The sequence below is a fragment of the Hyaena hyaena genome, unplaced genomic scaffold, assembly GCF_003009895.1.
Source record: "Hyaena hyaena isolate Hyena2069 unplaced genomic scaffold, ASM300989v1 scaffold_862, whole genome shotgun sequence".
NCBI lineage: Eukaryota > Metazoa > Chordata > Mammalia > Carnivora > Hyaenidae > Hyaena > Hyaena hyaena.
Window position 1 is genome coordinate 1 of NW_024081494.1, and position 72,089 is coordinate 72,089.

Consider the following 72,089-nt stretch of genomic DNA (forward strand, 5'->3'; position numbering starts at 1 on the left):
GGATGTGGGGGGGAGGGGGGGATGGGCATGGAGGAGGGCACTTGTGGGGATGAGCACTGAGTGTTATATGGAAACTAACTTGACAATAAACTATTTGTAAAAAAAAATAATAATAATAAAATAAAAGAACTTTTTATTTTTACGTTAGGAATATATCTTATTGATAACAAACTGTGTTTTTAGTCTAGCAGCTGTGGAACCATCCATGATGCTCCTGGAAAATGTGAAGAGGCATCTGAAGCGTCCTGTATGGATTAATGCTGATATTCTTCCTGGTCCAAATGGAAATAGCAGAGTAGTGGATGCAAGACCTTTTATAGACACGGTGACATCCTTCTTTCCAGATGTCACATTTTCCCTGGGTTGGACAACAGGATGGCATCCTGAGAAAGTCAATGAAGGTAATAATTTTTAACATGTATTTCTTATATTTCAAATTAAAATCTACTTGAAATATAAAAATAACACCTCGAAGTACAAAACCAAAAACTTACTCCAGAATCTCAGAGCCTAATAGAGAGAAACGTTTGGTCCTAAAGACATCTGCATGACTCTTCATTCTTTTATTTCAGATAGATACTGTATTCATTGGTGATATTCTGTTACCAAGCTGCAATGGGAAATATTTATTTGCAAGGTCTAGATTAACCAAAGCTGCCTTTTTATAAACTTTAAACACATCGTGAGTTGTCTCTCTGAACTTGGAAAACATAATATACTCTTTTGACGTTGGAGCAACTTCCTATGTCAGATGAAAGATAAAGAAGTAGTAACAAAAACTTCTGCAGTGATGTGAGGCCAGAAGTAAAGGGAGTGTGGTGGAAGAGCACCAGTTCTGTTCTGTAGACATTGGGAGGCCCCCAAAAGTAGTTTGCTAGAACTTTGGTGCCCTCATGCTCCCTTTGGTTGGCCAGGGAAGTGGGAGGCCACGAGGCTGTTCTCTAGGTTGGATCCCTTCTTTCCTTTCACCTTTTCACTTCAGGATGGACGTGACACTCAGATTATTCTTCCTGGTTGAAACTGACTATGCTATTTGGGTTCATCTTTCTATTTCTTCCACATACGGAGGTATTGATTTCCAGGTAAACAATTCTCGTGAACCATGAGATCAGGACCTGAGGGGAGATCAAGAGTCGGATGCTCTAGCAACAGAACCACCCAGATGCCCTGAGATGTTAGTCGTTATCCTGTGTTTGGGGCATTCATTTTTTACTTATTTGCATTTATTGTTTTCAGATGTTAACTTTTTAGATTAGGGTAGCTGCTCTCTAGTGAGTAGTGACATTTAGGTTCTAGCCCCCTCGGCCAACAAGTGTAAGATTCAGAGAAAAAAGAATGTGCTTTAACTTAATTCTAATTCTTTAATCACTTTAATTTTTATTAATTTCATTAAGGAATACTGCTTATAATTCAAAGTGTTGAAATAAGGTAAACTATAAAGAGTTTAGTAACTTCTTTACTGATTCCAAGCTCCTTTTATCACTATTTAGTATAATTCTGGCTTAACCTCATGCTTGAACTGAATTTTACTATATCTGGATTTTGAAGTCATTTTGGTGTTGAATGCTTCCAGGCTGCTTTTCTTCCACTGGCCTCTTGTCATTACCAACATGCACTTTATGCTCCCTCACTTGTTATTTCAGATTTAGAAAGGAGAGTTTATAAGTTTATAGTCGTGTAAATATAGCTTTTGTTAGCAGTCCCTTTTTCTAATTAAAAAGATACAGGGGCACTTAGGTGGCGCTGTTGGTTAAGTGTCCAACTCTTGATCTCCGCTCCGGTCATGATCTCGCAGTTCATGAATTTGAGCCCCACTTTGGACTCTGTGCTGATGGTCCAGAGCCAGCTTTGGATTCTGTCTCTCTTTCTCTCTGCCCTTTTCCCACTTGTGCTCTTTCTCACTGAAAATCAATACAATCAATAAATAAAATTTTAAAATGATACAGTTTTTCATATTTTCCAGGAAAGCAGAACTTTGCCCTTCTTTCATGAGGAATTTAGCTGCTAGACTAACTTATTTACATAGGCTTTCTGTAAAATGTTCCTTTTTTGACCAATACTTTTTACAGCCTGCTTTCGACAAAGTTTAGTGTTATTTAAAAAACAGAACTTTTTGCTTAAAGTTTTTATAAACAGGCAAGTGTGTTTTCCACAATGTCTTAACATGATTTAAAATGCATATATAAAAGTCATTTTTACCACTATTTCTACTTTAGGTAAAATGTATAAATAATTTGGACTAGCCAAAAAACAACCATGGCGATAATTATTACTTAAAAATTTTTAAAGGTTTTATTTATTTCGAGAGAGAGACAGAGAGAGAGAGTGCACAAATGCCGAAGGGGCAGAGAGAGAGGGCGAGTGAGAGAATCCCAAGCAGGCTCCACACCAACAGTGCAGAGCCCAGTGTGGAGCTTGAACCCATGAACTGGGGCATCATGACTTGCACTGAAGTCAGACTCTTAGCCAGCTGAACCACCCAGGTGCCCTGATAATTATTAATTAAACATCTAGTACCTAGCAGCCATCTTTCTCTTGGAAAAGAATACTTAATTACACAATGGAAAATATAAGTTTACAGAGATTATTAATGATGCAGATATACCTAAGGGAAGAGCTTTAGAATATTTAAGATAGCATATCAAAATTTGTTTTTTTTTTGTGCTTGGGAGATTAGTAAAACCATTTTATTTTATTCTATTTTTTTTTTGAGAGAGAAACAGATATGAGCAGAAGAGGGGCAGAGAGGGAGACACAGAATCTGAAGTAGGCTCCAGGCTCTGAGCTGTCAGCACAGAGTCTAATGCAGGGCTTGAACTCATGAACCATGAGATCATGACCTGAGCCAAAGTTGGATGCTTAACCGACTAAGCCACCCATGTGCCCCATGAAACCTTTTTAATATTTTAATGTTTTGTTAAACTTGCTCTTGGTCTCTTGTGGCATGGTTTTAGAATTAATTTTTTGTCTACATTTCCCACCTAAAATATTTTCATGTATTAAGTGGTATTTTAAGGCACTCTGTATTCAAAGGGAAATTTTTATAAATTACCTATGAATTTACATTTATAAGTAATTTAACTTAGTTTCTTATTTTTTATTTTTTATTTTTTTTTAATGTTTTATTTATTTCTAGGAGAGAGAGATACAGCGTGAGCAGGGAAGGGTCAGAGAGAGAGGGAGTCACAGACTCTGAAACAGGCTCCAGGCTCTGAGCTGGCAGTCAGCACAAGAGCCCGACGCGGGGCTCGAACCCACGAACCGTGAGATCATGACCTAAGCGAAAGTCGGACGCTTAACCAACTAAGCCACCCAGGCGTCCCTAGTTTCTTATTTTTTAATAAGTTTTATGTATTTATTTATTTTGAGAGAGACAGAGACAGAGTGAGTAGGGGAGGGGTAGAGAGAGAGGCAGACAGAGAATCCCAGGCAGGCTCCTCACTGTCAGTGGGGAGCTGGATGCAGGGCTCAGACTGATGAAACCTGGAGATCATGACTTGAGCTGAAACCAAGACACTTAACCAAATTAGCCACCCAGGTGACCCGTTTCTTATTTAATTGACTTTCAGTATTCCCGTTAGAAAAATGGAATTTATTTCCTTCATTTCAGGTTACAGTTGGACAATGGTGAAAGAAATGGAATATATATGTAAGGACCTAAATCTGCCTGTAACATTTCCTGTCAGGGCAGCATTAGTCAGGCAGTCTTGTTCTCAGTTACTTTGGCTGTTGAAGAAATCAAACAGGTATGTATAAGTTTAACAATATAGGATGTGCATGTGAGTATATGTGTAAGAGAGACAGAAAGAGGATGAACATTGATTATGTAAAGACAGTGTGTATGAGAAAAAGATGGAGAAAGAGAGTGAGCCCCGATTGTGAAGCAAACAGTCTCCCTCACTAGAATGAAACTGTAAGTTAACCTTAACTAATGTAACATCATGCCTTTCACCTGTTTCTCACAAAAGTTTTTGAACACAGTAAGTACCCAGTAAATGTCCTTTTTTTAAAAATGTCCTTTTTTTAATGATGTTATACATTCTCAAAAAGTTACAAGGATAAAATACTTTCTCTTTGAATTCCACCCTATTTTCAAAAGTTTTTTCTGTAAAAAATTTTATTATCTTAATATGCAATAACAATCAGTTGGACCATTATTAAATATTAAAGTATATTATAAAGATACAAATATTGAAACAATTTTGATACTATCTTTTTAATATACTAGTCAGTAGAACAGCAGGGAAAATACAGAAATAAACCCAAATCTGTCATGGAACTTAGTTTAGGAGAAGCTAGCATTTCAAATCATTGGTGTAAAAGTTTAGTGTAGTGTTGGGAAAATAGGTCAACTATGCAGAAAAGACTAAACTGGCACTTCTCCTTAATCTTTCTTCCACAAGAAATTCCAGATGAATGAAAGACTTGAAAACCAAATATTAAATACATAAAGAAAAAGCGTGATGATGTTTTATATAATTTCAGAAAGGAGACCTTTCTCAGTAAGGCACAAAATCTAGAAGCTACTGTTGACACAAAGTTACCAGAGGGAGAGATCTCTAATATATACATAATATATTATATGTATTATAATATAACACATATAATATATTATGTGTATAATATGTGTAAAGACAGATGTAAAGAATTCTAGTAAAGAATTTTCCCAACTCATCCAGAAAAAAACTCAGTTTGGTAATTTACTATATTAGAAAGAGTAAGGGATCAGATATTCATACATTAAAGAAGTATTCACATTCCCGGGTATGAATTTTTACTAAGTACCTTTTCAGTTTCTGTGAAAATAATCTTGTTTTTCTCTCAATATCTATTAATAAAATAAATTATGGTGGTAGCTCATAATATTGAATTATTTTCACATTTCCAGAATAAACCCCACTTGATCATGATATATCATTCTTTTAATATGCTGTTGAAATGTTATTGATAAATTTTAGTTAGGATTTTTGCATTTGAAAGCGAGACTTCTCTGTAGCTTTTTTTCTTAGTTTTAGGTATAAATGTCATGTACATTTCAATAAAAAAAGCTAGGGACCATTCCTTTTTATGTGTTCTGGGATATTAAAAAAACCCAACAACATTGAGGGGCACCTGAGGGTGGTTTAGTCAGTTAAGAGGCCAACTCCTGGTCTTGGATTAGCTCATGATCTCATGGTTCCTGAGGTCCAGCCCAGAGTCGAGCTCTGCGCTGACGTGCAGAGTCTGCTTGGGATTGTTTCTCCCTCCCTGTTCCCCTTCCCTACTCACTCTGTCTCTCAAAATAAATAAACTTAAAAAAAAGCTAAAAGAAAACAAAACATTGAAATGGCCTAAACCCGATTTGGTAAACCATCTAAACCTAGTACTTTGAGGAAAGATTAACTTGTACAACCTTTTTATTATATGATAAATGGTCTGTTTTGATTTTCTATCTTCCTGGGGGCCAATTTTGATATACTGTATTTTTCTAGACAATTATTAATTTCACCCAGGTTTTGAAGTTTATTTATTCACAGATGGTTAAAATAGCCTCTCGTTCTTTTAATTTCTTCTGTTGGAGAGGAAGTCTTCCTCTTTCCTTTAAGGTCCTTCTAGCTAGACTAAATAAATTGATGTGACAGAGATTAACCAGTGAAAATCAAATTTAATAGCATACATATGGGGAATCTAGAAAAACATGGAGAATCCAAAGACTATGAGGCAACAGGAGGCTTATAGGAGCTGAGGAGGAGGGTAGGGATCTGAGGATACCAGAAAGAGAAAGACCGTAGCAGGAAGGTAGATGTTTGGAAAATAAATGTTGCCCTATTACGTACATAAGTTTCTTAGGTTAAAAACAATTCTGTTAATAGTGCTCTTCCTGTTACTACTGAGGAGGAGGTAAAGAGATTTTCCTGTATCTGCTGGGGCTTGTTTGTTTTTAACTCAAAGTAATGTTTGTGCCAAAATGATCTGTCTTGGGATGGTCTGCTCTTGGCCACTACACCTCTGTCTTTATTTCTTGATTTTATTTATTTGAGCTTTACCTTTTATTTCTTGATTAAACTAAATAATAGATTTATCTTTTGTTTTTAAAGATTGGCCTCTTAGATTTATTTATTCATGTTTTTGATTAACAATTCACTAATTTCTGCCCTTTATCTTTTAAAATTATGTGGGGCACCTGGGTGGCTTATTCAATTAAGCATTCTGGACTCTTGGTTTCAGCTCTGGTCATGATCTGAGTTCATGGTTTATGGGTTCGAGTCCTGCATCAGCCTCTGGACTAACAGTGTGGAGCCTGCCTAGCATTCTCCCTCTGTCTCTATAAATAAATAAATAAATACTTTAAAATTATGCTTATTATATCTTCTTGTAATTTCTTGAAATTACAAGAAATCCTTTTAATTTCCTGATATTTATTTTGTTTTTTAAAACATTTTTTAATGTTCATTTTTTGAGACAGAGAGACAGAGCATGAGTGGAGGAGGGGCAGAGAGAGAGGAAGACAGAATCTGAAGCAAGCTCCAGGCTCTGAGCTATTAGCCCAGAGCCAGTTGTGGGGCTTGAACCCATAAACTGCGAGATCATGACCTGAGCAGAAGTCAGAGGCTTAACTGACTGATCCGCCCAGGTGCCGCTACTTCGTTTTTTTTTTTTTTTAAGTTTGTATTTATTTATTTTGAGAAGGAACGAGAGACAGAGAAAGGTGGAGAGAAGAGGGAGAGAGAGAGGATCCCAGGCAGTCTCTGCACTATCAGTGCAGAGCCTGATGCAGGGCTCAAACTCATGAAACGTGAGATCATGACCTGAGCCAAGATGCTTAACTGACTGAGCCATCCGGGCATTTTTTTTTAAGTTTATTTAATTATTTTGCAATTGAGAGGGCAGGAGAGAGGCAGAGAAAGGGGGAGGGAGGGAGGGAGAGAGAGAGGGAGAGAGAGAGAGAGAGAGAGAGAGAATCTCAAGTAAGTTCCATTCTAATAGCATAACTGATAATTATCCCCCTGATAACTCGGGGTTTGATCTTACAAACTGTCACATCATGACCTGAGTCGAAATCATGGCTCAGATGCTTAACTGACTGAGCCACCCAGCACCCCTAATTTATTTTCATTTTTATATTTATTAATGTATTTATATTTATTTATATAAGTATTTAAGACTTCTTTTTTCTCTGACCACTGCTTATATCCCATTGTTTCTTAGGTGTAGATTTTCATTATTATAAATTTATAAGTATTATACAGTTGTGAGTTTTTCTTAAAAGTTGTTTTAAGATAAATTTTTTAGGGATCTCAGTAGTAGAATGTTTTTTTTTTAACCTGGGGTTTGTTAATAGTTTCTAAGTTTATTGTATTGTAATCAGATAACATCTATGTTTTTACTTTGTAGGTTTTTTTAAGGGCCTAATATATAATGATATTTGTATGAGTTCATGTGTTGTATGAAGATATAGTTTGGCTGTTATAATAGAAACCTAAATTAACAATAGCTCAAACAAGTCTATTTCTCTCTACGTAGCTGTCAAAGCATAAATAATTCAGGGCTAATGTGGTGCCTCCACTTGTCAAGGGCCCAGAACCCTTCGATCTTGATGCTTTGCTTACCTTAGGATATTGACCTCATCTGTATGGTCAGATCGATTACTGCCATGTTTGAGTTTCAGATATTTTTAAGGAGAGAAAAAAGAGAAGCTCAGGGCACAATTCTTTCCTTCAAGGGCATGACTTAGAAAGTTTCACACCTCTCCCCTTAGAACTCATTTGCTGTAACTTAGTCATCTGCCTGTACCTAGATGCAGGTGAAGCTGGGAAATGTAGCTGTTATTCTGTACAATCTTGTGCCTATTTAGAATTCAGGGATTTGTTGTATCAGAAAGGAGAATGACTATTAGAATAAAACTACTAGTTTATGTGACACATTAGTGTACATTAGTTATGTAATTTAACTCTTCTATGCCTTAATTTTTGTTTGCTTTAAGAAGCTATTTTTAATTTAATTTGCTGTATAACTAATACATTCACTTGGTTCAGTAACCAAAGAATGGAGATTAATACTGTGAAAACCCTCTCTCCCATCTACCCAGTCCTACCCAATTTCACTAACCACAGTTGTTAGTTTCTTATATAAACATAATTAGCTGTTTCTTTATTCAGGTAAGAATGGATACAAATATAGATTCTTATTTTCCCTGCCTTTAAAGAATTTTTTTAAAGTGTTTATCCTTTGAGAGAGAGAGAGAGAGAGAGATTGAGAGAACATGAACAGGGGAGGGGCAGAGAGAGAGGGAGACACAAAATCTGAAGTAGGCTCCAGGCTCTAAGCTATCACCAAAGAGCCAAATATGGGGCTCAAACTCACGGACCGGACCGCAAGATCATGACCTGAGCCAGAGTTGTATGCGTTACTGACTGAGCCACCCAGGCGCCCCTCCCCACCTTTTTAAAGCAAAGGTGGCATATATCTTGCTTCTCTTCTGTTCTATGCTTTTTTTTTTTTTTTTTTTTCCTTTTACTTAGCAGTACATCTTGGGACTTTTTCCAAAGTAAGCTTCCTTTCCAGGTACATTGTTTTATGTATATACTATAATATATTTAATGAGCTTCCTATTGGTAAACATAAAGGATGTTTCTAATCTTTGATATTACAAGTAGTACTATAATAAAAAATCTTATAAGTATGCCATTCTGGAAATATGTACAAATATGTTATTTTTAATTTTTTGGCCACTTACTCTCTTATGGACTAAGACTCTACCTCATAGTTTTTGTTTTTTAAAATGTTCTTCAGGGTACCTGCATAGCTCAGTATGTTGAGTGTCCAGCTTCGGCTCAGGTCATGGTCTCACAGTTGATGACTTCAAGCCCTGCATCAGGCTTTGTGCTGACAGCTCGGAGCCTGGAGCCTGCTTCGGATTCTGTGTCTCCCTCTCTCTCTGCCTTCCCCAACTTGTGCTCTGTTTCTCTCTCTCTCAAAAATAAGCATTAAAAAAAATTAAAATGTTCATAATATATTATTTGGTACATATTCATATCTCCTTTATCTTAATGAAGAGTTAATTATAAGTTTATTATTAAAAGGTCGTCTTGATCTATTGAGTGATATTTTAACTAAATTCACATTGTGTTTGTCCTGAATACTTTGCCTTATATTTTTGTGAAAAATAACTTTATAGTTTTATTTTTCATTCATTTTTTGAAGAGTAATTTATTGTTATTAAAAAATAGTTTTTAACCTATAGAAAAGTTGCAAAAAACTTACTGCCATCTCTGTTACCCAGATTCCTCAATTATTAACTTTTTCTTGCATATATCTATTATTTCTCTTCTATTTGTATTTTTTTCTGGCATGATGCCTTGTTATCCTTAAGTACTCCAGTGTGTATTGCCTCAAGCAAGCAATATTACTTGCTTGCTTATATTACCACTATATTACTATACTGTATGACTACATGACTACTATGCAGCCTCCCAATCAGAAAACCAGCATTAATACAACACTACCATGCAGTTCTCCGACCCATTCAGATTTTACCAACCATTCAAAAAATTCTTCTTTTTCCCTTGGAGTCCAGGAAACTTTCTGATAACATGTATTATATGTAGTTGCCGTGTCTCATCAGTCTCCTTCAGTCTGGAATGGTTCCTCACTCTTTCCCAATCTCATATACTTGACAGTCTTAAAAAATGATAGGGCTTTTATTATGAAAGATGTTCTCAACTTGGATCAGTTCGATATTTTCCTCATTTTTCTCATGCTTGTGTTCTTAGGAGACTTAGGTTCTTTCCCTGTCCCATTTCTCAGATTGGACACTTCTTCAAGGATGCCTGCTTGATTGTAGTGGTGGATCGTATTTAGAAAGTGAAGTTTGGGAGTTTAGTATGATCATTGCTATTAGAGTGTCATTGCTTCTAGGACATCTATCTTCTAGGACAGAGCTGGTAAATTCTTGTCTGTATATATGTGTGATTACATCCTGTGTGTGTGTGTGTGTGTATGTATGCATGGTGTGTGTCTGTACACACACACACCAATATATACATCTAAAACCACTTTTTAAGTTTATTTATTTTGAGAGGGGTTGGGAACTGAGAGAGAGAATGAGAGAGAGAGACAGAGAATCCCAAGCCAGGTCTGTCTGCCGTCAGTACAGTGCCCAGTGCAGGGCTTGATCCCATGAACTGTAAGGTCATGACCTGAGCCAAAATCAAGAGTCAGACACTTAACCAACTGAGCCACCCAGGCACCCCTCTAACAGCCTTTTAAGAGTTTAACTTATTTACATTATTTATAAAAAGACAGATGTACTGGTCTTGTTTCTGTCATTTGTTTTGAACTAGAGTACTTGTTACTTTGTAAACATTGAAAACATTTCTTTACTTTTTTGAGAGAGAGAGAAAGAACAGGGGAGGAGCAGAGAGAGAAGGTGAGAGAGAATTTTAAGTGGGCTCCACACCTAAGGCAGAGCCCCACTCAGGGTTCAATCTCATGACTCATGATCATGATTGTGAGATCATGACCTGAACTGAAATCAAGAGTCAGACACTTAACTGAGTTACCCAGGTGCCCCTGAAAATATCATTGTAGCTGTTTTTTGTTTTGTATTTTAATTTTAATAATTTGGGAGGTTCATTTTTCCCTATTGATTTTTCATTACTGTAATTTCCATAAATCTGCTTCTTTAAAGATAACTGTTAACTTCTTCCTGTGAGCAATAATAGAATTAGTGTATTTCTTTGCCCCTTTCGCTTAATTTTGACTGTCTGTATTTTATAGTCCAACTTTGAACTTTATAGCCAATGGTAATTTGGCTGACTATAAAATTCTTGGCTCACAATGAGAACATTGCTCCTTTGAGAACAACACTCCAACAGAGTGTTGATGTGGAAAAGTGTGAAACCAGTCTGATATTTTTGCTCTTTTATGTGTCTTGATTTGGCAGGAGTTATTGGGGGGCAACTGAATGTAGAAAGGGTTGTTTGCAGTATATAGATTCAAAGGTCTTTTCTGGAATATTTCTGTGAATTATATTTTGAAATACTTGTTCTATTTTATTTGTAAGCTATGTTTTCTCTTTCAGGGATTCCAACTATGAGTATTTAGATCTCTGTTGTCTATCTTTGGCATCTATTATTTTCTCTTTAGTCTTTCTTTCCTTTTTATTTATTTGAATTTTATTTTTCTTGATTTTATAATTTGTCCTCTATACAATACAATATTTTCAACAATTCTGTTTTCCTTTGCATATCTTGAGATTTTACTTTATTTCTAAAATAGTATTAATTTTTTGTTTCTTTCCTAAAATCTACCAATTAATGTTTCATTATCTCTTTGGTACTGTCTTGCAGCCCCTTCCATGAGCTCATATCTCTGCTTTGTGCTCTTTCTTCAAAGAACCAGTTGCATCATTTAAAAAATGTTGGTTATGGCTTTCATCTGCCTTTGTGGTATTCTTTAAATTTTACATATATTTCAGCTATCTGATAGTTTTTTATTTTGTTATTTTTAATTTATTTTAAGTTTATTTATTTTGAGAGAGAACACACCCATGAACTGGGTAGGGACAGAGAGAGAGGGAGAGAGAGAATCCGAAGTAGCCTCTGCACTGTCAATGCAGAGCCCAGTGTGGGGTTTGAACCCAAGAATCATGAGATCATAACCTCAGCTGAAGTTGAACGCTTAACTGACTGAGCTACCCAGGTGTTTCAATTACTGCACTTTGAAGAAAGTAATTTTATTTATTTATTTTTTTGAAAGTCATTTTATTTTTTTCTGGACAGGCTATTTGCCCAAAGTGCATATTGCAGAGGAATTAAACTATGCTTCTTATGACCTAGAGAGTTTTATGTGTGAGTTTGTTTAGCCTTTAACTTTTTCCAGTCAATAGAGGTGGGTAGTTGTAGTATCTCTAAGTAGAATCTTTTATCTATTGTTTACACTTAAAATTTTGTGTTCCCACAGGAATAAATAGTCTGATATGCACAACTGTGGCTTTTCTGTGTTAACTCTTTCCTTGTTTCTATAGCTTCTTGGGACCGAACCTAATCCAAGAAAGCCTCCATTTTTATCTCAGGGATGCTGCTCCCACTGTTGCGAAGTGTTTAGGTAGTGTCTGCCCCTCATCTAGAAGTGTCTTTGATAGGTTTTCTCTGTAATCTACAGACATGGGCAAATTTTCTTCACTTCCTTACATACTCATCTGACTTTAATCTGTTGCTGTTGGAAACTTTTCACCTGTTTTGTAATTTGTAGTTTCAGTTCTTTGAAGATGGGGTTAATTTTTCATTGAAGATGGGGTTTCTATTTTCATTCTTTTGTTCTTTTTGCTGCCTATGGGTAATTCCTAGGAGGAAAAGGAGGCAGTGCTGACTTTAGGCTTTGTTCAAATAGGAAGTTCCTACCTCCTATTTGTTCATTACTACTACCTCAGTTTTTTCACCTTCTCCCTATGAAGTCATTTACTCTCCTAAAATTTCTCATTTGAATATTGCACTCTGTTCAAGGCAAATTCTTTTTTTTTTTTAAAGATTATTTATTTATTTTTTATTTTTTATTTTTTTTTAATTTTTTTTTAATGTTTTATTTATTTCTAGGAGAGAGAGAGAGACAGCGTGAGCAGGGGAGGGTCAGAGAGAGAGGGAGTCACAGACTGAAACAGGCTACAGGCTCAGAGCTGGCAGTCAGCACAGAGCCCGACGTGGGGCTCGAACCCATGAACTGCGAGATCATGACCTAAGCGAAAGTCGGACGCTTAACCGACTAAGCCACCCAGGCGCCCCTAAAGATTATTTATTTTGAGAGCGAGAGAGCAGTAGAGGGGCAGAGAGAGAGAGGGAGAGGGAGAATCCCAAGCAGGCTCCATGCTATCAGCACAGAGCCTGACATAGGGCTGGACCTCACAAACTGTGAAATCATGACCTGAGTCAATATCAAGATTTAGACACCCAAGTTTTCAAGTCAAATTCCTAAACTCTATAACATTTAAGTACTCCTATTCATCCCCCTTCGGTTTGAAACTCCCTTGTGTTTGGCTCCATGGTATTGCACCAAGTGGATGCATCTACTTCTCTGTCTAGTTCTCTTTTGTTTTGTTTATTTTTGAGGGGAATTGTTTTCCCCCTTCCTAATTTTGGAATTCTCTTAACAGTATTTCTTTCTTTTTTTCCTTTTTTTTTTTTTTTTTATTGAAGAGACAGAGAGAGACGGAGCCTGAGCAGTGTAGGGGCAGAGAGAGAGAGAGAGAGAGAGAGACAGAATCCAAAGCAGGTTCCAGGAGAGCCTGATGCGGGACTTAAACCCACAAATGCAAGATCATGACCTGGGCTGATGTCAGATGCTCAACCGACTGAGCCACCCAGGTGCCCCTCTTAACAACATGTCTTTCAGAGTCTTTTTTAAATATGAAAGGTAAAATAGCAAAGCTTTAATAGAATATATCACTAAAGAATATCTTCATAATATTGGGGATGGGAAGAGATTCTTAAGATATAAAAATCACTAACCATAAAGGATATGTTTGAGTAATTTGAATACATTAAAATTCAGAAATTCTTCCCATCAAAAGATACCATGAAGAGCATGAACAAATTAGGCACAGAGTTAGGGAATATTTTATATCTCAAAAGGTCTCTAATAGAGAATATACAAGGAAGTATATATTCTGTTATTTGTATGTCACAATTTATTTTATTATTGAATGACATTTGGATTGTTTCATGGTTTTTACTGTCACAGGGATTGCTGCTGTGAACATTCTCACACAGACACACACACATCCTGGTGCACATATGCCTACATTTATAAAGGTTGTATAGGGAGGGAATATCTAAGAATAGAATTTCTAGGTCATAGAGTATTCATATTTTCTACTTTAGTAGATAATGCTAAACCATATTCCAAAGAAGATGAATTAACTGCAGCTACATGTTTCAACTTGGAGAAATTTCACAAACTATATTTAGTAAAACAAGTAACACCAAAAATATTATATACCATAGGATTCCATTTACATAAAAATAACTAATGGGTAAAAATTAAACTGTACTGCTTACAGATGGAAATATAGGCAGTAAACAAAGAAAGGCAAGAAAATGGCTACCACAAACGGCAAGGTTGTGAGGGCTCCAGCGGAGAGGAGAGATTGTGATCACCAAGTGACATACAGGTACCTCCCAAGGTAGTAGTGGTGTGCTCCCTTTCTTGATTTGTGTTTTGGTTACACTGGAGTTCATTTTATAATAATTTTTAAAAATGCATACTTATGGTTTTATGTGTTTTTCCTATATATGTTATTTCACAATAAAAAGGACTTAAAAAATAACACCTGAGAATTGATTTGAAAGAATACAATTTAAGTTACCCTTAGGCAATTTTTTCCTATTTCACTTTAAATATAATAGAGGGAGGATTAAAAGAGGTACAGTAACTTTGTAGAGCTCTTTTTTTAATGTAAATATACCACAACTTTTTTATCCCTTCATCTATTGATGGACACTTAGGTTGTTTCAGTGTCTTTGGTATTATAAATAATGCTGCTATGAACATGAGGATGCAGATATTTTTTCAAATTATTATTTTTGTTTCCTTTGGATATATCCCCAGAAGTGGAATTACTGGATCATATGGTAGTTCTATTTTTATTTTTTTGAGGATCCTTCATACTATTTTTTCATAGTGGTTATACCAATTTATAATCCTACCAATAGGGCATAAGGGTTCCCTTTTCTTAACACCCATGCCAGCATTTGTTATCTCATGTCTGGTTGATGATGGCCATACTAACATGTATGAGATATTTCATTGTGGTTTAGATTTACATTTCTATAATGACTAGTGATGTTGAATATATTTTCATGTACCTGTTGGCCTTTCATATATCTTCTTGGAAAAATGTTTATTCAAATCCTTTTCCCATTTTTAAAAATTTTTTTAAAAAAATTTTAACATTTATTCAGTTTTTGAGAGGCAGAGAGTGAGCAGGGGAGGGACAGAGAGAGAAGGAGACAGAATACAAAACAGACTCCAGGCTCTGAGCTGTTAGCATAGACTCTGATGTGGATATCAAACTCATGACCCATAAGATTATGACCTGGGCCAAAGTCAGGTGCTTAACTGGCTGAGCCACCCAGGCATAGGGTCCCGTCCCCATTTTTAACTTGGGTTATTTAATGTCTTTTTTTTTTTTTTTGCTGTAATTTATTGCTGGTAGGTTTTTTTGCTGTTAGTTCTTTATGTATTTTGGATATTAACTCCTAACCTGATACATGGTTTGCAAATATTTTTACTATTCCATAGGTTGTCTTTTCAATTTGTTGATGGCTTCTTTTGCTGTGTAGAAACCTTTTAGTTTGATTTAATCCCACTTGTTAATTTTTTTATTTTGTTCCTTGTACTTTAGGTGTCTTATCCAAAAAATCATTACCAAGACCTATATTAGGGAGCTTTTTTCCTATATGTTCTTCTTGGAGTTTTGTGGTTTAAAGTCTTATAATTAATTCCTTAACCCATTTCAAGTTAATTTTTGTGACTGGTTTAGGATACAGGTTTAATTTAGTTCTTTTACATGTGATTATCCAGTTATACCAGCACCATATATTGAAGAGACTGTTTTTGTCTCCATTGAATATTCTTAGCTCCCTTGCCAAATACTAGTTGATCGTTTATACTTGGGTTTGTTTTTTGGCTCTTGATTCTACTCTGTTGGTCTATTTGTCTGTTTTTATGCCAATACCACACTGTTTTGGTGACTATTGCTATATAGTATAACTTGAAATCAGTAAGTGTAATGCTTCCTGCTTTACTCTTCTTTTTCAAGGTTTCTTTGGCTATTCAATTTTTCGTGGTTCCATATAAATTTTAGGAGTTTTTTTTTTCTACTTCTGTAAAAAATGCCATTGAATCTTGATAGGGATTTCATTGAATCTTTTGGTAGGATTAACACTTTAATAATATTAATTCTTCCAATGTGCGAAGACAGGATACGTTTCCATTCGTGTCTTCTTTGATTTCTTTCATCAATGTCTTGTAGTTTTTGGTAGGATTAACACTTTAATAATATTAATTCTTCCAATGTGTGAAGACAGGATACGTTTCCGCTCATGTCTTCTTTGATTTCTTTCATCAATGTCTTGTAGTTTTCAGCATAAAAATCTTTCATTTCCTGGTTAAATCTAATCCTATGTCTTTTATTATTATTATTGATTCTGTTGTAAATGAGATCAGTTTCTTTATTTCTTTTTCAAAAATTTCACTGTTAGTGTATAGAAATGCTACTGATTTTTTTGTACGTTAATTTTGTATTCTACAACTTTACTGAAGTCACTGATCTAACAGATTTTTGGTTGAGTCTTTTACAAAGTCTATGTATAAAAGCAGGTCATCTGCTAGGACTTCCAGTACTGTGCCGAATAAGAGTGATGAGAGTGGGCATCCTGTTCTTGTTCCTGATCTTAGAGGAAAAGTTTTCATCCTGTTACCATTGAGTATGGTGTTAGCTGTGGACTTGTCATATGTGGCCTTTATTATGTTGAGATATGTTCCTTCTGAGCCTAATTTACTGAGTTTTTATCATGAGATGATGTTGAATTTTGTCAAATGCTTTTTTGTACTTACTGAAATGATAATATGATTCTTTCATTTTATTAAATGTGACATGTAACACTGATTGATTTGTGTGTGTTCAGCTATCTTTGCATCACAGAGTTGAATACCACTTGATCATGGTGTGTGATTCTTTTATTGTGCCACTCAACTCAATTTGGTTGTATTTTACTGAGAATTTTTCATCTATATTCATCAGGGATACTGGTTTATAGTTTTCTAGTAGTGTCCTTTTCTAGTTTTGGTGTCAGGATAATGGTGATATTATCAAATACATTTGGAATTGTTTCCTTCTCTTCAGTTATTTGGAAAGTTGGAGAAGAATTGTTGTGATTCTTTAAATGTTTGGAAAATTCACCAGTGAAGCCACCTGGTCCTGGGCTTTTCGTCATTAAGAAGTTTTTAATTACTGATTCAGTTTCTTTACTAGTAATTGATCTAGCTAGATTTTTAATTTCTTTCTGAACCAGTCTTGGTAAGTTATAAAATATAGGTTTTAAAGTAACTCACGTGTGTGTGTCCTCACCTGTAGTTTAAAATTTCTTTTTGGTTTGCCACATAATGGTGCTGTGGAATAAAATTCAAAATACTTTTCTCTGTTACATTTACAGAATGGTGTCACCATCCTTAAGGACAGGAATATGTCATCACAGCAAGAACATATACCTTGGTTAGATTATTTCTCATTAGTAATAGAAGAGGTGCTTTGGAGATTTTTTTTCCTGGATTCCAACATGTTTATGGGGAAAACAGATGTGGAACTACTTACCAGCTTTGCATTTTCTTAGACTCTGATATAATAGTAGTATTGTGGGTTTTTTTAAGAGTCTTTTTTTAAGTTTATTTATTTTGAGAGAGAGAGAGAATGAGAGTGAGCCTGTGCAAGGGAGATGGAGAGAGAGAGAGAGAGAGAATGAGAATATCCCAAGCAGGCTCCATGCTGCTAGCACAGAGCCTGAAGTGAGGTTTGATCAGGGTGTGAGATCACGACCTGAGCCGAAATCAAGAGTTGGATGGTTAACCAACTAGCCACTTAGGCACCCTGCAAGAGGAGTATTGTAATAGAAGTAATGTCTACTGAAAGAATACACAATTTAAACTACGTTAAAATTCTGAATATATTCTTAACATCCATAATAAATCTGCATATGTTATTATTGTTTTCTTAACTCCAGAAATGGATCTAAATTTATTTTGTTTGGCATCCTCAGTGACATCTCTTGGTATTTTTATATCTCATATAAACCCCCTCAGAAGAGAGAGCAGGGCCACTTATAAGTGAGTATGAATGTTGGTAATATCAGTGACATTTACATCTCTTCATAGTTCCTTGCAATCATGCTTTTGACTCCACCCAGCCTGTTGAAAAAGCCCAAGTTAGAGCTGTAGGGAACAGATTCCTTGATCAGCAGTACAATCTCTATAGTTTTTTTGTCCAAAATTTGGCCCATTTTCAGTGTAACCAGTCTGGGTTTCCAAAGCCATTTAACATTCTGGTAACTCAGATATAGCAGTTACCTAATTTAGATGACAGCAATGTGAAGGTTTTTTTTTTCCCTCTCTAGTCCTTTTGATGTTGATGAAGGAATGGAACAGGAACTATATGTTCCAGCACTGCTAATTAATTTTTTTGTCTGTGTGAATTTGGGTTAAAGATAAATGAGAGTAACTATTTTTAGGCTTAATGGAATTCCTCATCACTGTTTCTTATCTTTTACTTTTCACTGTATAATTCTGTTTTATTTTAATGCAGGTACAGCCTGACTGTTTGGACTGGGAAAAATGATAACTATTCCATTGAAGATTTACTTTGCATTAGAGACCATTTTGACAAAAAACAAGTTTTCTATGACATCTTGGAACCACAAAACCATGAATTTAAACAAGCCATTGGAATCAAAGTTAATCTCTAAGAAGATCTTTCTAAGTTATTTCCTGTTTTGGTTTCATAATCCCCTGCTTTGGTCTGAATTAATTACCATATAAATTATGATGATTGATTTATGCTCCACATCATCTAATCAAAGAACACTTAGTGCTTACTTTATTAGGCATATATCTTTATGACACTGTACTTACTTAAAAGATTTGGAAAGAATAGAGGTGCTGGGCAGCTCAGTTGGTTAAGTGTCTGACTTTGACTGGGGTCATGATCTTGCAGCTCATGGGTGCCAGCCCCACGTCGGGCTCTATGCTGACAGCTCAGAGCCTGGAGCCAGCTTCTGTTGCTCTCTGCCTCTCCCCCACTTGTGCTGTGTCTTACTCTCTCTCAAATATAAATAAACATTTTTTTAAAAAGATTTAGAAAGAAGACATTTCAGTAGACCTGATCTAATAATAATTTAGGAAAATGATGTTTTTAAACGCTTTATAAAATATAATTTTGATATATTGAAGGTGAAAGAATTTACATGGTATAGCTTGGATATAAATCACATTTTGTTGGCACTTGTATTACAGAGATTCCACAAAAGTATGGCACCCTCTTTCTTCTTTCCTGGAGATTGATTATTTCACACAGGTGAGCACCTTTCTCATGACAGAATAAAATCCACTTACTGAAAACAATATAGATTAAATTACATGGATCTAGCATTTCCATATTGTTGGGAGCATGCTGACAACAATGTATGTGTTTTGTATTCTTTATTTCGATGGTAATATTTACCTATAGTGAGTACAATCCTCCTGGAGAGCAGAATTTTAATCCTAGTGGCCATCATTCGATTTTCATTTCTCACTAGCACCACCTTAGTTCAGGCTGTTATTTTACTGCCAGAACTTCAAAAACTTGTTCTTTGTGACTTCATTGTTCATGACTCTACTCAGAGATGCCCTGAGTATTTCTGCTGAAGAAAGCTTTTGTAAGCACATCTTGCCAAATTAGATATCTCCAGGGGCCTCTTAAATGCAACTTTATTGAATTTTACTCTTAAAAGACCCTCTGTAATGTAGCCCACTCTAAAAGTCAACTCAGTGATCTGCAGTTCTTCATTTCAAAAATGCGTGCAACATCAGTGGTCTCCAGATCTTCCTTTAACATTTAATTTTAACTATTTAATATTGTTCACTAATTATGTCATACATGTTAGTTGTATTTCCTCAGCTAGGTTATAAAGCCCTTCATGGTAAGGGTGCATTCTTAACTGTCCTTTATAGTATGTGGCTTCATCTTGAGCATGATATTCAGAAAAACAAGTTACTTCTTTCATTTATTGAAAAGAAACTTAGCAATGAATGTCTTAAGATATGTAATTAGCCTTGGTATATCAGCCATTTTCTCCCAGAGAATAAAGTGGTACATAGTGAAAATAGCTTGGGTTTTGAATTCACACAGACTTCCCTTACAGCCCCACTAGCTATACAGTCCCTTAGTAGGTACAGATTTGAGGAAATATTTAACCTCATTGAATCTTGATTTCCTTATCTATAAAATGGAAGGAAAATGAGGATTTTCTTGTAGAGTTGTTATCAGGATTGAGATTCATGTAATAGAGGGATCTAGCTCAATGCTCAACATATAGTACGTACTCAACAGACGGAGTTAGTTCTCTTCTTCTAGACTTGTCATATGACCGTATCCATTGTAGATAGATACAGTAGGAGTGTAACATGAAACATTGTAGACATAGGAATATTTAAAGAAGACCATTATATTTCCACTTTAAATTTTAGCTCCAACTAAATACAGTGCTATTTGTAAAATAACACCTAAAACTTCACTTTCTATGGTTGTTTGCCAAAAGCAAAAGATAGAATTTTATAATTATAAAATTTTAACAATCACAACAAAGATTAACTTAAAATTATAGTAAAATGTAATGTTTATCAATTTTCTAAAATGACCATGCTTTACTTTTATAGAGTTTAATCTATAAATGAACTGCATTTTAATGAGGTTTTAAATAAAATTCTTTGTCCAGAAGATTATTTTTGCTACTTGATTATCTGACCCTTGATAATACTTTTAAAAGTATTAATCTTTAGGCAAAATTCTTTTATTTGGAGAAATTTATCAGCTGGGTATCACTTAGACTAAGGTTTAAAGCTGTATTGTAAATTGTGGGAACAAAAAATATGTAAGGGAATTATAAAATGTATACTATTGAAAATAAATTTTTAATGGATATTCACATGAAAAAACTTTGATTGCTACTTCATATCAGACACAAATAACAATTTGAGTTGAATCTTAGGTCCAAACATGAAAGCTAGAATTAAGCATTTAGAAGAAAATTAAGGAGAATGTTTTCATGACTTTGGAGTGGGCAACAATTTCTTTTTTCAATTACAGCTTTATAGAGGTATAATTGACATATAAAATTGTCAGATGTTTCCAATTTTTTCTTATTTCCCCCACATCCAAGGCAATGATTGATCATAACACAACACTAATCATAAAAGAAAAAATTGGTTGGGGTACCTGGATGGCTTATTTGGTTGAGTGTCTGACTTCGGCTCAAGTCATGATCTCACGGTTCCTGAGTTTAAGCCCTGCATTGGCCTCATTGCTGTCAGCACAGAGCCCGCTGTGGGTCCTCCTCCCTCTTCTCCCCTTCCCTGCTCACTGTCTCTCTCAAAAATAAATAAAACATTTAAAAAAAGAAAAAATGGATTAATGGGCTTTATCAACATTTAACACTTCTCATCAAAAGGCATAATTAATACATATCTGACATAGGTCTCATACTCAGAATCTTTGGAGAACTCCTGTAAACTGATTTTTATAAAGAAGCTAAACAACCCAATTAAAAATGGGCAAAAGAACAGACACTTCAAAACTTGGTTAATAAATAATAATGATAAAAAAGCCTTAATGTAGAAGAATGCAATACAATACTATATGAACACTGAGGATCTACATTTATTAATATGGAAAGATTATGTAATAATTATGTAATAATACATTTGCAGGCTGCAAAACAGATGTCTGGTATCCTATTTATGTACAATTATATGACTTTATATGCATTTGTATATATAGGAAAATATTTGGGGAGAAGTTCCCAGACACAGAATAAGTATAACCTATTTTTCCCCTCCAGGTTCTCAAGTCTAATGTATTGGTGTTGAGAACTCATGGCATCCAAGGGCTATTTCCTAAGCTTGGCACATCAATCCTGGTCCTAGAAGAGACTTCGGTACGAGATCCAGTTGTTAAAAAAAAAAAAAATCAGAGCTTTAAAAAGTATGGTTGATTAAGGCCGTGTAAAAGTGATGTAATTACTAATTAGTCAGGTATATACCCATTTCTCAAGTGGGAAATTGTTAAAGGTTATTTATAACAGGTTGCTTATTTGCTTGTTTGTTGGAGTTAGGGTCTTGGATTTTTTCTCTTGTAATGATAAAAATTAAGTACCTAGTGAATATATAGAAAAATGCCCTATCGTAATACTGAAATTTAAGATATGAGCCTGCCTAGTAAGAGCCTACAATCTGCTTATTGTCATAAATTTGTGGATCAATGCAAGGAAAAGTTGAATGATAGAAAGATGAAGATAGTAGTACTGAAGAACTTTTTATCTATAAAGTGGGAGTATAATGAATAAATGAAACCAAGACCACCTGATAACTAGGTCTTGGAAGAAGCAGGGCAGGGTCTAGGAGTTCTTGGGACTTCAGCGGCAGGAGCTCAGGGTCTTTGTTTTACTGTCTAGTGTTTCTCACCAATGTCATTCTCTTATTGAAACTGTGATTGTTTCTCTTCTTTGTGTCTACCATCCTTTACCCAAGGACCTCAATTTGTCCAGTCACTTGTGTCTTCAGGGCTTAGCAGGAATACTGAGGGGAGGTAAGAGGCAAGCATTTAATTGGTGTCTGATGGGCTGAGGCTGTGCAAATAATTCAGAAATGATTTCTACCTCAAGGACCTTAAAATCTACACAGGAGAGACAGACCTGTAGACAATAAGTTGGATTTTTCCTATAACTCCTGTGATGGAACTATACACCAAGTTGTGGCAACAGACAGCACTTTGTTCTAATTGAGAGAGAGCACTTATGTTGTGTCTTGAGTGATGAGTAAGACTCACTAGGTAGAGTAAGAGGAATATGTTTTTCAGACAGAGGCACATGAGCAAAGGAACTCAAGTGGGGGAAGAGACCGGTCTGACCTGTTCCAAAAGTTTATAAAGGCACCATACTATGAGGCTGGGCACTTAGGCAGGGGCCAGAATCATTTTCTGAGCCAAAGAGCTGGCTCCTTTTCTCTTAGGCCATAGGAGTCATTGCACCGTTTTATATATCAGTTTTGAATATTAGAAAGGTGTTTACAATGGCACAAGAAGACTTGGATTCTGGAAGTGAAAGGGGATGAAGCCCTCAATTAAGGTGGTAGCAAAAGTGGATGAAAATGTTCAAGGGACAGAGGAAAGAGGTTACAAAGGAAGAATTTGTAAGAGTTTTAAAACTAGTTGAATGGAGAGTATGGGAGAGAGGAAAGAATCTGGCAAATGTATGTTTTCAATTAAAAAATGTTTTTAATATTTATTTTTGAGAGAGAAACAGAGTATGAGTTGGGGGGGGGCAGGGAGAGAGAGGGAGACAGAGAATCTGAAGTAGGCTCCAGGCTCTGAGCTGTCAGCACAGACCCCCATGCGGAGCTTGAACTCACAAACCATGAGATCATGACCTGAGCCGAAGCCAGACGCTTAACCAACTGAATGCACTGTGAATGTATTTTTTGCTTGGTAACAGAGGGTCAGGTGGTGCTACTAACCCAAACAGGGTAAGACAGAGGCCAGGTGTAGCTATACTTCTCAGTTATTTGCTGATAGTTCGCCTTTATACCAACTTGGAAAGAAAGCTTAAAAACCCCATCTGCCTGCCCCTTAACTTGCTCACCTCCTACTCTAACTTTAGAAAGGATGCTCTTTTTTTTTTTTAATTTAACTGGACCAGTTTCTTGAGGAATCCCTAAGTAATTGCTACTTTACTACATATTTTAATTATTCCATAGTTAAAAAAGAGTTTGAAAATCCTTACTGAAATATTGACTGTGAGAATTTGTTGCTACTTTGTGAATTTAAGAGCTAATCAAAAACTCTGGATTAAAGTAGAAAGGTATGACCTCTTCACAGAGTCTGTTGAACTCAGCCCCTAAACCATGGTTCCTTTAAGGAGTCTTTTGTGACTTCCCCAGGCAGACCTGTGGGCTTTCTCCTGAGGTACCTTCTCTGCTGGATTATATTTTACAGGTTTATGTTTTGTTCTCAGCTGTATTGTTTTAGAGGAAGAAACTATTAATCTTTATATGATGTCTGGTCAGAATGGCCCTTCACAAATGGGATGGATGGATGGATGGACAGACAGTTGGATAACACAAAATTCAGTAATTTTCTTAGACTTATAAGTGTGGCCCACAAATCCCTCAGTTCCCCTGAGACACTTTCAGGAGATTCATGAGATCAAAACCATTTGTGAAATTGTTATTATTTCACAAATAACAGCGTGTGCTTGTCTCGTGTTGACATTTACACTAATGTTGGGAAAACAATGGTAGGTTGAATTGTTGATGCCTTAGTATAAATCAAGTTCATGGCAACAGTTAGTAATCATATCCTCCACTGCCACATACTGATATTAAAAAGGAAAAAAGAAGACTTAGAAGTATCATCAATGATTCAGCAAAAATTATTAATTTTAACATTAATTAACATCTTGCCTCTTTAATACTCTGTGACAAAATGGGAGGTAAACACGGAATGGTTCTGCTGTATACTGAAATTCAATGGTTTTCCTAAAGAAAAGCATATGTTGCAAAAAGAGCTAGTCGTTTTTTTCATGTGAAAAAATATTTACTTGAAAGAGCAACTGACAGATAGTTATTCAGTCTTGGGTATTTGGCAAATATTTTCTCCAAAATGAACAAAGCAAGTCTGTCACTTCAAGGAAAACAACTGACAGTATCTGTTGCCAATTACAAAACCTGAGCTTTTACATGAAAAATTAGAATTTGAGTAAACTTGAATCCATCATTGTGAGCTTGACAGTTCCCAATGCTTAAAGACTCTTTTCTGATATCAGTGGTAATATTAATAAATGTTATTTTTAATGTAATTTAATATAACATAATGTAATGTAAAATGTGTCAACATTTGGAAGATCTGCATAACTCAGAGATTCATTATTTTCAAAATAACTAGTCCATGATATTATAAAACCTGCATGAGTAAGGAATCCATTCAAATTGCAGGACAGAACAGGGAAATGTAGTGTAATAGAATATGGAAACTCATTGATGTGGTTTCAGATTTCACATTATAGCTCACCTTTAAAGAAACTACTACTTACCCAAGTTTGAGTATTAGTGTATCAAAGAAGACTATCCACAATTATCTGAAAAGTCTATTAAGTTATTTCTTCCTTTTCCAATTACACATTTGTGTGAAGCCATATTTTCTTCATATGCTTCAACTAAAACAACATATTACAACAGAATTGAATGCAGAAACAGGAGAATCCATGTGTTTTCTATTAAGCCAAGCATTACAGGGATATGTGAAACCAAAAAATAATACCACTCTTTTTCACTAAGTATATTCTGGAAAATGTAGTTATTTATGCTAACATATATGGGCTTGTTGTTATTTTAAAAGAATTAGCATTTTTAAAGTTTTTCAGGTGTTAAAGTTTGTTTATTTTGAGAGAGAGAGAGGGAGAGGGAGTATGTGTGATCTGGGGAGGGGCAGAGAGAGAGAAGGAGAGAGAGAATCCTAAGCAGGCTCTGTGTTGTGATCGCAGAGCCCAATGTGGGACTCAATCTCAGGAACTGTGAGATCATGACCTGAGCTGAAATCAAGAGCTGGATGCTCAACCGACCGAGCCCCCCAGGAGTCCCAAGACTCATAGGACTCAAAGTTGCAGGGATAGAATAGCAATTTTTTGTTTTGAAATTGACAAGAAAATCCTTTGGAAAATATTTTGGCCTGACAATCAAAATTTAAATTTCTGCCACTATAACCAATACTTACTGAATATGAAAATAAAACTAAGAAGTCATGTAGGTGATTGAAGTACAAAAATGTAACTTCAATCATTAGTCTTCACCTTTTCCCACTGAATCTAGAGTTTTTCCATGTAAATTATTGATTTTCAAATCTTAAACAAGCAATTGATTTTCAAAACCTAAATGTAGCCTACTCATGATCGTTATACTTTGATCCAATGTTTCAGCTAAATGAAATTCTGTTAAATTGTTTTTGTTGTGATTTGCTGTGTTACCTACTCTTGCCAGGTTTTCCACTCCTGGCTTTCCCTTTAAGAAGTATAGACATTCAGGGGGAACTGGCTGGCTCACTCAGGGGCAGGGGGTAGTGTGTGTCTCTTGTTTTTGTAGTCATGAGTTCAAGCCCCACATTGGGTTTAAGTTTAAATAAATAAACTTAAAAAACAAAAAAAAGAATTGTAGACATTTAAAGGAGGTACACAAGGAAATAGGATGTCACCATGGAGAGGCCAATGGGAGCTCCAGTAAATTTAGTGGATTTACTATGGCCCATGATCTGGTCCTCTTATCTTGGAGACTTAGAAACGACTTAGAAATGTGACTTAGAGCTAAGGAATATTGACACTAAACAAAGCTATATAAACTCAAATATTATTTTATTAAGAATTGTGACTTCCAAGAAGACCATTCCTTCTTGTTTTAAAATGTAGATTTTATTATTATTCACATATGTTGAGGCCACCAGATCAGGAGTCAAAATTTAAGTATTTTAACTATACTTAAAATATAGTTTGTTACTTACAGTTCCCAAGAGGAGGCAGGCATTCTTTATCACATTGGGCCAATGTAGGAAAGCACCAGGGTCTGCCTGGAGGCAGAGGAGTGAGGGGAAAACTTGAGAAAGACCCTTTATTATAAGAATGACTTATAATTTTTATAAGAATAACTGAGGCAGGGTAAGCAGGCTTAGGTTTGGCTAAGTTGAATAATTTCTGTGGTTTCTGAGGTGTAGGAGCTGTCTCTGGTTGTATGGTACCCAATCCTGGCTTGCTTAGGGCAGGGGAGTAGTTGCTCTGAGTAGGAGACCCTGTGAGAGTCTGATAAAGGAGATATTTGGAGTATATGGATTCTGGATCACATACAATTTGCATACATAAGATACACTCTGGGACAAGTTATTTTCTCTAGAAATTAACTAACCCTGGGAAAGGCAGTCCCTCCAGTGTCAGCAAGACCCCAGGATATTATTAAGCAAAATAAAAAAACATGATTAATATAATTGTCGTCACCCTAACAGGTTCATTCCTTCCTTTATTTTAAGAAAATGTCTATTTATTTATTTTGAGAGTGTGTGTGTGTTTGTGTGCGTGTGCATAAGCAGGGGAGGGACAAAGAGCGGGATAGAGGCTCTGTGATGTCAGCACAGTGTCCTACTTGGGGCTTGATCTCATGAACCATGAGATCATGACTTGAGCTGAAATCAAGAGTCAGACGTTTAACCAACTGAGCCACCCAGGTGCCCCATTTTTTTCCTATTCCTTCTTTTAAAGAAGCTAAATGGGAATCAAATTATTAGAATGCTACATAATGAATATTTAATCAGAACAAGGGTAGTTAGTGTTATCATGTGAAATTTTAAAAGGTTCAGGTACTAGATAACTGGTGGGTACATCTCTACCAAAGAATATGCCAGGCAGGTGTTCACTACCTCCCCTGGACACTGCTTGGATGGGACACTGTCAGCACTTGTCTCTGTAACTAGGATTGCCCTATGGTCTCCCCAAAATTATCCTTGCTGTGAATCAGTATTAGTTATACTCTTTGGAAACCCTAGCAACAAGTAACTAAGAAGGGTACCTGTAAAACTTATGAATGAAGTGTCATCATACCTTGAAATTAAAGTTAAATCAGCACTCCTCTGTCCCTTGGATAATTTCCTAGCAGTGCTATTGCTGGGTCATAGGGTAGTTCTATTTTTAATTTTTTGAGGAACCTCACACTGTTTTCCAGAGTCTATTAAAAATAATAATAAAATAAAATAAATGTTCCTGGTTGAGAGATCACTGCACATTAAATTTATTTTTGTCTCATAAAGTTAAATCATACTTTTATATTAAGTTACAATATAATATATATATACATATCTGATTCCTGTTGCAAACATCTGTGACTTACCATTGGGATCCCAATGATAGAGACCACTTAATAGAGTGAAAAGTCCCATAGGATGGCTTTGCAAACTAACTGAAGCAGCCTTAGCCCCTAACATGTTTTTTGGATTAATGGAAGACTAAAAACTCTTCTGAATATGTCCTTCAATGGGGGCACCTGAGTGGCTCAATCAGTTAAGCATCTGACTTGTCTCAGGTCCTAATCTCACAGTTTGTGAATTCCTACCACATGAGGCTCTGTGCTGACAGCTCAGGACCTGGAACCTGCTTTGGATTCTTTGTCTACCTCTCTCCCTGTCCCTCTCCTTTTCATGCTCTGTCCCTCTCGCTTTCCCTCTCAAAAAGAAACAAACATTAAAAAAATAAAATAAATATGACCTTCAACAAAGTTTAATCCTATTAAGTATTTTTTGCACATTGGGATGTGAATTGCAACAATGGTTATTCTTTCTTAGTTTTCTATTTACTCAAAGTAACATGTGGCACAGTTTCTTTTGAGATTATGTTGAAATATTTATCATTAGTATTTGAAATAAATAAAAATCAATGATAATTGGGGTGCCTGGGTGGCTCAGTCGGTTAAGCGTCTGACTTCGGCTCAGGTCATGATCTTGTGGTTAGTGAGTTCAGGCCCCGTGTCAGGCTCTGTGCTCACAGCTGAGAGCCTGGAGCCTGATTTGGATTCTGTGACTCCCTCTCTCTCTCTGCCCCTCCCCTGCTCATGCTCTGTCTGTCTGTCTGTCTCTCTCTCTCTCACAAAAATAAACATTAAAAACAATCAATGATAATCAAAATAACATTTAAAGTCTTTATTGATACCATTTTGTTTATGAACTAATCTATTTGCATATTTTTCCAAATTGTATCCTTACAACTCAAAGCCAAGCACTTTTCTCAATATTAAAACTTGCGAAAAGGGTTTAGCTACCTATAAACATCAGGTACAATTCTAAGTTCTGAATCAAAAAATATTTCTAACGTAATTTATATTATTGTTCTTCAAAACATTAAATGGAAAAACTCCAATTATCTTTTCAAATAAAAGCCACAAGAAATTAAATAATTAACCATGTACATTACAACTTGCTTATATCAAATTACCAAGAAAAGCATCATGCCAATTGTTAGGATCTCCTCTAGTAATGGGCAAAGAAATAAAGTTGTATATGACAGTCATCAAATTAATACACTCAGGTTTTGTATAATTTGACTTATTCTTTGTTGTAAAACTGCTTGATTGAAATGACAATTCTTTGTATAAACACCACATTTTGAAATCATACAGATAATATAATCATTTTGTAACATTTTATGATAGTAGCATGGTATTCATTTATTTCATTAGAGGTTATTCATAGGTCCTAAATACTAGGTGATTGGAATGTCACGCTAAGGAAATTAGTCTTATTATTCTTATTATATAAATATCTAATGAATATATATTAGAAGTTAAAAGATACTGTTTAATCTTGACCGAATATTTAGTGTATTTTGTAATTGTTTCTATTGGCTTTCTTAATTTTAGCTAACCTAAGATAATCTAATAATCAGCTTTTCTTTTCTAAAATGAAGCAAGCATATAGTTTCTATTTGTGATAAATCCCCATTTATTTTTTGTTTTGGTTGTCCTTAGAACAACAAGAATAATTTGATATAAGTAAAGAGGAGTGCTTTTAAACTTTTGCTTTATCTTGTTGTTGGGAACCTATGGATAGACTCTAAAAATAATAGCAGGAATTAAAAGATATGGAGAGAGAATTCCATGAAATTACATTAAAACAAAGCCAAACACAGCACACCAACATTTCACATAGATTATTACTAGCTTGTAAAATGGATCTGTCACTTGGCATTGAATAAGTGGACAACATGAATATTGGCTGCCTAGTCTACTATAATAGGTTGGCCGTTTTAAATTTTTAATTAGAAAAAAAATTTAATTTTAATTAGATTTCACCTGGCTGCAGTCAACATTTTTTAAGAATTAGTTCATTCTTTCTCTATGCCTTAGGCTTTGTACATTTGGCTTATTGATAATAGAAAATTTTATAACTGTCACTTTTTTTTATGCTTTTGGCATCATGGAAAATTACAATCTTATTTGTTGACTTATAATGTTAAAAAAAATGTTTATTGATTTGAATGCAGGATTTCCTAATAAAATATCTGAAAAATCTGAAAAAAAATGTAAAGTCATCTCCAACATATGTGACTTTTTTTTTCTGATTTTTGTTTAAATTAAAAACTTGGACCACATGAAGGTTGTTAAGAATTAGAGATTTTGAGAAGTATAGCTTTAATTTTTGTTTGAGAGAATTTCCTTAGCAGAAACTACGTATTATTTGTGTTCACAGTGCCTACTAGGATACACAGTATATTTTGATACCTCTAACAAGTACAGACTATCCAATTACAATATTTTAAAAGATGAACATTTGAAATTTCTTCTCTGGTTCTGTATTTCTCTGATGTAGACATTTGAACAGAATGTGCTTTCTAGTCATCTCTTAAAAATTTACTAATTGCTTAATTTGTTCTGTTTGCAATGACTGTCTCCTCAACAACATTTTTTTACTTTTGAATTCTTTGGGGAACATAGGAACTGTTGGCATAAGCACTTTCTGACCACAAGAAAGGAGGCTAGAAATCTTATTATTGACATTGATATCTGAGATGGGCGGATGAGGATTCACATTTAAGGGTGGCAGAAATCCCGGTCTGGCTTGCGTAACATTGTGATCTAAAGGGAAAGCTCCTGAACCACGCCTTTCTAAAAGTGCATGATTTCTCCTACTCAAGGGACCTGAAGATATATTCTCCAACAATTCTTTGGGCCCTGACAACAGGGAAGGAGATGGTGAGAGGATCTTTTTCTTTCCTATAAGTGCTTTGCCGTCTTCTAAAGTTGCAGGGGTAAGACCAGCTGAGAGCTGGGAATCAGAGCTGTAATGATTTGCCCCTGAGTTTCTTTTTTGAACTATACTTTTTAAGGTGGAAGCAAATATCGTCTGGTTAGAATCTGGATCTGGGTCAGCAGGGATTTCAATGCATTGCTGATTTCCTTCTGAAAAAAATGATTGATAATTTATTTCATCATATGACATCTTTCTCGAGCTGGCCTGATCTAAGGCTCTCAGCAAATGTGCAGTGTCTTTTACATCAATACTTTGGTGCCTAGTGATGAATCGCTTGGAAAGTGCCAGCCCATTGGTTTTGTAGGATAATTCTTCCTCTGGCGTAATATCCTGAAGCTCCTCTTGCAAGGAGGCCACTCTGTTTTGGTGCACGAATAAGGGAGGACTCTTGATCCAGGTTGGAGCCTGGTGTAGCTTGGGCCCATTAGAGGCCATGGCAGGCTTCCTCACAGGGGAGCCTGGGTCCTGTGTGTCGTCACTACTTCCCGAGAGCTCCAGACCTTTTAAGCCAAAAAGTGTCATTTCAGTTTCAGAAGAATGTGTAGGTGGCAACGAAGCTGTTTTTATGTCTATTTCTGATGGAGTGGCACAGGAGGCTGGGGAATGACACCCATCTATATCTACAGGAGGCATATTTAAGTACTGTTTGGTAGTGTGCCTGCCAGAGGGTGATTTTGCTGTTGTTATAATAATGACCTCTTTCCCTTTTGCCTTGAAAGCACTAAGTAGAACTTTCAGGGTCTCTCTATCCTCTGAATTTATAGCATAAACAAGGGCCGAGTAACTAGAATGATCTTGCAAGCTGAGATCAGCCCCACTGTTTAGGAGCAAAGAAACAACTTCAGGACCGGCTTTTTCTAAGCAAGCATGCATCAAAGCAGTTTTCCCAGATTTGTCCTGTATGTTGGGGTCAGCATTGTTTTCTAACAGGTATTTAACCATTTTGGCTTTACTGACACTTTGGTGATCAACATGTTTGGTCTTACAAGCGATCATTAAAGGTGTTTCCCCACGGTCATTGCTCTCATTAATGTAGGCACCACCTTCTAGCAAGAGTCTTGTGAGGCGAAGCCGGCTCTGATGGACTGCTTTGATCAGGGAATTTCCATCACTTGAAATTTCTACACCTTCATCCATCTTCAAAAGTCAGAATCAAAACCTGGTTATCAAAGAATACAAAGAACAAAAGATTAGCCAGAATTCTAATTTATATTCATGCTGGTATTCATAATTTCTGAAATATATGTGTATAGAGCAACAGTACATAAATGAGATTATGGTATTAATAAATATAGAACAAAATAGTGAATTGCAAAATAAAAGAAATTTTAGAATATTTTCAAAATCTTCATTGAATATTTATGATATAGTACCAATGGAGTACTTCCCTAAATTCCACATTAATTAAATAATAATGCACTTATTTTCTACTTGTGTAAAATATTTTAAAAATAATACTAAAATGGGGCACCTGGGTTTATCAGTTGATTAAGCGTCTAACTTCGGCTCAGGTCATGATCTCATGGTTCATGGTTCGAGCCCCACGTCGGGCTCTGTGCTGACAGCTAGCTCAGAGCATGGAGCCTGCTTCAGATTCTGTGTCTCTCTCTCTCTCTGCCCGTCCCCTACTAGAACTCTGTCTCTCTCTCAAAAATAAATAAACTTAGGGGTGCCTGGTTGGCGCAGTCGGTTAAGTGTCCAACTTCAGCTCAGGTCATGATCTCATGGTTCGTGGGTTCAATCCCCATGTTGGGCTGTATGCTGACAGCTAGCTGAGAGCCTGGAGCCTGCTTCAGATTCTGTATCTCCCTCTCTGTCTGACCCTCCCCTGCTCACACTGTCTCTCTCTCAGAAATAAATAAAAACATTAAAAAATTTTTAAATAAATAAATAAACTTAAAAATAAAAACTATTTCGAAAAATAATACCAAAATGTAATTTAGGCAAAAATTCCAAAATTCTGTGTAATTGCAACTGAATCAATTAAAATATAGCATATTTGGGGTGCCTGGGTGGCTTAGTCAGTTAAGCGTCCGACTTTCGCTTAGGTCAGGATCTCGCGGTTCGTGGGTTCGGGCCCCGCGTCGGGCTCTGTGCTGACTGCCGGCTCAGAGCCTGGAGCCTATTTCAGAGTCTGTGTCTGCCTCTCTCTCTGACCCTCCCCTGTTCACGCTGTCTCTCTCTCTCTCCTAGAAATAAATAAAAGTATTTAAAAAAAATATATAGCATATTTATGGCTGATTAATCTAAAAACTTCTCAGTGTTAAATTGCTTAAATGTGCTTTTGATTAAATAATGCAACTATTACCTAGATTTTTCAATTTGAGGGGCATTTCTATGTTTCTTTTAAAGGATGAAAAATCATTTGAACTACAAGACATTAAATAACAGACACAATAACTGACACACTGAGATGGGAATGGTGGACATGTGATTATGCATTTTCCTTGATTTCGTTATTTAAACCATACATTAGATAATGGAGTTAGCCACATACAATTGGTTGACATTTTGGGGGGTGGGGAGGGAGAGAGAGTGTACATGGGGGGTGGTGGAGAGAGAGAAGCCCAAGCAGGCTCCCTGCTGTCAGGGCAGAGCCTCAGGCAGGGCTCCCTGGTGTGGCTCAATCTCACTAACCAAGAGATCATGACCTGAGCCCACATCAAGAGTTGGACACTTAACCAACCCACTGAGCCACTCAGGTGCCCCTGTTGGGTTACATTTTGACAGTAGTACATTTGCTCTGAAAAAGGTTTCTAGGCTAGAAATGTGAGTGATGTCATGTAGTCTTTATAAGCATTTTATTTTTTCTTATTAAAACAAATTTATTTATGTTTAATTTATTTAAATAATTTAGATTCAAACTCCTTCAACAGATAATTCCATTAGTTGATAAGAATTATGTCTTGGGGTGCCTGGGTGGCTCAGTCGGTTAAGCGTCCGACTTCGGCTCAGGTCATGATCTCACAGTTCCTGGGTTGGAGTCCCGCATCGGGCTCTGTGCTGACAGTCAGCTCAGAGCCTGGAGCCTGTTTCGAGTTCTGTGTCTCCCTCTCTCTCTGACCCTCCCCTGCTCATGCTCTCTCTCTCTCTCTCTCTCAGATATAAATAAAAACATTAAAAAAAAAAAAGAATTATGTTTTTAGACCCCTGGCTGGCTCAGTCAGTAAAGCATACAATTCTTGATCTTGGGTATGTGAGTTCAAGCCCCCACATTGGGTGCAGAGCTTAGAAAGGAAGGAAGGAAGGAAGGAAGGAAGGAAGGAAGGAAGGAAGGAAGGAAAGAAGAAAGAAAGAAAGAATTGTGTATTATGTCTTTACCTACAGCTGAGGAATGTTTGTCTTTGAATAGCCCTTAGAGCTGGGGATAAAAATCAAATGGAGTTTATATTGTATTTATTTATTAATGGGTTTTGAAATTTATTTATTTATTTATTTATTTATTTATATTTTTGAGGGAGAGAGGGCACAAGTGAGCAAGGAGCACAGACAGAGGAGAGAGAAAGAATCTGACACAGTCTCCTCACTGTCAGCACAGAGCCTGAAGCTCGGCTCCAGTTCACCCAGTCTAAGGCTTGAACTCAAAAATCATGAGATCATGACCTGAACTGAAATCGGATGACCAAAACTGACTGAGCCACCCAGGTGCCCCGAGTTTAATATAATATTTAAGTCTGTTTTATTTAATGAAGTAGGTTTTAGAAATTGCTAAGTATTATTTATTCTACTCATTTGCTTTTATGGTTTTATGTTTATTTCTGAGAAAGACAGAGAGGATGCACATGTGCAAGGAGGGGAGTGGCAGAGAGAAGGGGACAGAGAATCCAAAGAAGGCTCTGTGCTTAGAGCAGAGAGCCTGATGTGGGACTCAAACTCACAAACCAGGGGATCATGACCTGAGCTGACGTTGGACACTTAACCTACTGAGCCACCCAGGCGTCCCTATTTTACTCATGTACTTTCAAATTAACAATATGGCACATAAATTTTTATTGGATGATAGAATAGATAATAAATACAATGAACTCTTGACAGAAGAAGAGGTGAAGAGAAGAGAAAGAAAATGAAAGGGGAAAGAAAGACATGCACACAGAATTTAATCTAACAGCCATAAGCTCCTTTTATATCTTGGGCACTGAGCTACAAAGGTACATGCTCTAGCCCTGAAGAGCTTACTCAGTTGTTTGGAAGAGATATTACATAAGCAGCTGGTTATGAGTTAAAGTCAGGAGAATATATAGGCTTTGGTGGCTTGGAGACTGAGGGGCTTCACAGAGGCCAGCCATTTGAACTGGGTCTGGAATACTAAGAGTTTGGTAGGCAGACAAAGTAGGAACAGAGAAATAGAGAATGCTCCTTGTGCAAAAACCTAGAGGCTTAAAATAGCAGTTATTTATCATATATCAGGCTCTATTTATGCTGATATAGCCAAACTTGAGAAAAATATTTTAACAGATGGAAACAGGGTGAATATGGCAGAACACACACCTCTACTTTTTCCCCTTCCTGAACAAGCTCCTGAAACTAAAGAATTTTTTTAATTTTTAAAAAAGTTTTTATTTTAAAATAATCTCTGCACCTAACATGGGACTTGAACTCGCAACACTGAGATTAAGAGTTGCACATTCCACTCATTGAGCCAGCTAGGCACCCAAAGAATTTTTAGTATATGTGCTGCCGAAGCGAGCACTAAAGAATTTTTAAAAAGACATAAATTCACAAGGATGTCAGGAAAAGGAGAGAAGACAATGGCAAAATTTGGAAGCCAGAAAGCAGATGGACCAGTGGCAACCAGCTTAGCCCACCTGAAAAGGCTGTGCCCCAGTTCATTTGTGATAAAGCTGAGAACTAAGCCCACGTCCGTTGCAGATTCCTTGAGAGAGGCGGTACAGCAGGAAGTTCTAGAACTGGGTGGGTGGTGCTGGTGCTGGTGCTGGACAGAGTAGCTAAAATAGTGAGGACTAGGTGAAAAGTTGAGAAGCAGTTAGATCCCTAGGTCCTTGCCATTAATAGTGGGACCCTACCTTGGAACAGCAGCAGCACCATTCCCTGAAGTTTAATCAGAGACTCCGGTCCAGACCTACTGAACCAGAGCCTACAGTTTAACTAGATCCTCAGGTGATTTAGATGTTCATTAAATTTGAGAAGCACTGCCTTAGGTCATTCCTTCACTCCAAGCCATGAGGAGATACGATACTACCTGTGCCATCTGAGATGTCCAGAGCTTTATTCTTCAGAAATGGTGAAACAGAGGGTCTCTGAACTGGAAGACACCCAACATATTTGCAGGCAAGAACACAGAGAATAAGTGATTGGATGCTTACTGACCACTGAGTGAAGGGACTCACAGTCTTCTCCCCAACTCAACTTCAAGAAGCTTGACAGCTATACCCTTATTATTTAGTAGAATATTGCTCTCAAGGATCTGACCTGCCTAAAAAAAATATCTAAGAGAACCTACCACAGAGATTCCCTAACATGCCACCCAGATCATCCTACAGTGAGGTTTAAAGAGTATAAGCCTTAAGGCCCCTCCTTGGCTCAGTTGGTTAAGCATCCAGCTCTTGATCTCATGGTAGTGAGATAAAGTCCTGTGTCCAGTTCTGAGCTGGGCATGGAGACTGCTTAAGATTCTCTTTCTATCCCTCCCCTGCTTGCACTCTCTCACTTTCTCTCTCTCAAAAAAAAAAGAAAAGAAAAAGATTACAAGCCTCACCCATGTGCTCAAGGCTTTCCATCAGCTTTTTATTTCTTTAATTTTTTAAAAAAGCTTATTTATTTTTGAGACAGAGACAGAACATGAGTGGGGGAGGTGAAGAGAGAGAGAGGGAGACACAGAATCTAAAGCAAGCTCCAGGCTCTGAGCTGTCAGCACAGAGCCTGATGCAGGGCTCAAAGCTACAAAATGCAAGATCATGACCTGAGCTGAAATCGGACGCTCAACTGACTGAACCACCCAGGTGCTCTATCTTTAATTCTTTAAATATTTATTTATTTATTTGAGAGAGAGAAAGAGTCCCTGCATGTGAGCAGGGGTGGGGCACAGAGAGGGAGAGAGAGAGAATCCCAAGCAGGCTCTGAGCTGTCAGCACAGAGACCAATGTGGGGCTTGATCTCACGAAACGAGATCATGACCTGAGTTGAAATCAAGAGCAGATGCTTAACCCGCTGACGCATCCAGATGCCTCTTTATCAGCTTTTTAAATAAAGCCCTTTAGGGACACCTGGGTGGCTCAGTTGGTTAAGCCTCCGACTTTGGCTCAGGTCATGATCTCATGGTTCGTGTGTTCGAGCGCCGTGTCAGGCTCTGTGCTGACAGGTAGCTCAGAGTCTGGAGCCTGTTTCAAATTGTCTCCCCTCTCTGACCCTTCCCTGCTCACACTGTCTCTCTTCTCTCTCTCTCAGAAATAAATAAAACATTAAAAAAATTAAATCAAGCCCTTTACTTATGAACAGATAACAAAAATAAAACACAAAACAAAATGAAACAGCCTCTTACTTTAAAGATAGAGACCAGAACAAACAGAAAAAAAGCAACTTGGACGAAACAGGTATTAGTCTGGAAAATGAAAATTTCAAAAGCTCATTATCCTCAAAGAGCTAAGAAGAGCTAAGAAGATGTTGTAACCATGAAACAAAAATAAGATTCTATGAAAAAAGAATATTTGGGGGGTGCCTGAATGACTCAGTCAGTTAAGCATCTGACTTTTGATTTTGGCTCAAGTCATGATCTTGATGTTTGTGAGATTGAGCCCCACGTTGGGCTCTGTACTGACAGTGAGGAGCCTGCTTGGAATTCTCTTTCCCACCCTCTCTCTTTCTCTGCCTCCCCCTCTCAAAATAAATAAACTTAAAAAAAAAAAAAAGAATATTCAGAGACCATAAAAAGAGTTCTCAAAAGATAACACCATACAGACTGCAAAACTCAATAGAAGGGTTAGATGATAATGTTGATAAAATCACTAGCAATTACGCAAAAAGAACAGGAGAGAACAAAAATAAGAAAATTAGAGGTCTACACTAGGAAATCCAACAGTCAACTACTAGAAAAGTTCTGGCAAGACAAAATAGAAAAAGTTCATGAGTGACATGAGTTTCCAAGTTGAAGGGGCCCAATTAGAACACAGCACAATAGACGAAAATGGACCTGACCACGGCACATAGATGTAAGTCTCTAGAACACTGAGAACAAAGAATATTCCACAAGCTTGGGGGCAGAAGGTGGGGAGTGGGGTAGATAGGTTACATGCTTAAGTATCAAGAATTACAATGGATTATATCAACAATGGTAAAAGACAGTGGAGGAAAGTCTTTAAAAATCTGAAGGAAAATTGCTTCGCAGCTTAGAATTCTATATCTAGCCAAACCATCAGTCAAGAATTGAGACATATTCTTAACAACCTACCGAAGGATTTATCTACCAACTTGAAATTGTAGAACAAGAAAGATGAAACAAAGTACCAGAGGCTGGAGATCATCTTAGAGGAGAGGCACAAAAAATTCCAGGAAGATGGCGAAGGGCCAGGATAATGGATGTGCACAGACATCATCTCTGAGATCATACTATCATTTTACCACCTTGTTAACTGAGAACCAGATGCCCAGGTGAGCCTGTCCTCAGTACTTATCTCTCCTTGCTTTGTCCTGACCATGTCTCTCTTCCCTCTTCTATGCTCAGCTTTCTGGGGCAGCTGGTGCCACTAATTTTAGCTCTGCTCAGTTCTGCTTTGATCTGCTTCAAGACCTGGGGATAAGTCATGGTGAGCTTAGGAGGAGAAAGACTGAACATTCATTCCCCTTGGATATCCAGAGTTTGGGCTACACTACGGCCCTGCCAGAAGCCCTATAATGATGAGCCCCTTGTTATCCAGGACTCCTGCCCTTGCTCAGAAGGGGCTCTTATAAACGCTGGGCCAAACTCTGATCCAGAGACTGTTAAACTTACCTTCTCCTGAGAGCTTTAGTCATATATTGGCACTATATGCCTTTTTTTTTTTCAACTAATTCTTTGCTTGCTACCCAGTTTAACAATTAATTTACTTGAAGATCATATACAAGTGGGAAACTTAAAAAAAATGTAATGATTAACACAGAAGTCAAGAGAAAGGTACTTTTTGGTGGGCATAGGGAGAGCAATGCAATTTGGGAAGGACACACAATGACTTTTATTTTAAGGTTCTGGTAATGTTCTGTTTCTAATCTGGGTGATTTGTATATACCTGTCCATTTTATTATTATTCTTTAAAAGAACATATTTCACATACTCTTCTGTATGATAGTACTAATCTATTTTTTTTTTTGTAAAATAGAACATGTATACAGAAAAGAACATAGCACTTACATAAGATATGTTCCATAATTTTTATTTTTTTAGGAGCATCTGGGTGGCCCAGGTGGCTAAACGCCTGACTTCAGCTCAGGTCTTGATCTCATGGTTCATGGGTTTGAGCCCTGCATCGGACTCTGTGCTGACAGCTCAGAGCCTGGAGCCTGCTTCAGATTCTGTCTCCCTCTCTCTCTGCCCCTCCCTGACTCGTTCTCTGTCTCTCAAAAATAAATAAACATTAAAAAATTATTTTTAAAAAATGTATTTATTTTAAGAGAGAGACAGAGCAAGTGAGTAGGGGAGGGGCAGAGAGGGGGAAAGAGAGAATGCCGAACAGACTCTGCGCTGTCAGCACAGAGCCTGATATGGGACTTGATCTCATGAACTGTGAGTTCATGACCTGAGTCAAAATCAAGAGTTGGACACTTAACTGAGCCACCCAGGCATCACCCATAATTAAAATTTTTAAAAAATCATCTTAGATCATAGCTTCTTACAATATAATTCAGTTTTGTGGTGTTATCAATAGTATTTATGCCTAGACTTTCAGGAATTTCAACTTGTGAGCTCCTGAAAGGCAGTATTCAAAAGAATGTACTTATTCATTCCATCATTCATGATGTTAATAAGCAAAGAACAATATTCAATATACACATACATAAATACAATGAAAGTGAATGCTGCAATTTTTGTCCCCATGTGCAACATTCTAGAAAAGCTATTCAAAAGCCAGGCATACCTGCAATTTGGGACCTTAGGAATTTAGGATTGGTTGACAGCTTGGGTCCCAACAGAGGTCTATTCTGAAAGCAAAGCATCTGAAAAGAGCTCCCAAAAGAAACCTTCTTTTAGCGTTTTTCACATACAAATGGGTTTAATAAAGCAGAGATGTAGAGAAATTAGCTGCAACATAATATCAGATATAGAAACCATTTAGTAACTGCAATTCTGGAAGGTATATAGTATCAGTCATATAAAAACACCTTTGACCAAAAGTGACATTTGAGAAACATTTAATTGAGAACAGGTTCCCAGATACCAGATCTCAATACTATAGTCTCATATAGTTTCTACTATTGGGACCAACCTTGTTTTGTTTGTTTTTAAATAAAAACTCCTACAAGAATCTTTTGAAAAGACTTTAACATTTTTTCATCCACCCTCATGCTAAAGGCCTTCTCCATAACACTGAACCTCACCACGTTCTGTCATAACTTTCTGTCACCTAGGTTGGTGTCAGAAGGTTCTGGGAAAAGAAGGGGAGCTGGCCATGTACTGTGGGCTGGGCTGCTTGAAGGGGGCAGTGGCTCCACTGTGGTCCTGTGGGAAGGGTGGGAGCCATGGGCTCCAGGGTTCTCTGAAGAAGCTGGGCAGTGGCACCACTAGCTAGTGACAGCTAGGGGATATCTCTGTCTTGTGGATGAAGGCATAACCCTCCCCTGGGCGCTGGAGAACTGTCTAGAAAAAAATAGCAACAGCAAAGCCTTACTCTTTGTTCATTTTAAAGACTTCCAGAGCCCCTTGGGTTGCTCACTTTTTAAATTGTTCACATTTAAGTAGAATAGTTCTAAAGTTGTTTAAAATTAAGTTTCACAGAGAAAAAAGCTGTCAGATACTTTATTGTCCATAGATATATGTTTGGTTTCCTGGTGTCTTATAATCAGTACATTACTAGAATAGTCCCTTTGTCTTTATGCCTTTACTCTCTAGTTCTTTTATCATAGCTCATTCACCTGCACATCAAAAATGCTGATATTAAAGTTCAATTTATCTACTCTTCATAGAGCTAAGCCCTACCTGTAATGAAGATCATTTCTCAAGCCTACGATTATCCTACTTCAGATATATTCTTGCTTCCTGTCTCCTCCTGTGAAACATCCTCATTGAGCACCCCATGCTGATACTGTATTAACATTCAGTCAGACCCTTTGTTATAATGTAGCATATAAATAATTTCCAAATTCAGTTACACCATCCAAATAGGTAACAGTTCAGCTGGAGAAAGTTGAGGAGTCAGACCCAGATTTCCATTCTGATTCACCTACATACTAGCTATATGCCATTGTTCAATCTCAGCCTCTCAGTCTTGGGTTCCTCATTGGTGGGATGACAAGGATTAGGGATCTAGTGTTCATCCCTGGTGGGGAGGGGGTGGAGCAAGGTGATGAAATCAGACATCTAGGAAAAGACTTTCCTATTGTGCCTTACTACTCATTGTATTCTTCTTTTTACAAATTTTTTTCAGAATTTAGATTTCTTTTATTTTTATCATGTCTCTAATTCACAGACTAATTAAATAACATAAAATATTTAAAATGTAGTTTTTAAAAGATCGATATAATTAATGTTTTGTAAGCATAAATGGAATCTATTAAATGAATATGGGAAAAATAGCCTTAAATGTACTTATAATTTCCAAATAGAATAATTTCAGCATATTGTAAGATTAATCAATAAACAGCTGGACAAATTATTTTTTATTTTAAAATTAGAATGTCTTTAACGTCTCTTATGATTCATCATGGTATACTTACTATGTTCTTTTAGTTTCTTTCTCTACTCTCAAGACCCCACTGAAATTACAATTTAGTTATTTAAAAAAATTAAATATATATTCTGAAGAACAAAGAAAACCTGGAGGAGAGAGATATCATTAGAGAAGCAATTTCAAACAAGCTTTGGAAAGCGAGTGGGGATGGTGGTGTGGTAAACTGCCTTAGTACGCCAGACGCTACAACACAGAGCCTCTGGGAGGTGGCCCCCATGACAAGGGAGCCAGTTTACCCACAGGACCTGTGAAGTTTAGGGCTGAGAGGCCCCAAGGGACACAGAAAGTGACAGTAAGGCACAGGGCAGAAAATAAGGATGGCTCAAAGTCTGTGGACAGAACATCTAGACCCCACCAAGTTGAGAACTTTTCCCACCCCAAGTTGAGAATCACTGTCCTAAGCAAGAAAACAAGATTTCTTCTCTGAACAGACTGATCTGAAAGGCTGAAAATAGGGGATAAAGTGAGAGACTACAGGCTGAATAGTGGAATTTCCAGATCTTGGCCCTGCTAGCAGGGACTAGAAGCCAGGAAAAAGAAGTAAAACAGCACCGGGTCTTAGAATTATGAGCCCTATTAAAAGTATCTGTTGATAAATGAAGCAATTCAAATAACTACATTCGCCCCTCCAGACACCCACTCTAAATAGAAATAGAAAGTTACCTGAAAATGTTATTCAAAATTTCAGACTTCACTTATGTCTTTTCTCTCCTTGGATGAATTTTTTGTCAGCCAGCTGTCAGTTCCTACTGAAGGAAATCAAAGCTATTCAGAGTTACATAAATACCAATAATTTGTTCCACACGTTTCTCCCATTTGGAGTTTAGTTTTTTAATTCCTTCTTAAGACATCCCTACAGTGTTTGTTCAGTTAATTATATTTCAGTGATTGGGAGTCTGTAAAAGTGTCTGGAGTGGGTCCCAGGCACCACCATCCTGTGTGTGCAAGCCGATGCTTGGCCTGTAAGGATGCTGGGGTTGGGCCTCAGCATTCACTTGGCCTAGCACCCCATCACCCCATTCCATGCAGATGAGGAGGCCATGCCAAGGAAGGCGGGGTGGGATACCTCCCAGTCACTCTGCTTTCTCCCCTGCTTACCAGGACTTAATTAGATCTTCCTGTGTCCTTTCTTTTAGGTTTCTTGCTTCTTGGATACCAGCTTCCCACAGAGTAGAGTTGTTTTGAGTACCTGATTTGAGAGGTACCAACCACGGCAGTACCACATGGGCTGAGGTATTTAAAAGCCATCTTACAGATGATAGACTTGGCCTTCCCTGTGGCTCTTTTTCTCCAAGCCACCCATTTTCCTTGCATTCAGAGAGAAATGTTTTTTTCCTTTGAGACTCTGACTCTACCTCCAAACAGGATCTGTGTTCCCACTCATAAAGGGCAAGGAGGCTGGAAATAAACAAATGGGTTTCAAACTGGATTTTCAACCCCTCACCCTTGCTCCAGGCTGTCCTGTCTTTGTGCTACCCGCAAGGGAACCAGGGCATGCTCAGAACGGGCAGCAGGCTATGCAGTAGAGACTGGGGCTCTGTCTCTTCCCAAGTTGCCAACCCTTGGGAAGCTGATCCTCTGAGATTCAGTTTCCTCATCCTAAAATGGAGATAGTATCTACAGAAGATGATTGTAAGAATTTAAAAAAAGATCATTTGCCATTTAGGAATTAAATATCAGCTTCTAAACATGCATCACTAAATGTGTCTCCTGGGCTGATGGGGTCTGACAGTGGGAGGCCAAAGTGCCTACACCAATGGGGTTTCCACCTTCTTTGGGCATAGTCACATGGAGAGCTTATTAAAAGTAAGATTTCTGGCTCCACGCCCACATATGCAATAGGGAGTGCTTCCTATGCACACTTGGAGAAAACAGGTGACCAACTCTTCCTTCCTCATCCAGTCTCACTTCCTATCTGCTGTCAACCCCTACCTCAGGCTCCAACCAGGCTGTCTCCATCACTGGTCTCCTGGAGGAGGCAAAGGGCAAAGATGACTGCCGTGGCTTGGAGAGGGATAAAGGAGCCCAGGGGTCTAGAGAAGAGTACAACCCTTACTTAGAATGAGCCAGGCACTATAGGTTTGCTGTTTTGCCCTTCCCAGACAGGTCTGAAAAATTCAGAGGTGTAGTGGGCAGCCTAAGGTCAGGTTGTGGGGGCCAGTGGCACTTACACTGAACCAAGTCCTGCCACAAGCAAAACGTGTGGCTTCTTGCCATGCAAGGAAAGGGGCAGAGCCAAACAAAAGATGCATCTGAGATTGTCCCAGGCAATGGAATGGCTTGCCAGGAAAAGTGTTCTTCTCTGGCACTGACTTGTAGGAAATATTTTCAAATTGCCCAAGGGAAGGAGTAGCTGCTAAGGTTTGCTTTGTTTCCCACACAAAGCCAAAAGGGACTGGTGTCTTCTAGTTACTTGTGTGTCCCCTAGGCCTCTGGGCTGGGCCCCCGGGCAGGCACACCCCCAGCCTGTCTCAGTAGACACCCCTCCCAGATGCACACACAGACACACAAACCTATACCTGCAAGTCTCAGGGAACCAAGATGATAGGATTTCCAAGCTGCTGAGGATTCTGGCTGTGTCTCCACAGTCCCCGCTGGCTCCAGGAACCACGCTTGTTTCCTCAGTTTTTCCTGAGAGCGAGAGCGAGCAAGCCCGTGGTGCTGTCGGAGAAGGGCAAAGGAAGGTGACTGGGGCGACAGCACCGGGGCACCGATGGGGGCGGGGTGTGCGTTCTGTCGCCTTGTCTTTGAGACAAACAGGCAGCTGGTGAGCTGAGGTGATCGCCATCCACGTGAAGGGGCTCTGCCCAGAGGGGCTGAGGAGCGGTCCCCGCACCGCCAGCCGGGAGGACACGGCCCTACCTTGGGAAATGGCGCGCGGGAGGGGAGCAGCCATTGCTCCCATCCTGGGGCAGGCGCACCTCTGGACCCCGGACCTCCTCTAAGAGGTACCGGTTCCAGGTGCCAAGGCTGTGCGCGCCCGAGAGGCGCCGGGACTGGGCTGCCCGCCCTTGTGTGGCTCCCATTTGTCAAGCCAGTGGCTGCAAAAGGCTCGGCAGCCCCCTACCCGTCTCCTGCACCCGGTCAGTACCTCCCGCCTCCGGGCCGCCCAAGGCACCTGCGGAGACGCGCGCAAGTCGGACCCCCAGACCCGCGCGCTCCAGAGGCCTCGCGCGCGCCGTTCCCGCTGCGGCGCCAACCCGCGCTCGCGAGCCCCTGCCCGGATGCTCCCCGACATCCCGCAGCCGCTGGCTGCCCCTAGCCGCCCTCCGGCGCTGCAAGGCCGAGAAGGAGGCGAGGTTCAAGACCGAGCCGCTGCAAAGCCGGAGCCGAAAACAGGCAGGGATTGAGAGAGGCGCGAGAACGGGCTCGAGTGGAGTCTGGCCAGGCCCCTGTACTCTGGCAGCCCTCCGCTGGTGCCGGGTCTCGGTCCTCGCTGAGGGCATTGCAGTGTCAGGTTGAGTGGGAGCTGCGGGCTCCCAGGGCCTGAGCTTACCGACCGGAACGCACCGAGGCCGCGGGGCCCCGGGCAGCGCCCGGCAGCCAACACGGCGATCCAAAGTTTCTCCAAGTGTGGCCTGCAGAGACCACGTCGCAAGCTAACCTGGGACGCGCTGTCAAGCCGGCATCGGCGCCTCCCACCCTGGGTGTCTCCTACCCTCGGCTCGGCTCAGACCCTCAGCGCGGGAGGTACCAGGGTGCCGTCTGGCTGGCTTGTCTCCGAAGGCTCCTGCGCGGCTGGAGTCTCGGATCCCGGTAGGTGCTACCCTGTCCCCGCCCCTGCTCGGGCGAGAGGAGCGCTGGGGGCCCGAAGCCGCGAAGCGTCGGAGCGGGGGCCGGGAGGCGCGCACCTCGCCAGACTCCCGGGCGGTGCGGCGTTTCCGCGGGGGGGGGGGGGACGCGCTGGCTCTTCGCTGCTGGGCAGGTGGGGGCGGCGGGGCCAAAGGCTGCACGGACCCTGGGGCCAAAGTCTGCCTCTGAAGCTCCGCCCTTTGTCCCCAAGAGCAGCCCCACCACAGACACGCCCCTGAACACAGCCACCGCGCCGTGGCGGGGACGACTCTACCTAGAGTACGGGCGGCAGGGTCTTCCTCACTGCGGGGAGACCGCCACCCCTACATCCCGGCCTCTGGTTCCCCCGGTCACACCTGCATCTCTCCCTCCATTGTATTATCCACCCGGCTGGTCCGTGCGTCTGTCTCCAGCGGCTTCTTCTAACCCTCCCCATCCCTCTACCCGCTTAGGTAAAGCCGGAGTCTCACTTCAGGTTGGGGTGTTGGTGGCAGCAGCCGTTCGTGTTTTTGTTTTTATGCGTTTATAACTTTATTACGCTATTACTAAAACATTAATATAACACTTCAATAAAATTTAACAAGATGTGTATTTTATATGATAAACTCTGCTGCAATGGTTTTAACTCTTGAGAAGACTATGACCGTTATTTGTTGTTGTTCAGTTAATGTCAATCCAAACTAGTTTGTAGTTTTGAGCCCTCATAGGGGGAAAGTAAATTGATCTCTGGACAAGCTTCTTTTATTTAGGAAAAGAACCCGTTGAAATGGGATTGTAGTAAAAATATATAAAGATGTCACAGGGCATCGTCACTTTCAGTTGGGCTCTGGGGAATTGGGATCCTGGATCTGGGTTGCCCTGTACCCCACCCAATATTCATGGGCGATTATAGGGTCCCAAGGAGGCAAATTTGGATGAAGGCTCAGATCTCCTTTCCTCCATATAAAAAAAAAGTTTTTATTAAAGTATAGTATATATTAAAAGGCACACATTACACAACTTCAATGATTTTGCACAAAATGAAGTATCTTTAAGATCAAGAGACCAGCTCCCCCGAAGGCTCCCTTATATTCTCTCTTTGGAGGAGGCAGAGTAGTGGCTTCACTCAGCATCGATTATTTTTGCTCATATTTGCACTTTATAGTAATTGAGTCATGCAGAATATACTCTGTTGTCCGACTTCTTTCGCTGGACATTATGTTGACGATGCAAACTGTCTATGGTCATAGTTTCTTCACTCTTTTTGCTGTATAGTATTCCGCTGTGTGAATTTATCTAAATGTATTCAACTTACTACTGATAGACATTTGGGTAGTTCTCAAGTATGAGACTTTATAAATCATGCTGCAAGGAACATTAAAGTAAATGTCTTTGGTGAATATTATATACGTTTTTGGGGGCGCCTGGGTGGCTTAGTCGGTTAAGCGTCCGACTTTCCCTTAGGTCATGANGAGAGAGGGAGATACAGACTCTGAAACAGGCTCCAGGCTCTGAGCTGGCAGTCAGCACAGAGCCCGACGCGGGGCTCGAACCCACGAACCACGAGATCATGACCTAAGTGAAAGTCGGTCGCTTAACCGACTAAGCCACTCAGGCGCCCCAAGAAAATAATATTCTATGTGGAGAATCTATCATATGGATATATCATAACTGAATTACCTACCTCTCCCCAGAGGGACATTTAGATTGCTTTGAATCTGTTGCTATTATGACAATCTTTTAATATATATTTATAATTATGCAATATATATTATATATACATTTGCAATCCCTTAATATATATATATGCAATTTTTGGCATATTTTATAAGCATATCTTTGTGATCATCAAGAATCCATTCTTAATATATATAATAGAGTTCACAATAATTTCCATTTCCACTTAGATTTGAATATAAATTCTACTAGATCTATTTCTTACATATTTCATATTCCCCTAACTTAAATTCTTTATTTTGTTTTAATTTTCTCTTGTTGGTACTAGTTCCTGAAGAAGAATTGGTTCCTCATAGTGATCTTTTATCTCATACGTAAAAGTACTCGCAAGCTATGCTCCATCTGCTCTTCCCGTTCAGTGCGGAATCTAAAACATAAGTATGTTTAAGACTCTCCTCTATCTGCCCAAAGTAAGCTAGGCTTTCCCATACATAGATAATTTATCCTAACAGTTCAGTGAATCACTTTATTACAGAGCTTGGAAAATGAGACAGCCAGAGGTCTGAACTCAGGTACCACCATCTTTCCAAAATCTTCTGCATTCTCAGACAAGTTAGGGCCTAACTTTAAAATCAAACCTCCCATAACACCCTAGGGGAAAAAAAACTTGGTTACATATATAACAAAATGTTACTACATAAAGATCCCTCACACTCACAGGCCAATAAGAAAAGCAAAAAACAAAAAAGTGCACATAACCCAGTAGGGAAATGGGCAAAAGGTATGAATTGACAAATTCACTAAAGAAAAACACGTATGGTCAATAAATACAACAAAAAAATGTTCATGAGTCATCATAAAAATATAAATTAAAATATAAAAAACACCAAACTATAAAAATTATACTAAATAGTATTGGAAAGTGCACTGTGAACTTTGCACCACACACAAAAAATGTAATCTAATCTAGTACAACCTTTCTGGAGGTTATCTGTATCTGATTTAAATTATAAGTACTGATTGACACAGATATTCAATTTCTAGAAATTTATCCTATGAAAATAATCAAGAAAATGTTATTCTCAATATCCTAATATTGCTTCCTTTCTTTCATACCACATATCAACATCTGACTTGCCCTTATCTATTGTTTCCCTTTTCTCCACTAGAATATAAGCTTATTATATGCAAGGACCTAAACAGTACTTGCCATATATTAGGCATGTAATGAATACTGGTTGTTGACAGAATGTGTAAAGATTTATCTCTAAGAATTTTCCAAACTGTAGGGTTTTAAAATTAAAATGTTGGAAAAATCCAATATCCAACAGCAGGGGATTGATTAAAACAAAAAATCATCAATAAGGACAACTATGTAACTGTTAAAAATCAGTCTATAAAAGGGGCTCCTGGGTGGCTTAGTCGGTTGAGCGTCCGACTTTCGCTTAGGTCATGATCTTGTGGTTCGTGGGTTCGAGCCCAGCGTCGGGCTCTGTGCTGACTGCCAGCTCAGAGCCTGGAGCCTGTTTCAGTCTGTGACTCCCTCTCTCTCTAACCCTCCCCTGCTCACTCTCTCTCTCTCTCTCTCTCTCTCCCCTAGAAATAAATAAAACATTAAAAAAATGCTTTATATACATTTTTGGTGGGTACACACCTAGGAAACATACATACAGAGGTACAAATATGTTCAGTTTCTGTAGATATTATGAAATAGTTTTTCAAAGTAGATGATCTAATTTTCACTGTTTTATTAGTTTCTTTTTGCTGCTTGTAACAATGACCACAAACTTAGTAACTTACAACACCAGAAATTTATTATTTTACAGTTTTTGAGGTGAGATGTGCAAATTGAGTTTGCCTTTCCCAGTTTCTAGAGGCTGCCTACATTTTTTGGCTGGTGGTCCTTTACTCCAATTTCCAATCTCATTTTCTCTTTCAACTCCGCAGCTTTTGTTATGTCTTTTTCTCCCTCTGCTCCCTTCTCTCCCTTTGGCCCTCTTGCCTTAACCCTTATAAGTACCTTTGTGATTATATTGGGCCCACTCAGATAATCCCATCTGAAGATCCTTAGTTTAAACACATATGCAAAGTTCCTTTTGTCGTGTAAGATAACATATTCATAGATTCCAGAGACAAGAATGCGAACCTTTTTGGGGGCCTGTTATTCACCCTACTACTCTTATCCGCAGGGTATTGAAACCTGCTATATTGGATGGATAGAGAAAGGCTGGACTGCAGAGAAAGAGGAAAAGAGAGAAAGGAAGGAGGGAAGGAGGAAAGAGAGTGAGAGAAAGGAATGGAAGGAAAGAAGGAAGAAAAGAAAGAGAAAGAAAGGAAAGGAAAAGGAAGGAAGGAAGACAGAAAGACAGACGGAAGGAAGGAAGGAAGGAAGGAAGGAAGGAAGGAAGGAAGGAAGGAAGGAAGGAAAGTGGAGGGAAGAAGGAAGGGAAAGAAAGACCGAAAGAAAAAAGGATGTTGAAGCCTGGAGATTCAGTTCACCTGGAGGATTGGCTCTGTTGCCCTAGGAGCTGTGCCAGGACTGGTAGGCAGGAGAGGGAGGCTGATACTGGAATATAACCTCTGGCCACCACTATCCTGGCACCACCAGTGTGTCTGGGGCCAAGGGCTTTCATGTAGAGAATGAGAGTCTAGGTCAATTTGGGCCCGGGCACCCTGCCAAGTGAAATGTTCGGGAAGGCAGACTTTCCTCTGTGAGGGTTGGTAACAACAGCAAGAAAGCAATGGTGAACAGATCACATTCTGCATTGTGGGTAAGACCCTGTGGTCAGCAGACCGTGCCCCCACCCCACCCATGTTCCTCTCCATCCTCCAGGCCCTGGGGACTGATCTGTTTCAGGGTTAATGGTGGAATTATGGGGACTGACTTCCCACAGTAGGTGACGTAAGGTGAGGATGTGAAGGGACGGCAGAGCCTGCCAATCTAGGCAAGCATGCCCATGCCTTCATTGTAATTTGAATGTTCCAGGAAGGTGGATGGCTTTCATCTAGACTTAAGGATCAGGACGTATAGTATCTACCAACTTCTGGTCTAATTTTGGTCCAGCAAAGGACCTTGAAGGAGATAGATGTTACCATCCCCATTGAAAGAGATTAGAATTAGAATGTTATTATCCCCATTGTGCCAATGAGATCGCCAGAGCTCCAAGCAGCTTTCTGATTTCCTCGAGGAGTCTCAGGAATGGAACCAAGAGCAGAGCAATCCTCGCAGCTCTTCTTGCTGCCCTTGGCGCTGCCCCACTTCCCTGGTGTGTGAGATCCACTGACACCTGAAGTCATGGGAGCTGAGAGGCAGAGCTGCCCCAACATGTGCAAACCAAACTGGACACATCCTACTCTGTGGGTGATGCAGGGGAATTGCCTGGTTCCATGCCTTCAAAACTATGTTTTGGTGGGGTTTTAGGAACAAGTAATGGTAGATGCATGTGTTTGATAACCATCTTGATCAGAAATCCCTTGTCAACTTTCTACCTTCCAGAAATGAGCTGAACACTTTGGTCTATTGATGGAACTCCTCCATTTCTCTTCAAAATGTTTATACTACAATTCATTTGCTACCTATTTAACTGGGATCTCAAGACAGAGAAGAGATGTGTGGTTAGTCTGTCATTTTGAATTAAAAATTCCTTGTTGGGGCACCTGGGTGGTTCAGTCAGTTAAGCGTCCAACTTTGGCTCAGGTCATGATCTCACAGTTCGTGAGTTTGAGTCCTGCGTAGGGGTCTGTGCTGACAGCTCAGAGCCTGGAGCCTGCTTTGGATTCTGCCCCTCCCCCACTCATGCTCTGTCTGTCTCTCTCTCAAAAATGAATAAACCTTTAAAAATTTTTTAAAATCCCTTGTTAATCATCTTCATGGTTATAATCATTATTAATAATAGTTTTCCTGGGGTTGCCTGGGTGGCTCAGTCGGTTAAGCTTCCAACTCTTGATTTTGGCTCAGGTTATGATCTCACAGTTTGTGAGTTCTGGTCCCAAGTTGGAGCCTGGTTGGGGTTCTCTCTACCTGCACCCCACCACTCCAGCTCACATGATCTCTCTTTCAAAAAAAATTTTTTTAATTAAAAAAATTTGCTCCCTTGTCTTTTTTTATTTCTTTAATTTAATTTAATTTAATTATTATTATTATTTTTTACAAATAGTTTATTGTCAAATTAGTTTCCACATAACACCCAGTGCTCATCCCCACAAGTGCCCTCCTCCATGCCCATCCCCCCCTCCCCCCCACATCCATCAGTCCTCAGTTTTTGTCAGCATTCAAGAGTCTCTCATGGTTTGCCTCTCTCCCTTTCCCCCACCATTTCCCCCCTTCTTCTCCCCCTTGTTCCTCCGTCAAGTTCCTCCTAATCCTCCTATACGTGCAAACATATGATATTTGTCCTTCTCTGCCTGACTTATTTCGCTCAGCATAACACCCTCAAGGTCCATCCATGTTGCTACACATGGCCAGATTTCATTGTTTCTCATTGCCATGTAGTATTCCATCGTATAGATAAACCACATCTTCTTGATCCATTCGTCCGTTGATGGACACTTAGGCTCTTTCCATGTTTTAGCTATTGTGGAGAGTGCTGCTATGAACATTGGGGTCCATGTGCCCCTATGCATCAGCATTTCTGTATCCCTTGGGTAAATTCCTAGCAGTGCTATTGCTGGGTCCTAGGGGAGTTCTATGGTTAGTTTCCTGAGGAACCTCCACACTGTTTTCCAGAGGGGCTGCACCAGTCTACATTCCCACCAACAGTGTAGGAGGGTGCCCGTTTCTCCACATCCTCGCCAGCATCTAGAGTTCTCTGATTTGCTCATTTTAGCCACTCTGACTGGCATGAGGTGGTATCTCAGTGTGGTTTTGATTTGTATTTCCCTGATGAGGAGGGATGCTGAGCATCGTTTCATGTGTCTGTTGGCCATCTGGATGTCCTCTTTGGAGAAGTGTCTGTTCATATCTTCTGCCCATTTCTTCACTGGGTTGTTTGTTTTTCGGGTGTGAAGTTTGGTGAGTTCCTTATAGATTCTGGATATTAACCCTTTATCTGATATGTCATTTGCAACTATCTTTTCCCATTCCGTTGGTTGCCTATTAGTTTTGCGGGTTGTTTCCTTTGCTGTGCATGCTCCCTTGTCTTAAACAGCTTCCCCCTGCCCTAACCTCTTTGTCTTCCCTTCTATTCCCCTCCCACCTCCCAATTTAGGTCTCTCTGCCTTGACTGCTTACGTAAGTTGTTCCAAGTTCCCAAGGATGGTGTCAAATCTTTGGAATCTCCTTTTACCTCACCCTTTTCAAGTTTGGGTCAACTGCTTCCTGGGATCACTGCTCTGCTGTGACCCTGGGATCTTGTTCTGTGATTCTCCTGGATGGACCCCGTTTTCTAGATCCTGGGCCTTCCTCTTTTTTAATTTACTTCTTCTATTTGTTGTTACATCTCTCCAGTAACTTCCTAGGAAGAGTATGTTGAAGGTAAATTTTGGAGTCCTTGCATAGCTGAAAAAGTCTTCATTTTACCCTCACACTGTTTGATTGTTTATCTGAGTATAAAATTCTAAGGTGAAAATAATTGTCCTTCAGAAATAGAAGGCATTCCTCCTCTATCTTCTAGATCCCAGAGTTATTGAGAGAAAATGTGAAGCCATTGAGATTCTTGATCTTTTATTTGTGACATGCCCACCCCCACTCCTACTCTGCCTTTTAGAAACATGGACTTACTCTTTTTCTACAGTACTCTAAAATTTCACTTTTATTTGCCTTAGTCTGGGTTTACTTTTATGTAATCTTTTAGGAATTTAGTAATCCCTTTAAATCTGGAAACTCCTGTAGTTTAGTTCTGGGTAACTTTCTTGGAAAGCAGTTACTAAATAGTGCAGTAAACAATATATAGACAGTCAGAGTGGTATAAAGCCCTTGAGTTTTAACTTTGAAGACAAAGCACAGAAGACTTCATTATAATCTCAGGAGAGAGTAACCTTTTATCAATCTCAATGATATAGAGATAAAAGTATAGATTGCAGGGGCACCTGGATGGTGCAGTCAGTTAAGGGTCTGACTTCTCTCAGATCATGATCTCATGGTTCGTGAGTTCAAGTTGCGCATAGGGCTCTGTGCTGACAGCTCAGAGCCTGGAACCTGCTTCAGATTCTGTGTCTCCCCCCTCTCTGCCCCTCCTCTGCTTGCACTCTGTCTCTGCCTATCTCTCTCTCTCAAAAATAAATAAAGATTTTTAAAAAAAGTATAGATGGCAGAGCAGGGAGTTAGGAGAAAGGAAGTGAGTGAGATGAGAGTGGGGTCTCTGATAGCCTCGTGTTACAAAGTAGGGGGTGGTGGTGAAAAGGTGCGACCTACATATGATTGAATAAAAACGACAGATGTTAACTACTGGAAACACTGGAATAGTGACACTATCCAATATCGCTATGAGGGGAAGCAGTGGTGCGGTGAGGGAGTGACCTCACCTGTGAGGGACCTGTGCTGAGAAAGCAGGGAGGGGGGTAGGGTGCAGCATTTAAACAGGCAACTCTTGTTGACTAACTTTTCTGCCCTGTCTTTCAGAAACTTCTTTTGAATTGCTTTTTAAAAAAATAATTTTAATGGTCATTTTTAAGAAAGAGAGGGAGAGAGGGAGAGAGAGAAAGGGAAGGGTAGAGAGAGGGGGACAGAGGATCCAAAGCTGGCTCCATGCTGACAGCAGAGAGCCCGCTACGGGGCTCAAACTCATGAACCATGAAATCATGACACAAGCCAAGGTCAGAGGCCTAACCACCCAGGCACCTCTGATATGTGCTTTTAAAGAAAAAAAATTTTGAGGCAAAATTCACACAACAAAATAAACCATTTTAAAGTGAACAATTCAGAGGTTTCAGAGACAGATTTTATAATTTTTTTTTTCCTCAGAGAGAGAGAGAGAGAGAGCATATGAGTGAGGGAGAGGCAGAGAGAGAATTCCAATCAGGCTCCCCGCCCCATGACACGGGGCTCGATCCTATGATTCTGGAATCCTGACCTGAGCTGAAATCAAGAGTCAGCCACTTAAGTGACTGACCCACCCAGGCATCCCAGGAGCAGTTTCTGTCAGCCTTAAGTGGGTCCTAGAGCAGCTGTGGCAGTCAGGGGATGACTGTCTCCTCCTTTCCTCCACTGTCAGTGCCCTTCGATCTCATCAATTCAGAAAAATATTTAGTGTCAGTTCTTGAGATGCAAATACATTTTTCAAGGCCTTTTTTATTTAAGAAAAGATCCAAATGCAATGAATATTATCTTTACGGAGAGTTCTCAATTGGAGAACCTAGAGGCTAAAGGCCAGAGGAAGACATTAAACATTAAGCTTCTTGTCACACTGAGCAAAACAGAGCATATTTTGCTTCCTATATTCATAATTTTCTTCCCCCTGGTTCCTTTCTGGTCATTTCTTCATGTCTCTGTCTTTCTCCATACTGTCCTAGCATAATGGGAAGCTCCCTGGCTGAACCTTCCCCTAACATTTTTTTTTTTTTTTTTTTTGAGAGAGAGGGCACAAGTGCATGAGGGGGCAGAGAGAGGGAGCAGGGAGAATCCCATAATCCCCAGCATTTTCTAAACCTTAACAGCATAGAGTGGAGATGGGCTGCTTGCTATTTCCAAGATGCCAGAGTTTTTCTGATTCATCTTTGGGAGAAGATTGCTCTCCTGTTCTGGAAAGGAAAAAAAAAATTGCTTTTGATATGCTGGGAAGATGGCAAATGAGGGTTAACACCTCCATTTAAGAGTCCTTGCTTAAAATCTGTCAGCCTTAGACTTGGCTGTGCCCAGTCTCGCAAAACTCCTAGCTGTCCACAGAGGTCCCATGCATCCAGGCCCTTCCTAATAGGAGGAAAGTTGCCATTAAAGAATAGCTTCAGAATGGTCTTTAATGGTTACCAGACAGCAATAAAATCTGTTTTATGTTCAACCCTTGATCCTTAGGCTACAATCCTTAGGCCAGTCTATCTTTTCCCTGGGGGTAGGAGGTGGGCCTCTGTTATCTGGTCTATATCCTAGCAGATGAATATTTAAATGGCTCTCTTGGATTGCAGACTGAATCCTTCAGAGTTGAGAGGCCTATTTTTTTTTTTTTTTTTTTTTGGTCCCTCTGCACATTGGCTTCTGTGATATATGAAAAGGCTAGAATTTTCTAAAATTTAGGAGATGCCTATGATTCTTTTCTTGGACTTTGTAAATGGCTTAACAAATATAACTGCATGGGCAGCAGTAATTCAGTTTTAGTCCAGTTTTAGGACTGCTTCCTTAGAACCTAAGTGGGTAGATCCAAATCCTTTTCTGGAATTCAGAATTTCAAGACCATGAGGAATTGCTGTGTATTACGATAAGAAAGATAAACCTTGTTGAGGGTAGAGTTGGCATTGGGGCCTGAACGTAGAGAAAATGAGTATTGCACTCTGAGAAGACACAGGGCAGGCCTAATGGAGAGGCCAGTGGGGGTACCCCTAAAAGGAATAATTGACTTAGGGACTTGGGGGCAGTCAGGATGAGGATCTAGATTTAAATATCAGCAAAGATGGTTTTGGACCCAATTCAAGTGGTTTTACTAAATGGGTCTCTCTCTTTATATATGTGTGTACATACACACACACACACACACAGGTTCTCCCCCTCTCTCTATTCACATAATAAAGAAATCTGTGGCTGGTGAAACTGGTTCCTTCCCTCTTCCTGTTCAGTCATCCTCACTTTTCACCTCATGGTCACAAAATGGCTGCTTAACTTCCAGGCATCATGTCCACATTCCAAGCTGAAGAAAGGTAAGGGTTAAAGGGCAAAAGACCATCTGTATCTCTCCTGGTGTTTGTTTTTTGTTCTTTTTCATTTTGTTTTTCCAGTAAAACAATAGTTTTCTTTGGTACGTGAACCAACAATTTCCCCTTACATTCACTGACTTGAACTGGGTCATGTGGGTACCTCTATTTGCTAGGGAAGCATGATTTTTTAATGAATACATTGAAATTACAATAAAATTAAGGTTGTGTTAGTAAAAAACAAAAAAGACAAACTAACATAAGTTCTCTACCTGTGACCCTGGACAATTACTTAAACTCTGTTTCCAGGTTTCCTCACCTGTAAATTGGAAACCGGACCATAACTGTGCCTATCTCAGAGGATTATTATGGAGATTCAATGAGTTAATTTTTATAAATCACACAAAATACAACACTATAAAAGCGTTTTTTAAGTACATTGATAAAGGGGAGAGTGTTCACTCGATGGCGGCGAATAGGGCCTACCATTAAGCATGGCTATTCTGCATGGTAATTCTCTTCTGCAATAACAGTCTCTTGAGCGTTACAACCTGATAGTAGCTCTACTTCAGGGATTATGGGGAGGGCTGCTGCCCTCACTTGGTGCAGGCACTTGGCAGCAGCCTGGAAAAGCATTGCAAGGTGATCTGTGGAGAGGAGGCCGGGGGCTAAACTCCTTAAAGTTATAAGGCACGCCCACAAGGGTAGTAGCAGAGCGGGAGCCGGGATAGCGCTACCTTTCCCGGCATCCCTTGCAGCTATGTGACCGTGTGACTCGGCTTTGGCCAGTAGAGTGAGTGGAAGTGAAACGTGCGGAAGGGAAAGTCCCTGGCCTTTGCCTTCTGCTCCTTCTCCCAACCAGTGACAGCGACAGGGATGCTGGAGCTCCTCTGTGCAGATGGCGGAGCTGCCAGGAAGACTGTTACCCTGAATGACTGCGTGATACGAGGCCGCCCGTTGACCTAGAACACCTACGCTGGACTGTTATATGAGAAAGAAAGAAATTTCTATTTTTGTTTGGGCCACTGCATTTGGGACTTATTCATTCCAGCCTTTTACCTCAACTAATACAATTACTATCACAATCTAAACTGTTTAGCAAACTATAATAACAAAGACTATTATTATTATAGAGACAGGAACGGAGAGGTTGGGGTATAGTGTTGGGGCGAAGTTTCCTTTTGTTTTTACTCCATATCTACAGTTGTTGAAATTTGAACCATATAAATGTAATACTTAGAAACTTAAAAAATTCAGGGGTGTCTGGGTGGCTCAGTGGATTAAACATCTGACTTCCGCTGGGGTCATGATCTTGTTCTTAGGTTTGGGCCCGGTGTGGACTCGGTCCTGACAGCTCAGAGCCTGGACCTTGCTTCAGATTCTGTGTCTCCCTCTCTCTCTCTGTCCCTCCCTCACCTCTCTCCCCAAAATCAATAAGCATTAAACAAATGTTTAATAAGAAAGAAAAAATTTCAACACTACTTCAATTAAAACAGCTTAAAATTAAAAAAAAAAAATTAGTCAACTAGAGATATTGGTCCTTCACCACAGTAGTTCGTCACTGGCTGGCACTTAACCAGCACTCCATTCCCTTATCCACAAATCCTATGAGCAGGGAGGAAAGACGAGTGGTAAAGCTGGCAGAAAGGAGCAGCCGGGTGAATTCGTGAGTGGAAAGCAGACCTGCTGTGCTCTGCCTGTCTCCATCCAAGACTGCTCATCTGGGTGCTGGGGATTGGACTCCTCACCCCCCAATTAGACTGTGCATCAGCCTGAAGGAGGTGATCCCTGCATGCAGATTAGAGTCACTTCTATTTCCTGAACATCCTATGTGCCAAGATGGTATCTTTTAATAGGAGGCACTTCAAGAGGCTTGTCCTGAATTTTTGCTTGGATGAGCAAGGTGACATTTTATACCAACTGAAAAAGCATTCCGTTTTAATCTCTGTGACCTGAGTTGATTTTTCCTGCCTCCTATATTTTACGTTGTCATGAAAGGATGACTTATTATTTTCCGATTGATGATTTCCAACAAAACTCCCATTTCAGAGACCAAAGGAAAGGGGCAGTATAATATTGAGTGACTTTCTCCTTTGGAACAAAATAGAAGTTTCTTATTTAATGTGGAGCTAGGGAGGTCATTGTGTGATTGATAGTTCAGAGTTTTCTCAAAATCTAATGAATATTTGAAATGATAATTTTATTCTTGCTTTTTGTTTTTGTTTTTTAATTTTTAATGTTTTTATTTATTTCTGAGAGAGAGAGAGAGAGAGAGAGACAGTGTGAGCAGGGGAGGGTCAGAGAGAGAAGGAAACACAGAATCTGAAACAGGATGCAGGCTTTGAGCTAGCTGTCAGCACAGATCTCTAGGCAGGGCTCGAACCCACAAACCGTGAGATCATGACCTGAGCTGAAGCTGGGCGCTTAACCGACTGAGCCACCCAGACGCCCCGCTTTTTATTTTCTTTTACCATACAATGGCTCCTTTTATAAGCCCTGGCCCCTGGGAAAACACTGCTGGCATTTCCCCCTCTAGGTGCCCTTGAACGCAGTGTATTTTTCCCAGGAAAGTTTCTCAGTTGAAATATTTGGTAAATTAGTAACAGAAAAAAAGAATCGAATACTTTCAGAAATCACTTTTTAATAGTTTGAAAGTTAAAACATTAAAAAACAAACACACTGTTGGTACCAGTTTAATGATCTCAGTTTACTACTCCACTTTGGTTCTCACTTGCCCACCAGACTAAGCTTCATACTGGTCCCTGAGGGTCCTGCATACAGCTGACCCAGGCCTTCCCAGTCTTACTGCCCAGCATTCCTGTGGGATTCATTCAGAGCTGGTTCCTGGGTGCATGTGGCCCATGACTCACCCCTCAGAAGCCACCTTGCCATGAAGTAACTCTCCCCTCTCCCTTCCCCCACCTCAACCAGAAATAAAACCACAGTTTGTGGATTTGGGTCCCTGTCGCACGGAGTTAGTGGCACAGGGCTGGTCTTAACCATCTTTGCCCCTCCGTAGCCTCTGACACCACCCTGGCACAAAGTAGGTGCTTATAAGTGTGAATTGCACTGTGGAGCTAAATAATCGAACCAAGGCCAGATGCGTCTCTGTCAAAAAATGTTCTCTCTGACAGGGTTGGCAAACCACAGCCTATGGGCCAAGTCTAGCTGCTGCTTTTTTTTTTGCAAAGCTCATGAAATAAAAATGCTTTCATATTTTTACATGGTTGAAAACAATCAAAAGAAGTAGACTATTTCATGACATTTGGGAATGATACGAAATTTAAATTTCAGTATTCATAAATCAAGTTTTATTGGACCCCAGCCACACCATTAGTTTACATCTTGGTTGTTATCTTCCCACTCTCACGGCAGAGTTGAGTCGTTGCAATGGTGATCATATGGCCAACAAAACTTGAAATATTCACTGTCACTTTATGGAAAGTTTGCCAGCCCTTGCTTTATAGGCAGAGACCTTTCAAGTGGAAATGTTTGTTTTTGCTCTCTTTCAAATCTACAGTTGTGCTAGAAGCATAAACGGCTATTATTTCCCCATTTTTAAAATACTATTTACCATTTCAAAATTTTCTGAGCAACCTCCCTGTGTATGAAAAACCAGAAGTATTCAGTTTCTGCCACCCTCAAGAACATTCAACAGAGGTACATTCAGTACAGGTGGGAGGGAGGTGGCTCTCTGGAGATATGGTGACGAGCAAGATAAATACAGTTCCTACCTTTGTGCTGTTAACTCTAATGTAGAGATGATTCAACAATCCATAATATAATGCATGATCATTGTTTTGATAGCGAAGTTAGAAGGCACTCAGAGAACAGAAGGCAAGAATACTTTAGCTTCTTTAGGTAGCATCAGGGGAAGCTTCTCAGAGGAGGTGACATTTTCAGTGAGGCCTGAAGGATACGTAGGTATCATATCCATGAAGAGTCTTTTACATGGAGAGAGACAAGCTTCAGTCTTATTTAAGCCACTGTTATTTGAGGGTCTCTGTAATATGCATCCAAACCTATATCATAATGAATACACTTTTTAAAAAAAGATTTTATTTTTAACTAATCTCTACACCCACTGTGGGACTCGAACTCACCCCAAGATTGAGAGTTGAATGCTCTACTGACCAAGCTGGACAGGCACCCTTATTCTTCATACCAGAATAGACACTTCTTTAAGCAGCTGTCAGGATCTGCTTCTCCTATGGGACAGGGAGACACAGCTCCTGGGTTGCCCACTGCAGGAAGGAGCTTTGCCTTCCAGGATATAAGACTCTGGGTTGCTGGCTGCTTATTTCTCTTTAGGGAGGTTTTCTTTGTTTGGCCTCTGAATATCTTAAAAATATAACAAAAGCAGAAGGCCACTTATGTGCTGATACCACTGCATTTTGTCAGAAAAGTTCCTCTCTGAGTTTACTGTTCATTCTGGAAGATTGTCTCAATCCTTGAGTTCCTTAACAAAACTCTCTTTCTCTTCTAAACTGCTCTTCCATATTGGCCATGGAAGGAGTCCTACCTAATGGCTGCAATCTTGTGGGAGTCTGCTTGCCACTTTGTTTTCAGGGTGGAAGAATTGTTTCTGAGGCTTAATGGATTTGCTTTGGGAGGAGGCTGAGAGGACTTAGCTCTAATGTCTCTTCTGACATCTGTCACTGAAATTCCGGGTCACTCAGCCGTGACCTATAAAACTAGCTGATCTATAAAACCAGGACAATGCAACATCTTAGGAAAATTACCAACATCTCTGTGAAGAACTTTAGACCAGGACTAAATACCAGATATTACTTTTTACTTAAAAATCAGTGACAGTGTGTGCCCAGAATGATGATATGCTTTTCCCCCCAAAATGATTTACTGTTCATTCCAAATACTAACTTTGCCATCCAGAAGAGCCATGTAAATATGAAAAGGCAGCTCCATAAATTAGTCAGTAGCCTGATGAATATGGTTTTATTAACTGGACCAGTAACGATTCACATAAATCAATGAAGTGATCAAGTAATGCTGGAATAATCTATCAGCTGTAAACCTCTCCAGAACATAATCAACCTCTTACAAATGCCTCCAGGATGTGTTAAATTTATAACCACAAGTGAGAAAACTGTGTAGTGAACATTTGTCATTTTTGGTTGTCCAGCATTTGAAAACTCCTATTTGGGCGAGTACAAGATAAATGGAGGCCAGGATCAAGCTTCCCACTCTGGAAACTGAAGAGGAGCAAATAATCCTGCTTTGGACTCCTTAGACCTGTGTGTAGACATTTGACCAAGACTCAGCCAATCAGAGACTCTTTCCCAAGACTTAGGCCCTTCAGGGATTGATAACAAAGCCAGTGATAGCCAAAGATCATTGAGAGTGACGGGGTGGAATTAAGACTTCAGTGGATGGTGACAAGTGTCCAGGGCTGATGGTGCCAGAGCCAGCACCCTACACTGACTGCACTGCTAGTAGGGTATTGACTGAACCACATGGCCCTAAATTCTTGCTTCCAGGATGAATTCTCCATTCTTCCAGTATCTTTCCAATAAATTTCTTTTTTGTATAAGTTATCCTACATTGGTTTTATTACTTGCAAAAACACTGGCTGTTTCATACAATATGTAAGAATAATATACATGATATTATTCTGTACCTGGTCGGGTTCTAGACCAGGAAGAATTAATTTTAAAACTACAGTTACTTTGAGGGTCCAACTGACAGGAAAGCATGTATTTTACAAAGAATGTTGAGTTGTAACATGTTTGTTCAGGACACTTAGTTGCTACTCACTCCTTGAAAGGATAAAGGACCAATCAAAGACAGGCCACAGTCTCCTGACAGAAAGGCAGTGGTATTTTAGAATTCAAAGGGACCTTTGAAACCATCTCATCCAAACCCCTCATTTTACAAATAAGAAAATTGAGGTTCAGGCTGGCTAAATGATTTACACCAAATTGCATAGCCAATTATGGAAGAGCAGGGATTATAATCAGTCACCCACTCCTGGAGAACTGTTTTATTTGGCAGAAAAGACAAGCAGGGTGGAGAAGAGAGTGGCAAAGAGAGGTATCTAGTTTGCAGAACTGTGATAATGAAGTGTATTTGGTCACAAAGCCAGGGCAGTCACAGAACCAGATCATGAAGTCAGAGCATTCCCACAGAGAAAGGCCGGCTGCGTGTTGAGATGCTGCTGGAATACAGGGTTGGCTAACAGCATAGTCTCAGAGCTAGAGCCAGATGCAACTCTCTCCTCTCATCCCTGAGATGTGTAGACAAGGAATCTAAGTGTTTAAACACTTCAAAAAATCCTTATTGGAACTTGTCACTTTTCTGAAACTCTGATGAATCCATCTGTCACTCCTGAAACTTTGATTCCCTCTTTTTTTGGTCTTGATACTGACATACCTCGTAGAATCTCATTGCAATTGGACTTATAACCAGTTGGCGACACTATCTAGTTGTTAGGTAGATTTACCACTTCAGTTTAAGGTGTTTGCTTTACTTGTTAGGTAGATATTGCTTATATGGACACCCCCCCCCAAAAGAGAATAAATCATTTGGGAGGATAGAATTTGACTCATTGAGGCTTGAAAATCAACGTGTAAAATAAACGTGTTTTCTCAAGCATCACTGCCATGCAGCATGCTTTCATGTTACATTATTGGCAGATGGGGATGTGTCCAAAGCACTGATATACTTCAGGATAACTCATCTTTTCTGTATGCTATTGCCATTTAGAATTGTTTTTTGTTTATCATTTGGTATATACCCAATATAGATCTTCTTACTCTGTTTTAAACTTACAGTGCCGCATGAGCAAAAGGATCTGCAATGGAAAACAAAAACTGTCTCCAAACCAAGCTGGTGATTCTGCAGGGAATGGGGGTGTTCCAGAATAGAGAAGACTAGAGAATCCAGGCAAAACTGAGACAAGCCTTAGTGGGAAAAGTCTAGCCCATATTATGCCAGGAAAAAGGAGAGTTGAAACAAGAACCATTTCTGCAAGGCTGAGGTTGTAGTTCCTAGTTAACAAATATGGAAGGAAGAAAGAAAACTAAGAAGTGATCACCTGTTCATATACAATACTTAAAACATTGTTTTAAACATGGAAAATATTTGGTGAGCATTTTTACAATATAAGATAGTAGTGTGGTGAAAATAACGAATTGTTACATTCTGCATTAAAGTAATGTTTAGGTGATGATAACTAATCATGATACAGTAGGATTATTTGATGGTTTATGGATATAAGTTAAGGATGTTCTATTTCTTTGTTTTTTAAATTAAATTTACATTTGAAAGTGGAAAATATCAGGATTTAAAAAAAATTTTATTTATTTTGAGAGAGAGTGAGAACATGCATGAGCAGAGGAGGGGCAGAGAGAGAGGGAGGGAGACAGAGAATCCCCAGTAGGCTCCATGCTGTCAGCACAGAGCCTGATGTGAGGCTCCATCCCACAAACCATGAAATCATGACCAGGTATTCCAAAGATATTCTGTTTCTTAAAGAATGGGGAGGTTAAGGACTTGAAAATTAACTAAGAATTAATATTCCTTTCAGTTTTGCTTCCAACTCAAAGGAAATAATTTTAAAGCAGGAAACGTTAAAAATGAACTATGAGGCATTCATACCAATGTCATAGAATCCATATCTTCAAATTCTGTTGAAAAATATCTGTGTGTCCAGGCTCCTTGAAAAAGAATACCTGTTTGTTGTTGTTAGAACCCCTTTCTAGTGGCTGAGTTTTAAGTGTTCCTTGACCCCAGTTAAGATCGATTACGTTTATGACTAGATAATGGAGTTCACCCAGAATATTACCAAAACCACACTTTGTGCAGTTTTCAAGGTCTTATGAAAGGTAAGACAGTGATTAAATTCTAATTTGAAAAGAACAGGGAAATGTTTCCAACATCCTAATAGATTCGACCACCATTCAGTAAGAGGTTCCTCAATGTGGATGGAGTTGCCACTGGGTAGGTCATTTCTTGGAAACAGACTGGACTGGTCATTTCTTGGAAATGGACTGGATAAGCAATATCCTTATTGCTCATTTTGTCCTTTCCTGCCTCCTCTTCTTTACTCCACTTTTCTAAATCTTACAGCCCCTGAAACCCAGGTAACCTCCTCCACCAAGCCTATGCTGACCATCTTAACCACTACGGCATACTCCTTTTGTGAGCTCCCATAATACTTGTAAGTAGCAGTCATTTGATCATATTAGACTACTCTTTATGTGCCTTCTTAGTAAAATGCTAAGCTCTTTAACGTCCAGGGTCATATCTCCCACCTCTCAATTGCCACCTCTGTAGGCAGTGAGCAGTGGATGACTGATTGACAGCCCCACTCAGCATGGTGGCTCATTTCAAACTCTGCAGAGAGGAAAAAACAAACAAACAAACAAACAAACAAACCCAAAACAGTGTGCAGAGAAAGAGGGCTGCCTTCAGATTTCCAAATCCAAACTCAGCCTGAGCCTCATGTTGGGATTTCCTGTTAGCTTAAGTTGACATGAGAAGGTGTCTATTACTTGTCTTACAAAGACACGTGGACCTGAGAGAAAGACATAAGATTCTGGAATGTGGTTGTAAAAGGCAATGTATAGCTTCTCAGGTGATCACTGATCTAAGCAGGAAGCCTGGGGAGCACTGGCATTGACTAAATGACTCAGAAAGCTTTTACTTAGAGTCTTGAATGTAGGGCAAGATGTGGGAATATAGCAGATGCTCTTGGTGCTGATATCACATCCTGTTGGGCCACCTCTAATTTCAGTCAGGCCCTCATAACCTAAAAGTGATGTTGAGAATGCATTCTTTAAGGAATTTTCATCCTTTCCTGCTTAATTCTCTCATTTCTGCTTCCGAGGATTGCATCCCAAATAAATTACTTGTTTCCAGACCTTGTGTAGGCCCTGTGTTAGGGGAAACTTGAGCTAAGGCTATGGTATTTGCCCATAGAGATCTTATAAGTTTAGATGGAATATTTGGACACATATTCTTGGAAACAGTAACATGAAAATAAAAAGCAGATTCCAATTTAATGACACACAAGTAATACAGATTCTATTCCATTATGACTGATACAGATTTTATTAAATTTTAGTAATAATTCTTCCAGCTCTGATAGTTCTAACTAGGAAGACTTGGTTCTTCCAGAATTATTATTTTTTCTGATATTTTATTAATCTCATATCTTTAAAGCATTCTGTTCTTAGCTGAATATGAAGAGGTGGGGTTGGGTACATTTTGTACTATATCCTTAGTGATCTGTAATTATATCCTGTCATTCAAATGCTAGTCTATTCAACTTTACAGAGCTTAAACATCCCTTAACATTTTACTTCTCCTAATACTAAATGGAACACTTAGGTGTTCATGAAATTATCTTGGAACATGTCATGAGAATAAACCAAATGAATTGAAGTTATCATTTTGTACTTGGGGCCAATTATTTTAAAGGAAAATGACAGGGAACTTACTTTTTTCATTGCAAAACTAATATAGCACTATTTTAAAAAATTGGGTGAATAAATAAATTATCAATAGAAATATACTACCAAAACTATATTATTATAGTTTTGTAAATTTTTATGATTGGCCATATTATAGATACATATTTTACACAATTGTAGCACTCCTAAATTTTGTATTAAATCCTTTATGGAGCCAATTTTGGAGCTTTAAGAAGTCATTTTGAGATATTTCCTGGTCACATATAGTACTTTAGGTCACATATAGTACTCTGTCACTATCTACCAGACAATTCTAAGGGAAGACTGTTTCCTTGGTCCCCTTTTTTGAGTCACCTATGTCTCCCGGCCTCTCTTAGATCAGGGAATCTTGGTTGCCATGTTTATAAAGGAAGTCACATTTCTTAAGATATCAAGGTTTTAAAATATTGTAATGATTTTTTAAAGCTTTGTTGAAGAGAAATATGTGTCCAGAGAACACGGTATTGCTTGGGTTTGCATTTCAGACTCTGGGCAAGACTTTTCTTTCCTGCTACATTTTATTTTTTTCCCCAAGCCTTATGATAATAAGAATTTATATTCAGAGATGATGGTAGGCCTTAGTGTGGGTCTTTTACTTTATTTTTGCTATTCTTTTAGTGAATTTTTACTATGAATACTCTTGCCCTTCAATTCTAGGGACTTTTATGTTTTCTTTGATACTTTATTTGTTTCCATTTTCTCTATTCTACTTTTTGATCTTGTATTTTTAGCATTTTAATCCTCTTGAATTAATCATCTATATAATTTCTCTCCTATTATGCATCTTTTTGTTTTTTCTGCTTTTGGCAGGATTTTCTCAGATTTATCTTTAAACTTCATAAGTGATTTCTTTCATTACTAACATTATATTTAAAATTTTTATTTATTAATTAGTTTTTAACAACTGAGACTTCCTGAAACACAGTTGCCAACAAACAGTGGTATAATAAAAGGTGGCTTATCAGGCCGTCTGTTGAATGGAGTATGCCGCTAAGGATGCTTAAATGTAGCCATGATACATTGATTTTGTTGTTGTTGTTGTTGAGAACTAACACCATAATTTTTAACTTCCAAGGATTCTTTTCTGGCATCAGAATATTCTTTTTCTACAGCATCACTCTTTTATTTCTCTGATATGTTATCTTGTTTAACCTAAGGCTATTATTAATAAGATCATTTTGAAATTCTCTTTTCATTTTCTCTGAGTTCATATTTTCCACATCACACTATTACAACTTTAAATCTAGTGGAAGAGAGTCTTCAAAAATATAAGCAAAATTTCCAGAGTTTGATTTTAATGGCCTCTGATTGGCACAACTTGCGCTACTTGCTCATATAGAACCAGTTATTGTGTAGGCAGATACAGTTTTTTTAAGGTTATTTATTTATTTTGAGAGAGAGAGAGAGAGATTGAGAATCCTGACACAGGGCTCAATCCCAGTAACTGTGAGATCATGACCTGAATGGAAAGCAGGAGTCAATAGCTCAACAGACTGTGCCACCCATACGCCCCCTGGAGATGCAGTTTGCACAGTTGGTTGGGAGGCAATCAATGTTCTTCCTCTAGAACTAGACAGGCAGTAAGCTCTATTAGAACTGAAAGTGGGAGAAGAGTAGTCTTCAAAGAAAACAAGGAGGCTGTTGCTAGGGAAAGAACCCAGGGATATCAGATGGCCAAAAAATAACACACACACTCACTAAAGGTCCTGACACAGGGGTTTCCTCACAACAACCTGGCCCAGAGTCTAAAATCCACTGTCTGAATTCCTGTAGTGAGCAGTTACTCACAGTTTCAAGGAACCCAGTTAATATCCATATAACACTACTTTAAAAAAATTTTTTTAAATATTTATTTCATTTTTGAGAGAGAGAGAAAGAAAAAGTCGGAGGACTAGCAGGGGAGGAGCAGAGTGAGAGAGAGAGAGGGGATACAGAATCTGAAGCAGGCTCCAGGCTCTGAGCTGTCAGCACAGAGCCTGACGTTAGGCTCAAACTCATGAACAGTGAGATCATGACCTGAGCTGAAGTCAGATGTTTAACCTACTGAGCCACCCAGGCACCCCAAGACAATACTACTTTTTAAGAAAGTCTGATATTATGCCAAAGCCTAGCTTCCTTCAGCTGTCATCTGTGATGGGTATGCCTCAGAGTTATGTGAAGGCAGCACTCATGTTCTCAGGTGTTTCAGACTCAACGTCTCCTGTTGCAATAGCTCTTCCTCACCTGACAGCATTTTGAATCCTGTTTCTATCTTAGATCTTCTCTTTTTCCCTCTAGCTTTGTGCATTTTGCTGTAACCTGAGCAACGTAGATTACAGAGTCTCAGTCAGCACCATTGATTCAAATTGGTTTCTGAATGTAATGTTACATCACATAAAGAATTCATTTATTCACTTAATATGTCTTGAGCTGTCACTATAATAATTCTTAAACCTTTGAGGCACACTAGCGCCACTAAAGAAACTTGAAAATTCTTGCAGTGGAGCTTGCAGGTCCATGTCCAGTACTTTTTTTTTGTGGTGCTCGAGGCTACACGTGTATCGTGAGCTCAAGAAGAAATCAGAAGATCATGTCCCTGGAGGCCTGGACAGCTGCAGCGAGGAAACTCCCCAGGCCACATGCTTCTTTGAAGTGATGTTAGTGAGGAAATTGGTTCACTCCAAGAAGAGAAGTGATGGCTACGTGGACAAGGAGAGCACGTTTCTAAAGCTGGTGGCCACTGTCAAAGCCATGTTGGCTCAGGTCTAATGTACCCTGAAGTCAGATTCCAGTGACCTTGGACCAACCCCTCATGGGAGACACTTCAAGACGGGAAGGACTGAAATGTCTCATGGGTGCCTGGTCTTTTTCCCTGATATTCCTGTGGCTGCTGGGTGGGGGCAGAGACTGACAAACCCTGGTACTTGCGTGTGTTTGTGTGTGTGTGTCCCTGAGAGTGTAGCTTTGCACCATCCCTTCCTTGCTGCTGCTTCTCCCTGCTGATTTTCCCTTCTTCTGGCATCTTCCAGGCCCTGGCTACTCTCTGGCATTTGGGGTGGTCCTGCTTGGAGCTTCTTTCTCAGGGAGTGGCTAAGAGAGGGTGAGTGAGTTGCAGATTTCAGCAGTGTGGGCAACAGTTAAGTATTCAATAAGCATTGGATGAGTTTAGCAGGAAGAAGAAGGAGAAGGGGAAGAAAGAGGAGGAGAAAGAGAAGAAGAAGAAGAAGAAGAAGAAGAAGAAGAAGAAGAAGAAGAAGAAGAAGAAGAAGAGGAGGAGGAGGAGGAGGAGGAGGAGGAGGAAAGAAAGAAGAAGAAGAGGAAAAAGAAAGAAAGGAAAAGAAGAAAGGGAAGGAGCTAGGGAGGGAGGGAGAGAGGAAGGAAAAGAAGGAGAAAGGAAGGGGAGGAGCTTAAAAATCCTGATGCCAGACCACAAACCAGACCAAAATTGGGCTCTCTGGGATGAGAGGATGAGAACTCCAGCACCAGTACTTTTTTAAGCTCCCCAGGGATTCTGATGTGCAGCTAGAGTGGAGAACCACTACTCTACTATGTGGCAGACCTCCTTAAAAGTATAATCTCCATTCTTATGGGTTTCGTCAATGTGTGTTTTTCAGAAAAGGAATTTGAGGTGTATTTGCATCATTTGCCTCTGGCTAACCTTACTCACTTTCTGCATAGGACTGTTCATCAAATCACATTAGGGAAAGCAACCTGGGGCAAGACAAGCCATTCAGCCACTGTGTAATTATTGAGGTTTCAGAAAAATGAGTTTATATTAATACTAGGTAAAATCTTACTTTTATATAATTTTCTCAGTTTGGCTGATAACTCCTAGAGGATAGTTTCTGAATTTATTTAATTGACCTCACATTGCATCAAGAGTAACATTATGTTCTGGTAAAAACTTAAGAGCTTTTGAAACTATTTTCAACCCAAAAAAATGTAGACTTTTAGGACTATGAATTAGAAGCCATCTGTGAAGTGCTGAGTTTTATAGAAAAGCCTTCATTTAGACTGACATTTATCTTGTAATGTGGCAGTAGAAAAAATTCTGAAACATTTGCAGAACAAAGGTTAAGGCCAAACTTACTCAGTGTGATGTTTACAAAGCATAAATCTGCACAGAAGAGGGTAGATTTATTATTTATGTTTAACAACAGTGTCTATTGTATGTTTTAAAATCTCATATTAAATAAAGTAGATTCACTGAGGAAAAAGGGAAAGGAGGGAGGCTGAGAATATGGAATGGAGAAGGTCTGCTGAATCTTTGTGGGAGCCTTCTTTAAAATGTCTCCCTTCATTTCCCGACTTTAGTTTTATTTATTTATTATGAGACTGAGAGAGCATGAGCAGACGAGGGGCAGAGAGAGGAGGAGGGAGAGAATCCCAAGCAGGCTCTGCATGAAGCAAAATGGCGGGGCTTGAACTCACGAACTGTGACATAATGACCTGATCTGAAATCAAGAGTCGGACACTTAACTGACTGAGCTACCCAAGTGCTCCAGACATTTCCTGACTTTAGAACATTTCTGCCAATTTTTATTTTTAATATTTTCAAAAATGTAGAAAAGTTGAAAAGAATATTACAGTAACATCTGTGTATCCTCATGTATTCCCAAGGCCTGAGAACCAGGAGAGCTGATGGTGTAGCCCTTGTTCAAAGGCCAGCATGCTTGAGATCCAGGAAGAAGCAAAATTTTAGTTCAAGTTTAAAGGCAGAAACTAGAGTTGATATCCTACTTTGAAGGCAATCAGGCAGGAACAATTTTCTCTTAATGTATGGCAAGATCAATGTTTTATTCTATCAGGACTTCAACTGATTGGATGAGACCTAGTCACGTAAGGGAGGACAAACTGTTTACCTATTTAAATGTTAATCTCATCCAAAAACACCCTCACAGAAACTTCCAGAATAATGTTTGACCAAACATATCTGGACACACTGTGGTCCAGTTAATTTGACACATAAAATTTTCAATTGCATTAATTTCCTATTGCTGCAAACTTATATCACAAATCTAATAGCTTAAAGCAACACATATTTGTTATCTCACAGTTTCTGTGAGCCAGGATCCTGGGCATGGCTTAGCTGGGTCCTGTTCCTAGGGTCTTGTGAGGCTACACAAGATGTCCCACAGAGCTGCGGTCTCATCTGAGACTTGACTGGAAAAGGATTTGCTTCTAAGTTCACCCAGATTGGCAGGCTTCAGTTTTTTGAAGGCTCTAATTTCTTTGCTGGCTGTCAGCTGGGAGCCATCCTCAGCTCCCAGAGGCCATGACAGTTCCTTTGCCCTGTGGGATCCCCGACATGGCCAGTTACTCCCTCAAAGGTAGCAAGCTTCAGACAGAAGCCACAGTCTTATGTAACTTAATTACATAATCATGTGCATAAACATATACATCTTGTCACTTTTATCTTTTTTTTTTTTTTTTCTAGAAGCAAGTCACAGGTCCTGGTCACATTCAAGGATAAGAAGTCACATAAGAGCATGAACACCAGGAGGTGGGGATAGTGGGAGCCACTCTAAGTTTGTGTCCCCAAGTCTCTATTTAGATATATGAATTGCTAACATTTTGGGGCTCCGGGGTGGCTCAGTCGGTTAAGCACCCAACTCTTGATTTCAGCTCAAGTCATAGACTTATGGTTTATGAGTTCAAGCCCCATGCTGGGCTTTGTGCTGACAGATGCTTGAGATTCTCTCTCTCCCTATCTCTCTCTGTCACTCTTCCACTAGTGCTCCCTCTCAAAATAAATAAATAAACTTTAAAAAAAAGAATTAACATTTTGCCATATCTGCCTTCTTTCTGTCTCTACACACACATTCATGCACACACACATACATACACACATACACACACTCACACATTTTTGTTGAACTACTTAAAAATACTTGTCGTAATTAACGTTATCCTCTACTCAAACATTCATATCCTAAGAATAGTGCATTTCTACATAACTATGATACTGTTATCAAATTGTTTTCAAGAAAAATAATTATTCCATTCAATCATTTAGTATCCAGATCAGATTTTTCCAAACATGCCTTTGTAAATTTTTGAAAACCAACATTCAGTCAGGTTTCATGCATTATACTTGGTTATGTCATTTTACTCTCATGGTGTAACTCAGCTATGCCACTGAGTTAAAAATTTTTTTGAATTATATTGTACATACAGAAAAGCACAAAAAATCACTGGAAATTATAGCCAGTATTATAAGAAAGAAAATGAAATAATCAGGCTAAAGGTTATAAAGAAAGAAACTGTTTATTTATAGATGACATGATTGTATATATACAATCTCATAGATTGTATATCTATGAGATATATCTCATACAATCTCATATAAGAAAATCTCAAAGAATCTATAAACCATTAGCATAAAAAAATTCAGCACGATCTCTTGATATAAGGGCATTATGCAGACATCATTGCTATATACTAACAAAAAATGAAATGAAATGTAAAAAATATCAATTATAATACCATGAAAAAGCAGCAAATCCCCAGAAACAAACCTAACAAAAGATGTGTAAGACCTCTCCTCTACACTGAAAATTATAAAATGCTAATGAGGGAAATTAAAGAAGACCTAACTAAATGGAAAGATGTTAAGTCTCAAAAATTAATATTTAGATTCATAATAATTCCAATCAAAATCTCAGCAGGTATGCTTGTGGACATTGACAAGGTACTTCTAAAATTTATGTGGAACTGCAAACCAGTGGACAAGGCAATGTTGAATAAGAACAAATTTGGAGGATTTGTCTTGCAGTGCAAGATTTCAAGACGTACTATAAAGCTAGAATAATCAAGATGGTATGGTATTAGTTCAAGGAAAGATAAATAGATCAGTGGAATAAAACAGAGAGTCTAGACATATATACAAGCAGATATTGTCACTTGATATATAATGAAGGCACG

At 39.0% G+C, this 72,089-nt stretch overlaps 2 protein-coding genes across 2 annotated transcripts; one reads left to right on the forward strand and one right to left on the reverse strand.

Annotated features, from left to right (window-relative positions):
* The first annotated feature begins 173 nt into the window (after positions 1–173).
* Positions 174–42,916, forward strand: LOC120222321 (protein FAM151B-like). The gene is made up of 6 exons (XM_039220124.1): positions 174–401; positions 3,611–3,746; positions 19,042–19,102; positions 21,627–21,722; positions 38,051–38,218; positions 42,624–42,916. The coding sequence occupies exons 1-5, from the start codon at positions 206–208 to the stop codon at positions 38,141–38,143; spliced, it is 582 nt and encodes a 193-aa protein (XP_039076055.1). The 5' UTR covers positions 174–205; the 3' UTR covers positions 38,144–38,218; positions 42,624–42,916.
* Positions 30,060–31,755, reverse strand: ANKRD34B (ankyrin repeat domain 34B). The gene has a single exon (XM_039220119.1). The coding sequence runs from the start codon at positions 31,748–31,750 to the stop codon at positions 30,206–30,208; it is 1,545 nt and encodes a 514-aa protein (XP_039076050.1). The 5' UTR covers positions 31,751–31,755; the 3' UTR covers positions 30,060–30,205.
* Positions 42,917–72,089: the final 29,173 nt, after the last annotated feature.

Coding starts and splice junctions, on each gene's coding strand:
- LOC120222321 (XM_039220124.1), top strand. CDS start 206: ATGATGCTCCTGGAAAATGTGAAGAGGCATCTGAAGCGTCCTGTATGG. Junction 3,747..19,041: donor CTGTTGAAGAAATCAAACAG/GTATGTATAAGT, acceptor CTTGTATTACAG/AGATTCCACAAAAGTATGGC. Junction 21,723..38,050: donor TGGTCCTAGAAGAGACTTCG/GTACGAGATCCA, acceptor TTGAAATTGTAG/AACAAGAAAGATGAAACAAA.
- ANKRD34B (XM_039220119.1), bottom strand. CDS start 31,750: ATGGATGAAGGTGTAGAAATTTCAAGTGATGGAAATTCCCTGATCAAA.